The sequence below is a fragment of the Falco cherrug genome, chromosome Z (genome assembly GCF_023634085.1).
Source record: "Falco cherrug isolate bFalChe1 chromosome Z, bFalChe1.pri, whole genome shotgun sequence".
Taxonomy (NCBI): domain Eukaryota; kingdom Metazoa; phylum Chordata; class Aves; order Falconiformes; family Falconidae; genus Falco; species Falco cherrug.
The window spans coordinates 85,271,714-85,343,802 of record NC_073720.1 but is presented as its reverse complement, the minus strand read 5'-3'; the positions used below and the strand labels follow the sequence as shown (position 1 = coordinate 85,343,802).

The 72,089-nt window shown below is 48.3% G+C and overlaps 2 protein-coding genes and 1 non-coding gene across 3 annotated transcripts; all 3 read right to left on the bottom strand.

Annotated features, from left to right (window-relative positions):
* Positions 1-40,087: 40,087 nt before the first annotated feature.
* On the bottom strand, positions 40,088-40,172 carry LOC114017545 (small nucleolar RNA SNORD45). The gene has a single exon (XR_003562658.2). It is a non-coding gene; the product is annotated as a small nucleolar RNA SNORD45 (small nucleolar RNA).
* A 1,296-nt stretch (positions 40,173-41,468) lies between these two features.
* Positions 41,469-44,373, bottom strand: LOC129734749 (N-alpha-acetyltransferase 20-like). Its single transcript, XM_055699491.1, has 3 exons — positions 43,449-44,373; positions 42,286-42,431; positions 41,469-41,803 (listed from the first exon to the last, which is right to left on the bottom strand). The coding sequence occupies exons 1-3, from the start codon at positions 43,601-43,603 to the stop codon at positions 41,718-41,720; spliced, it is 387 nt and encodes a 128-aa protein (XP_055555466.1). The 5' UTR covers positions 43,604-44,373; the 3' UTR covers positions 41,469-41,717.
* A 1-nt stretch (position 44,374) lies between these two features.
* On the bottom strand, positions 44,375-54,525 carry LOC114016902 (ras and Rab interactor 2-like). Its single transcript, XM_055698317.1, is given in 6 exon segments — positions 44,375-45,230; positions 49,569-49,732; positions 51,823-51,954; positions 54,045-54,137; positions 54,140-54,436; positions 54,504-54,525. Coding segments are annotated over 6 exon segments (1,026 nt in total). The 3' UTR covers positions 44,375-44,912.
* Positions 54,526-72,089: the final 17,564 nt, after the last annotated feature.

Sequence of the window (72,089 nt, the reverse complement as noted above, 5' to 3'; positions counted from 1 at the left end):
CAAAATTTTAATAAATACACCCCATGCACAACTCCACTAGCGAAGGTGCCAGGAACGAATTCTGTTGGTAGTTTTTACATTGCTCCGGTAGGCATCAAAAAGACACTACAAAAGTTGTTCTACCTGCTTTCTGGGCTGAGATGGGGAACCGCTGAATTTTGGACTCGGCTGGTGACAAAATTTTAATAAATACACCCCATGCACAACTCCACTAGCGAAGGTGCCAGGGACGAGTTCTCCTGGTAGTTTTTACATTGCTCCGGTAGGCATCAAAAAGACACCACAAAAGTTGTTCTTCCTGCTTTCTGGGCTGAGATGGGGAATCGCTGAATTTTGGACTCAGCCGGTGACAAAATGTTCCAAACACACCCCATGCACAACTCCACCGGGGAAGGTGCCAGACAGGAGTTCTCTTAATAGTTTATACACTACCTTGGTAGGCATCTGAAAGACACCACAAAAGTTGTTCTACCTGCTTTCTGGGCTGAGATGGGGAACCGCTGAATTTTGGACTCGGCCGGTGACAAAATGTTCCAAACAAACCCCCTGCACAACTCCACCGGGGAAGGTGCCAGACAGGAGTTCTCTTAATCGGTTGTACACTACCTTGGTAGGCACCTGAAAGACACCACAAAAGTTGTTTTACCTGCTTTCTGGGCTGAGATGGGGAACCGCTGAATTTTGGAGTCGGCTGGTGACAAAATGTTCCAAACACACCCCATGCACAACTCCACCGGGGAAGGTGCCAGACAAGAGTTCTCTTGCTAGTTTTTACACTACCTTGGTAGGCATTTGAAAGGCACCACAAAAGTTGTTCTACCTGCTTTCTGGGCTGAGATGGGGAACAGCTGAATTTTGGACTCGGCTGGTGACAAAATTTTAATAAATACACCCCATGCACAACTCCACTAGCGAAGGTGCCAGGAAGGAATTCTCCTGGTAGTTTTTACATTGCTCCGGTAGGCATCTGAAAGACACCACAAAAGTTGTTCTACCTGCTTTCTGGGCTGAGATGGGGAACAGCTGAATTTTGGACTCGGCTGGTGACAAAATGTTCCAAACACACCCCATGCACAACTCCACCGGGGAAGGTGCCAGACAGGAGTTCTCTTAATAGTTTTTACACTACCTTGGTAGGCATCTGAAAGACACCACAAAAGTTGTTCTACCTGCTTTCTGGGCTGAGATGGGGAACCGCTGAATTTTGGACTCGGCTGGTGACAAAATGTTCCAAACACACCCCATGCACAACTCCACCGGGGAAGGTGCCAGACTGGAGTTAGTTGGTAGTTTTTACACTACCTTGGTAGGCATTTGAAAGGCACCACAAAAGGTGTTCTACTTGCTTTCTGGGCTGAGATGGGGAACAGCTGAATTTTGGACTCGGCTGCTGACAACATTTTAATAAATACACCCCATGCACAACTCCACTAGCGAAGGTGCCAGGAACGAATTCTGTTGGTAGTTTTTACATTGCTCCGGTAGGCATCAAAAAGACACCACAAAAGTTGTTCTTCCTGCTTTCTGGGATGAGATGGGGAATCGCTGAATTTTGGACTCGCCCAGTGACAAAATGTTCCAAACACACCCCATGCACAACTCCACCGGGGAAGGTGCCAGAAACGAGTTCTGTTGGTAGTTTTTACACTACCTTTGCAGGCATTTGAAAGATACCACAAACGTTGTTCTACCTGCTTTCTGGGCTGAGATGGGGAACCGCTGAATTTTGGACTCGGCTGGTGACAAAATGTTCCAAACACACCCCATGCACAACTCCACCGGGGAAGGTGCCAGAAAGGAGTTCTCCTGGTAGTTTTTACATTGCTCCGGTAGGCACCTGAAAGACACCACAAAAGTTGTTCTAACTGCTTTCTGGGCTGAGATGGGGAACCGCTGAATTTTGGACTCGGCCGGTGACAAAATGTTCCAAACACACCCCATGCACAACTCCACCGGGGAAGGTGCCAGGAACAAATTCTCTTGGTAGTTTCTACATTGCTCTGGTAGGCATCAAAAAGACACCACAAAAGTTGTTCTTCCTGCTTTCTGGGCTGAGATGGGGAATCGCTGAATTTTGGACTCAGCCGGTGACAAAATGTTCCAAACACACCCCATGCACAACTCCACCGGGGAAGGTGCCAGAAACGTGTTCTGTTGGTAGTTCGTACACTACCTTTGCAGGCATTTGAAAGATACCACAAAAGTTGTTCTACCTGCTTTCTGGGCTGAGATGGGGAACCGCTGAATTTTGGACTCGGCTGGTGACGAAATGTTCCAAACACACCCCATGCACAACTCCACCGGGGAAGGTGCCAGAAACGAGTTCTCCTGGTAGTTTTTACATTGCTCCGGTAGGCATCTGAAAGGCACCACAAAAGTTGTTCTACCTGCTTTCTGGGCTGAGATGGGGAACCGCTGAATTTTGGAGTCGGCTGGTGACAAAATGTTCCAAACACACCCCATGCACAACTCCACCGGGGAAGGTGCCAGACAGGAGTTCTGTTGGTAGTTTTTACACTACCTTGGTAGGCATTTGAAAGGCACCACAAAAGTTGTTCTACCTGCTTTCTGGGCTGAGATGGGGAACCGCTGAATTTTGGACTCGGCTGGTGACAAAATGTTCCAAACACACCCCCTGCACAACTCCACCGGGGAAGGTGCCAGACAGGAGTTCTCTTGATAGTTTTTACACTACCTTGGTAGGCATCTGAAAGACACCAAAAAAGTTGTTCTACCTGCTTTCTGGGCTGAGATGGGGAACCGCTGAATTTTGGAGTCGGCTGGTGACAAAATGTTCCAAACAAACCCCCTGCACAACTCCACCGGGGAAGGTGCCAGACAGGAGTTCTCTTAATAGTTTTTACACTACCTTGGTAGGCACCTGAAAGACACCACAAAAGTTGTTTTACCTGCTTTCTGGGCTGAGATGGGGAACAGCTGAATTTTGGACTCGGCTGGTGACAAAATTTTAATAAATACACCCCATGCAAAACTCCACTACCGAAGGTGCCAGGAAGGAATTCTGTTGGTAGTTTTTACATTGCTCCGGTAGGCATCAAAAAGACACCACAAAAGTTGTTCTACCTGCTTTCTGGGCTGAGATGGGGAACCGCTGACTTTTGGACTCGGCTGGTGACAAAATGTTCCAAACACACCCCATGCACAACTCCACTGGGGAAGGTGCCAGACAGGAGTTCTCCTGGTAGTTTTTACATTGCTCCGGTAGGCATCTGAAAGACACCACAAAAGTTGTTCTAACCTGCTTTCTGGGATGAGATGGGGAACCGCTGAATTTTGGACTCGGCTGGTGACAAAATGTTCCAAACACACCCCCTGCACAACTCCACCGGGGAAGGTGCCAGACAGGAGTTCTCTTAGTAGTTTTTACACTACCGTGGTAGGCAGCTGAAAGGCACCACAAAAGTTGTTCTACCTGCTTTCTGGGCTGAGATGGGGAACCGCTGAATTTTGGAGTCGGCTGGTGACAAAATGTTCCAAACACACCCCATGCACAACTCCACCGGGGAAGGTGCCAGACAGGAGTTCTCTTGATAGTTTTTACACTACCTTGGTAGGCAGCTGAAAGGCACCACAAAAGTTGTTTTACCTGCTTTCTGGGCTGAGATGGGGAACAGCTGAATTTTGGACTCGGCTGGTGACAAAATTTTAATAAATACACCCCATGCACAACTCCACTACCGAAGGTGCCAGGAAGGAATTCTGTTGGTAGTTTTTACATTGCTCTGCTAGGCACCTCAAAGACACCACAAAACTTGTTCTACCTGCTTTCTGGGCTGAGATGGGGAACCGCTGACTTTTGGACTCGGCTGGTGACAAAATGTTCCAAACACACCCCATGCACAACTCCACTGGGGAAGGTGCCAGAGAGGAGTTCTCCTGGTAGTTTTTACATTGCTCCGGTAGGCATCTGAAAGACACCACAAAAGTTGTTCTACCTGCTTTCTGGGATGAGATGGGGAACCGCTGAATTTTGGACTCGGCTGGTGACAAAATGTTCCAAACACACCCCATGCACAACTCCACCGGGGAAGGTGCCAGACAGGAGTTCTCTTAGTAGTTTTTACACTACCGTGGTAGGCAGCTGAAAGGCACCACAAAAGTTGTTCTACCTGCTTTCTGGGCTGAGATGGGGAACCGCTGAATTTTGGAGTCGGCTGGTGACAAAATGTTCCAAACACACCCCATGCACAACTCCACCGGGGAAGGTGCCAGACAGGAGTTCTCTTGATAGTTTTTACACTACCTTGGTAGGCAGCTGAAAGGCACCACAAAAGTTGTTTTACCTGCTTTCTGGGCTGAGATGGGGAACAGCTGAATTTTGGACTCGGCTGGTGACAAAATTTTAATAAATACACCCCATGCACAACTCCACTAGCGAAGGTGCCAGGAACGAATTCTGTTAATAGTTTTTACATTGCTCCGGTAGGCATCAAAAAGACACTACAAAAGTTGTTCTACCTGCTTTCTGGGCTGAGATGGGGAACCGCTGAATTTTGGACTCGGCTGGTGACAAAATGTTCCAAACACACCCCATGCACAACTCCACCGGGGAAGGTGCCAGAAACGAGTTCTCCTGGTAGTTTTTACATTGCTCCGGTAGGCATCTGAAAGACACCACAAAAGTTGTTCTACCTGCTTTCTGGGCTGAGATGGGGAACCGCTGAATTTTGGACTCGGCTGGTGACAAAATGTTCCAAACACACCCCATGCACAACTCCACCGGGGAAGGTGCCAGACAGGAGTTCTCTTAGTAGTTCTAACACTACCATGGTAGGCAGATGAAAGGCACCACAAAAGTTGTTCTTCCTGCTTTCTGGGCTGAGATGGGGAACCGCTGAATTTTGGACTCGGCCGGTGAAAAAATGTTCCAAAGACACCCCATGCACAACTCCACCGGGGAAGGTGCCAGAGAGGAGTTCTCTTGGTAGTTTTTACACTACCTTGGTAGGCATTTGAAAGGCACCACAAAAGTTGTTCTACCTGCTTTCTGGGCTGAGATGGGGAACCGCTGAATTTTGGACTCGGCTGGTGACAAAATGTTCCAAACACAACCCATGCACAACTCCACCGGGGAAGGTGCCAGACAGGAGTTCTCCTGGTAGTTTTTACATTGCTCCGGTAGGCATCTGAAAGACACCACAAAAGTTGTCCTACCTGCTTTCTGGGCTGAGATGGGGAACCGCTGAATTTTGGACTCGGCTGGTGACAAAATGTTCCAAACACACCCCCTGCACAACGCCACCGGGGAAGGTGCCAGACAGGAGTTCTCTTAATAGTTTTTACACTACCTTGGTAGGCAGCTGAAAGGCACCACAAAAGTTGTTCTACCTGCTTTCTGGGCTGAGATGGGGAACCGCTGAATTTTGGACTTGGCCTGTGACGAAATGTTCCAAACACACCCCCTGAACAACTCCACCGGGGAAGGTGCCAGACAGGAGTTCTTTTAATAGTTTTTACACTACCTTGGTAGGCAGCTGAAAGACACCACAAAAGTTGTTTTACCTGCTTTCTGGGCTGAGATGGGGAACCGCTGAATTTTGGAGTCGGCCGGTGACAAAATGTTCCAAACACACCCCATGCACAACTCCACCGGGGAAGGTGCCAGAAACGAGTTCTCCTGGTAGTTTTTACATTGCTCCGGTAGGCATCTGAAAGACACCACAAAAGTTGTTCTACCTGCTTTCTGGGCTGAGATGGGGAACCGCTGAATTTTGGACTCGGCTGGTGACAAAATGTTCCAAACACACCCCCTGCACAACTCCACCGGGGAAGGTGCCAGACAGGAGTTCTCTTAGTAGTTTTTACACTACCATGGTAGGCAGCTGAAAGGCACCACAAAAGTTGTTCTACCTTCTTTCTCGGCTGAGATGGGGAACCGCTGAATTTTGGACTCGGCTGGTGACAAAATGTTCCAAACACACCCCATGCACAACTCCACTAGGGAAGGTGCCAGAAAGGAGTTCTGTTGGTAGTTTTTACATTGCTCCGGTAGGCACCTCAAAGACACCACAAAAGTTGTTCTACCTGCTTTCTGGGCTGAGATGGGGAAGCGCTGAATTTTGGACTCGGCTGCTGACAAAATGTTCCAAAAACATTCCATGCACAACTCCACTAGGGAAGGTGCCAGACAGGAGTTCTCTTGGTAGTTTTTCCATTGCTCCGGTAGGCATCTGAAAGGGACCACAAAAGTTGTTCTTCCTGCCTTCTGGGCTGAGATGAGGAACCGCTGAATTTTGGACTCGGCTGGTGACAAAATGTTCAAAACACACCCCATGCACAACTCCACCGGGGAAGGCGCCAGACAAGAGTTCTCATGATAGTTTTTACATTGCTCTGGTAGGCATTTGAAAGGCACCACAAAAGTTGTTCTACCTGCTTTCTGGGCTGAGATGGGGAACCGCTGACTTTTGGAGTCGGCTGGTGAAAAAATGTTCCAAACACACCCCATGCACAACTCCACTAGGGAAGGTGCCAGAATGGAGTACTGTTGATAGTTTTTACACTACCTTGGTAGGCATTTGAAAGGCAGCACAAAAGTTGTTCTACCTGCTTTCTGGGCTGAGATGGGGAACCGCTGAATTTTGGACTCGGATGGTGGCAAAATGTTCCAAACACACCCCATGAACAACTCCACCGGGGAAGGTGCCAGACAAGAGTTCTCTTGATAGTTTTTACACTACCTTGGTAGGCATTTGAAAGGCACCACAAAAGTTGTTCTACCTGCTTTCTGGGCTGAGATGGGGAACCGCTGAATTTTGGACTCGGCCGGTGACAAAATGTTCCAAACACACCCCCTGCACAACTCCACCGGGGAAGGTGCCAGAAAGGAGTTCTGTTGGTAGTTTTTACATTTCTCCGGTAGGCATCTGAAAGACACCACAAAAGCTGTTCTACCTGCTTTCTGGCTGAGATGGGGAAGCGCTGAATTTTGGACTCGGCTGGTAACAAAATGTTCCAAAAACACCCCCTGCACAACTCCACCGGGGAAGGTGCCAGGCAGGAGTTCTCCTGGTAGTTTTTACATTGCTCCGGTAGGCATCTGAAAGGGACCACAATAGTTGTTCTTCCTGCTTTCTGGGCTGAGATGAGGAACCGCTGAATTTTGGACTCGGCTGGTGACAAAATGTTCCAAACACACCCCATGCACAACTCCACCGGGGAAGGTGCCAGAAAGGAGTTCTGTTAATAGTTTTTACATTGCTCCGGTAGGCATCTGAAAGACACCACAAAAGTTGTTCTACCTGCTTTCTGGGCTGAGATGGGGAACCGCTGAATTTTGGACTCGGCTGGTGACAAAATGTTCCAAACACACCCCATGAACAACTCCACCGGGGAAGGTGCCAGACAGGAGTTCTCTTAATAGTTTATACACTACCTTGGTAGGCAGCTGAAAGGCACCACAAAAGTTGTTCTACCTGCTTTCTGGGCTGAGATGGGGAACCGCTGAATTTTGGACTTGGCCTGTGACGAAATGTTCCAAACACACCCCCTGAACAACTCCACCGGGGAAGGTGCCAGACAGGAGTTCTCTTAATAGTTTTTACACTACCTTGGTAGGCACCTGAAAGACACCACAAAAGTTGTTTTACCTGCTTTCTGGGCTGAGATGGGGAACCGCTGAATTTTGGAGTCGGCCGGTGACAAAATGTTCCAAACACACCCCATGCACAACTCCACCGGGGAAGGTGCCAGACAGGAGTTCTCTTAATAGTTTTTACACTACCTTGGTAGGCACCTGAAAGACACCACAAAAGTTGTTTTACCTGCTTTCTGGGCTGAGATGGGGAACCGCTGAATTTTGGAGTCGGCTGGTGACAAAATGTTCCAAACACACCCCCTGCACAACTCCACCGGGGAAGGTGCCAGACAGGAGTTCTCTTAGTAGTTTTTACACTACCATGGTAGGCAGCTGAAAGGCAATACAAAAGTTGTTCTACCTTCTTTCTCGGCTGAGATGGGGAACCGCTGAATTTTGGACTCGGCTGGTGACAAAATGTTCCAAACACACCCCATGCACAACTCCACTAGGGAAGGTGCCAGACAGGAGTTCTCTTGGTAGTTTTTCCATTGCTCCGGTAGGCATCTGAAAGGGACCACAAAAGTTGTTCTTCCTGCCTTCTGGGCTGAGATGAGGAACCGCTGAATTTTGGACTCGGCTGGTGACAAAATGTTCCAAACACACCCCATGCACAACTCCACCGGGGAAGGCGCCAGACAAGAGTTCTCATGATAGTTTCTACATTGCTCTGGTAGGAAGCTGAAAGGCACCACAAAAGTTGTTCTACCTGCTTTCTGGGCTGAGATGGGGAACCGCTGACTTTTGGAGTCGGCTGGTGAAAAAATGTTCCAAACACACCCCATGCACAACTCCACTAGGGAAGGTGCCAGAATGGAGTACTGTTGATAGTTTTTACACTACCTTGGTAGGCATTTGAAAGGCACCACAAAAGTTGTTCTACCTGCTTTCTGGGCTGAGATGGGGAACCGCTGAATTTTGGAATCGGATGGTGGCAAAATGTTCCAAACACACCCCATGCACAACTCCACCGGGGAAGGTGCCAGACAAGAGTTCTCTTGATAGTTTTTACACTACCTTGGTAGGCATTTGAAAGGCACGACAAAAGTTGTTCTACCTGCTTTCTGGGCTGAGATGGGGAACCGCTGAATTTTGGACTCGGCCGGTGACAAAATGTTCCAAACACACCCCATGAAAAACTCCACCGGGGAAGGCGCCAGACAAGAGTTCTCTTGATAGTTTTTACATTGCTCTGCTAGGCACCTCAAAGACACCACAAAACTTGTTCTACCTGCTTTCTGGGCTGAGATGGGGAACCGCTGAATTTTGGACTCGGCCGGTGACAAAATGTTCCAAACACACCCCATGCACAACTCCACCGGGGAAGGTGCCAGACAGGAGTTCTCTTGATAGTTTTTACATTGCCTTGGTAGGCACCTGAAAGGAACCACAAAAGTTGTTCTACCTGCTTTCTGGGCTGAGATGGGGAACCGCTGAATTTTGGAGTCGGCTGGTGACAAAATGTTCCAAACACACCCCATGCACAACTCCACTAGGGAAGGTGCCAGACAGGAGTTCTCTTGGTAGTTTTTACATTGCTCCGGTAGGCATCTGAAAGGGACCACAAAAGTTGTTCTTCCTGCCTTCTGGGCTGAGATGAGGAACCGCTGAATTTTGGACTCGGCTGGTGACAAAATGTTCCAAACACACCCCATGCACAACTCCACCGGGGAAGGCGCCAGACAAGAGTTCTCATGATAGTTTTTACATTGCTCTGGTAGGCACCTCAAAGACACCACAAAATTTGTTCTACCTGCTTTCTGGGCTGAGATGGGGAACCGCTGAATTTTGGAGTCGGCCGGTGACAAAATGTTCCAAACACACCCCATGCACAACTCCACCGGGGAAGGTGCCAGACAGGAGTTCTCTTGATAGTTTTTACATTGCCTTGGTAGGCACCTGAAAGGAACCACAAAAGTTGTTCTACCTGCTTTCTGGGCAGAGATGGGGAACCGCTGAATTTTGGAGTCGGCTGGTGACAAAATGTTCCAAACACACCCCATGCACAAATCCACTAGGGAAGGAGCCAGACAAGAGTTCTCTTGATAGTTTTTACACTACCTTGGTAGGCAGCTGAAAGGCACCACAAAAGTTGTTCTACCTGCTTTCTCGGCTGAGATGGGGAACCGCTGAATTTTGGAGTCGGCTGGTGACAAAATGTTCCAAACACACCCCATGCACAACTCCACCGGGGAAGGCGCCAGACAAGAGTTCTCATGATAGTTTCTACATTGCTCTGGTAGGCATTTGAAAGGCACCACAAAAGTTGTTCTACCTGCTTTCTGGGCTGAGATGGGGAACCGCTGACTTTTGGACTCGGCTGGTGACAAAATGTTCCAAACACACCCCATGCACAACTCCACCGGGGAAGGCGCCAGACAAGAGTTCTCATGATAGTTTCTACATTGCTCTGGTAGGCATTTGAAAGGCACCACAAAAGTTGTTCTACCTGCTTTCTGGGCTGAGATGGGGAACCGCTGACTTTTGGACTCGGCTGGTGACAAAATGTTCCAAACACACCCCATGCACAACTCCACCGGGGAAGGTGCCAGACAAGAGTTCTCTTGATAGTTTTTACACTACCTTGGTAGGCATTTGAAAGGCACCACAAAAGTTGTTCTACCTGCTTTCTGGGCTGAGATGGGGAACCGCTGAATTTTGGAGTCGGCTGGTGACAAAATGTTCCAAACACACCCCATGCACAACTCCACCGGGGAAGGCGCCAGACAAGAGTTCTCATGATAGTTTCTACATTGCTCTGGTAGGCATTTGAAAGGCACCACAAAAGTTGTTCTACCTGCTTTCTGGGCTGAGATGGGGAACCGCTGACTTTTGGACTCGGCTGGTGACAAAATGTTCCAAACACACCCCATGCACAACTCCACCAGGAAGGTGCCAGACAAGAGTCCTCTTGATAGTTTTTACATTGCTCCGGTAGGCATCTGAAAGGGACCACAAAAGTTGTTCTTCCTGCCTTCTGGGCTGAGATGAGGAACCGCTGAATTTTGGACTCGGCTGGTGACAAAATGTTCCAAACACACCCCATGCACAACTCCACCGGGGAAGGCGCCAGACAAGAGTTCTCTTGATAGTTTTTACACTACCTTGGTAGGCAGCTGAAAGGCACCACAAAAGTTGTTCTACCTGCTTTCTGGGCTGAGATGGGGAACCGCTGAATTTTGGAGTCGGCTGGTGACAAAATGTTCCAAACACACCCCATGCACAACTCCACCAGGAAGGTGCCAGACAAGAGTCCTCTTGATAGTTTTTACATTACTCCGGTAGGCATCTGAAAGGGACCACAAAAGTTGTTCTTCCTGCCTTCTGGGCTGAGATGAGGAACCGCTGAATTTTGGACTCGGCTGGTGACAAAATGTTCCAAACACACCCCATGCACAACTCCACCGGGGAAGGCGCCAGACAAGAGTTCTCATGATAGTTTCTACATTGCCTTGGTAGGCACCTGAAAGGAACCACAAAAGTTGTTCTACCTGCTTTCTGGGCTGAGATGGGGAACCGCTGAATTTTGGAGTCGGCTGGTGACAAAATGTTAAAAACACACCCCATGCACAACTCCACCAGGAAGGTGCCAGACAAGAGTTCTCTTGATAGTTTTTACATTGCTCTGGTAGGCACCTCAAAGACACCACAAAAGTTGTTCTACCTGCTTTCTGGGCTGAGATGGGGAATCGCTGAATTTTGGAGTCGGCTGGTGACAAAATGTTCCAAACACACCCCATGCACAACTCCACCGGGGAAGGTGCCAGAAAGGAGTACTGTTAATAGTTTTTACATTGCTCCGGTAGGCACCTCTAAGACACCACAAAACTTGTTCTACCTGCTTTCTGGGCTGAGATGGCGAAGCGCTGAATTTTGGACTCGGCTGCTGACAAAATGTTCCAAAAACATTCCATGCACAACTCCACTAGGGAAGGTGCCAGAAACGAGTTCTCCTGGTAGTTTTTACATTGCTCCGGTAGGCATCTGAAAGGGACCACAATAGTTGTTCTTCCTGCTTTCTGGGCTGAGATGAGGAACCGCTGAATTTTGGACTCGGCTGGTGACAAAATGTTCCAAACACACCCCATGCACAACTCCACCGGGGAAGGCGCCAGACAAGAGTTCTCATGATAGTTTTTACATTGCTCTGGTAGGCATTTGAAAGGCACTACAAAAGTTGTTCTACCTGCTTTCTGGGCTGAGATGGGGAAGCGCTGACTTTTGGAGTCGGCTGGTGACAAAATGTTCCAAACACACCCCATGCACAACTCCACTAGGGAAGGTGCCAGAAAGGAGTTCTGTTGGTAGTTTTTACATTGCTCCGGTAGGCACCTCAAAGACACCACAAAAGTTGTTCTACCTGCTTTCTGGGCTGAGATGGCGAAGCGCTGAATTTTGGAGTCGGCTGGTGACAAAATGTTCCAAACACACCCCATGCACAACTCCACTAGGGAAGGTGCCAGACAGGAGTTCTCTTGGTAGTTTTTCCATTGCTCCGGTAGGCATCTGAAAGGGACCACAAAAGTTGTTCTTCCTGCCTTCTGGGCTGAGATGGGGAACCGCTGAATTTTGGACTCGGCTGGTGACAAAATGTTCCAAACACACCCCATGCACAACTCCACCGGGGAAGGTGCCAGAAAGGAGTTCTGTTGGTAGTTTTTACATTGCTCCGGTAGGCATCTGAAAGACACCACAAAAGCTGTTCTACCTGCTTTCTGGCTGAGATGGGGAAGCGCTGAATTTTGGAGTCGGCTGGTGACAAAATGTTCCAAACACACCCCATGCACAACTCCACCGGGGAAGGTGCCAGACAGGAGTTCTCTTGATAGTTTTTACATTGCCTTGGTAGGCACCTGAAAGGAACCACAAAAGTTGTTCTACCTGCTTTCTGGGCAGAGATGGGGAACCGCTGAATTTTGGAGTCGGCTGGTGACAAAATGTTCCAAACACACCCCATGCACAAATCCACTAGGGAAGGAGCCAGACAAGAGTTCTCTTGATAGTTTTTACACTACCTTGGTAGGCAGCTGAAAGGCACCACAAAAGTTGTTCTACCTGCTTTCTCGGCTGAGATGGGGAACCGCTGAATTTTGGAGTCGGCTGGTGACAAAATGTTCCAAACACACCCCATGCACAACTCCAACCGGGGAAGGCGCCAGACAAGAGTTCTCATGATAGTTTCTACATTGCTCTGGTAGGCAGCTGAAAGGCACCACAAAAGTTGTTCTACCTGCTTTCTGGGCTGAGATGGGGAACCGCTGACTTTTGGACTCGGCTGGTGACAAAATGTTCCAAACACACCCCACGCACAACTCCTTCGGGGAAGGTGCCAGACAAGAGTTCTCTTGATAGTTTTTACACTACCTTGGTAGGCAGCTGAAAGGCACCACAAAAGTTGTTCTACCTGCTTTCTGGGCTGAGATGGGGAACCGCTGAATTTTGGACTCGGATGGTGGCAAAATGTTCCAAACACACCCCATGCACAACTCCACTAGGGAAGGTGCCAGACAAGAGTTCTCTTGATAGTTTTTACACTACCTTGGTAGGCATTTGAAAGGCACCACAAAAGTTGTTCTTCCTGCCTTCTGGGCTGAGATGAGGAACCGCTGAATTTTGGACTCGGCTGGTGACAAAATGTTCCAAACACACCCCATGCACAACTCCACCGGGGAAGGCGCCAGACAAGAGTTCTCATGATAGTTTCTACATTGCTCTGGTAGGCAGCTGAAAGGCACCACAAAAGTTGTTCTACCTGCTTTCTGGGCTGAGATGGGGAACCGCTGACTTTTGGACTCGGCTGGTGACAAAATGTTCCAAACACACCCCACGCACAACTCCACCGGGGAAGGTGCCAGACAAGAGTTCTCTTGATAGTTTTTACACTACCTTGGTAGGCATTTGAAAGGCACCACAAAAGTTGTTCTACCTGCTTTCTGGGCTGAGATGGGGAACCGCTGAATTTTGGACTCGGATGGTGGCAAAATGTTCCAAACACACCCCATGCACAACTCCACTAGGGAAGGTGCCAGACAAGAGTTCTCTTGATAGTTTTTACACTACCTTGGTAGGCAGCTGAAAGGCACCACAAAAGTTGTTCTACCTGCTTTCTGGGCTGAGATGGGGAACCGCTGAATTTTGGACTCGGCTGGTGACAAAATGTTCCAAACACACCCCATGCACAACTCCACCAGGAAGGTGCCAGACAAGAGTTCTCTTGATAGTTCTTACATTGCTCCGGTAGGCACCTGAAAGGCACCACAAAAGTTGTTCTACCTGCTTTCTCGGCTGAGATGGGGAACCGCTGAATTTTGGAGTCGGCTGGTGACAAAATGTTCCAAACACACCCCCTGCACAACTCCACCGCGAAAGGTGCCAGACAAGAGTTCTCCTGGTAGTTTTTACATTGCTCCGGTAGGCACCTGAAAGACACCACAAAAGTTGTTCTACCTGCTTTCTGGGCTGAGATGGGGAAGCGCTGAATTTTGGACTCGGCTGCTGACAAAATGTTCCAAAAACATTCCATGCACAACTCCACTAGGGAAGGTGCCAGACAGGAGTTCTCTTGGTAGTTTTTACATTGCTCTGGTAGGCATCTGAAAGGGACCACAAAAGTTGTTCTTCCTGCTTTCTGGGCTGAGATGAGGAACCGCTGAATTTTGGACTCGGCTGGTGACAAAATGTTCCAAACACACCCCATGCACAACTCCACCGGGGAAGGCGCCAGACAAGAGTTCTCATGATAGTTTTTACATTGCTCTGGTAGGCACCTCAAAGACACGACAAAAGTTGTTCTACCTGCTTTCTGGGCTGAGATGGGGAACCGCTGAATTTTGGACTCGGCTGGTGACAAAATGTTCCAAAAACACCCCATGCACAAATCCACTAGGGAAGGTGCCAGACAAGAGTTCTCTTGATAGTTTTTACACTACCTTGGTAGGCAGCTGAAAGGCACCACAAAAGTTGTTCTACCTGCTTTCTGGGCTGAGATGGGGAACCGCTGAATTTTGGACTCGGCTGGTGACAACATGTTCCAAAAACACCCATGAACAACTCCACCGGGGAAGGTGCCAGACAAGAGTTCTCTTGATAGTTTTTACATTGCTCCGGTAGGCACCTGAAAGAAACCACAAAAGTTGTTCTACCTGCTTTCTGGGCTGAGATGGGGAACCGCTGAATTTTGGACTCGGCTGGTGACAAAATGTTCCAAACACACCCCATGCACAACTCCACCAGGAAGGTGCCAGACAAGAGTCCTCTTGATAGTTTTTACATTGCTCCGGTAGGCACCTGAAAGGCACCACAAAAGTTGTTCTACCTGCTTTCTGGGCTGAGATGGGGAACCGCTGACTTTTGGACTCGGCTGGTGACAAAATGTTCCAAACACACCCCATGCACAACTCCACCGGGGAAGGTGCCAGAAAGGAGTTCTGTTGGTAGTTTTTACATTGCTCCGGTAGGCATCTGAAAGACACCACAAAAGCTGTTCTACCTGCTTTCTGGCTGAGATGGGGAAGCGCTGAATTTTGGACTCGGCTGCTGACAAAATGTTCCAAAAACATTCCATGCACAACTCCACTGGGGAAGGTGCCAGAGAGGAGTTCTCCTGGTAGTTTTTACATTGCTCCGGTAGGCATCTGAAAGACACCACAAAAGTTGTTCTACCTGCTTTCTGGGCTGAGATGGGGAACCGCTGAATTTTGGACTTGGCTGGTGACAAAATGTTCCAAACACACCCCATGCACAAACCACCGGGGAAGGTGCCAGACAGGAGTTCTCCTCGTAGTTCTTGCACTACCCCGGTAGGCACCAGAAAGGCACCACAAAAGTTGTTCTACCTGCTTTCTGGGCTGAGATGGGGAACCGCTGAATTTTGGACTCGGCTGGTGACAAAATGTTCCAAAAACACCCCATGCACAACTCCAGTAGGGAAGGTGCAAGAAAGGAGTTCTCCTCGTAGTTTTTACATTGCTCCGGTAGGCAGCTGAAAGGCACCACAAAAGTTGTTCTACCTGCTTTCTGGGCTGAGATGGGGAACCGCTGAATTTTGGACTCGGCTGGTGACAAAATGTTCCAAACACAGCCCATGCACAACTCCAACGGGGAAGGTGCCACAAAAGAGTTCTCTTGGTAGTTTTTACACTACCTTGGTAGGCACCTGAAAGGCACTACAAAAGTTGTTCTTTCTGCTTTCTGGGCTGAGATGGGGCACCGCTGAATTTTGGACTCGGCTGGTGACAAAATGTTCCAAACACACCCCATGCACAAACCACCGGGGAAGGTGCCAGACAGGAGTTCTGTTGGTAGTTCTTACACTACCTTTGTAGGCATTTGAAAGACATCACAAAAATTGTTCTTCCTGCTTTCTGGGCTGACATGGGGAACTGCTGAATTTTGGACTCGGCTGGTGACAAAATGTTCCAAACACACCCCATGCACAACTCCACTAGGGAAGGTGCCAGAATGGAGTTCTGCTGGTAGTTTTTACATTGCTCCGGTAGGCATCTGAACGGCACCACAAAAGGTGCTCTACCTGCTTTCTGGGCTGAGATGGGGAACCGCTGAATTTTGGAGTCGGCTGGTGACAAAATGTTCCAAACACACCCCATGCACAACTCCAACAGGGAAGGTGCCAGAAAAAAGTTCTCTAGGTAGTTTTTACACTGCCCCGGTAGGCATATGAAAGACACCACAAAAGTTGTTCTACCTGCTATCTGGGCTGAGATGGAAAACAGCTGAATTTTGGTCTCGGCTGGTGACAAAATGTTCCAAACACACTCCATGCACAACTCCACCGAGGAAGGTGCCAGAAACGAGTTCTGTTGGTAGTTTTTACATTGCTCCGGTAGGCAGCTGAAAGGCGCCACAAAAGTTTTTCTACCTGCATTCTGGTCACAGATGGGGAACCGCTGAATTTTGGAGTCGGCTGGTGACAAAATGTTCCAAACACACCCCATGCACAAGTCCACCGGGGAAGGTGCCAGAAACGAGTTCTGTTGGTAGTTCTTACACTACCTTGGTAGGCATTTGAAAGGCACCACAAAAGTTGTTCTACCTGCTTTCTGGGCTGAGATGGGGAACCGCTGAATTTTGGGTCGGCTGGTGACAAAATGTTCCAAACACAGCCCATGCACAACTCCACCGGGGAAGGTGCCAGACAGGAGTTCTCTTGGTAGTTTTTACATTGCTCCGGTAGGCACCTGAAAGGCACCACAAAAGTTGTTCTTTCTGCTTTCTGGGCTGAGATGGGGAACCGCTGAATTTTGGACTCGGCTGGAGACAAAATGTTCCAAACACACCCCATGCACCACTCCACCGGGGAATGTGCCAGTAAAAAATTCTGTTGGTAGTTTTTATACTGCCCCGGTAGCCAGAGGAAAGGCACCAAAAAAGTTTTATACCTGCATTCTGGGCTGAGATGGGGAACTGCTGAATTTTGGACTCGGCTGGTGACAAAATGTTCCAAACACACCCCATGCACAACTTCTCTGGGGAAGGTGCCAGAAAGGAGTTCTGATGGTAGTTCTTACACTGTGCCTGTAGCCAGCTGAAAGGCACCACAAAAGTTGCTCTACCTGCTTTCTGGGCTGAGGAGGGGAACCGCAGGAGCCAAACTGTTCCAAGGCACACCCCATGCACAACTTCACCGCGCAATGAGACAGGAAGGAATTCTTGAGGTAACAGCTCTCTTTCCCATCACAGGGAGCGGCTCTGAACACAAGAGCTCCTTATTGCTTAGTTAGTTGTGCAAGGGGAAACCTAGTGTGAGCTTCTCCTAAGCCACCCATTTACACCGCTCGTTTTTCCCTACTTAGAAAGTGCAGTCTTGCAAAGTCTCTTCTCTTTTGTAAAAAAATAATTTAAAGGTGCTGTTACTAACAGCTGCTTCCAAATGCAAACAGAGCAAATGCACCCGTTCCCCACAGCGAAACAGAGCGCATCATACGCAAAGGACTGAAATGCTTGAGGCACGTAGATCCTTTTGCATACGGAGGCAATGAGTGTGAATGCCGGCTGCGAGTGGGCAAAGGGCAAAGCGCAGGGAACCCCGCAGCCGCAGCGAGCACTCCCGGGGCCCGGTGGTGTAAACTGGGCTGAGACCCGGCCCAGTGCTCGCCCGGCCGGTGCTCAGCACAGGGCTGGTGGGGACCTGCTGCCACCTCCTGACCAAAGGTGGGTACTGCACCGGCCCGGGACCTAGACCCCTGGGACCAGGACCCCCTGCGGCTCGAGACCGGGACTGGGACCCACGTGGCTCGGGACCGGGACGCCGGGGACTGGGACCCCCGCGGCTCGGGACCGCGACCGGGACCCCGGGACCGGGACCTCCGTGGCCCGGGACCGCGACCGGGACCACTGGGACCAGGACACCCTGAGGCTCGGAACCGAGACCCGGACCCCCGCGGCTCGGGACTCCGGGACCCCCCGCGGCTCGGGACCGGGACCTCCGGACCCCGGGGACCGGGACCCCCGCGGCTCGGGACCGGGACCGGGGCCCAGGGGACTGGGACCCCCGTGGCTCGGGACCGCGAACGGGACCCCCGCGGCTCGGGACCGGGACTGGGGCCAAGACCTCGGGACCGGACCCCCGCGGCTCGGACTGGGACCGGGACCGGGATTCTCGCAGCTCAGGACTGGGACCTGGACCACTGGGACCCGTGACACCCGCGGCTCGGGACCGAACCCAGACCCCCGGGGACCGGGACCCCTGCTGTGTGGGACCCGGACCTCCGGACCCCGGGGACCGGGACCCCCGCGGCTTGGACAGGGACCGGGATTCTCACAGCTCAGGACTGGGACTTGGACCACTGGGACCCGTGAGCCCCGCAGCTCGGGACCGAACTGGGCCCCGGAACCCCGCAGCTTGGGACTGGGACCCCGGGGACACGGACCCTAGCGGTTCGAGACCGGGACCGGCACCTCCAGGACCTTGACGCCCGCGGCTAGAGACCGGCACCGGGACCCTCGGGACCGGGACCCCCGCAGCTCGGACCAGGACCAGGGCTAAGACCTCCGGGGCTCGGGACCCCCGCAGCTCGGGACCACGACCGGGACCCCAGGGCTCGGGACCCCCGCAGCTCGGGACCGGGACAGGGACCCCCCAGGACCGTGACGCTCGCGGCTAGGGACCGAGACCAGGACCCTCGGAACCGAGACCCCCGCGGCTCGGTCCCGGAACAGAGACTCCCGGTGACCGGAAATACCGCGGCTCGGACCAGGGACCGGGACCGGGACCAGGACCCCCGTGGCTCAGGCCGGGCCCAAAACCAGGACCGCCGGGACCGGGATGACCGGGGCCGTGTCCACCGCGGCTGCGGACCGGGACTCCCGCGGCTCGGACCGGGATGGAGACGATCGGGACAGCCGGGACTGGCACCCCCACGGCTCGGGACCGGGACCGAGATGGCTGGGCCCAGGACCCCTGCGGCTCGGGCTGGGACGGGGACCCCGAGGACTGGGACCCCCGCGGCTCAGAACGGGGACCTCCAGACCCCGTGGACCGGGACCCCTGCGGCTCGGGACCTGGACCAGGACCCCAAGGACCGGAACCCCCGCGGCTCGGGACCTGGACCGGGACCAGGACCCCCCGGACCGTGAAGCTCGCGGCTCGGGACCGGAACAGGGACCAAGACTCCCGGGTTCGGAAACCCCGCAGCTCGGACCAGGGACCGGGACCGGGACTCCCGGGTGTAGGACAAGGCCTCAAGGACAAGAGTCCAAATACTGATAGCCTGATGAATAGAGACTTGTTAGAACTTGTAGGGCACAAGCCCTGGGAGCAAAGGAACAAGCTAACTGCAGACCCCTGAGCCGCTACAGTTGAGGAGGCAACCAGACGGACAGAGAAACAAGTAGCCAGATAACGGAACGGATGGCGCCGATATGTAATCAAGAAAGCCGCGTAGAAAGAAACTCCCTAACCTTGGAATAGAAATTACTGCTATGTCAAGATAAACTAGTAAGTACCTATTGTTCTAACGGTGTGCCTTAAATATTAACCAATCAGTGTTTTTTACGCTTAAGATTTAACCAATCAGTGTGTAATATGTAGAAGGTAGAAACATATATAATTGTGAGAAAATCACTAATAAATGGACACTTGCTTGCATCAAGCGGCGTCCCGTCTCTTCATTCGCCGCATATTGGTGACCCCGACGTGATACGTTTAAGGATCTAACGTGAAGGGCTCTCGAATCGCCTATCTGAGCGACATGCAGCGAATCCCACAGAACTTTGAATGATCTGCTGAAAGGAAGCAGGAGCCGGCTGGCCATAAATCCCTCCAGAGTTGAGAGGTGAGCTGTGGGAAATCTGTAACGGGGAATCAGGCTTCGTCCCCAGAAAAAGACGTATATGGACTCATAAAGGGTCTTCTAGTCAGATCAGGGAGTCCGTGCCTCAGTCTCCTCAAATGGTGACCCCTATGGTGGTGTTCCGAAGGCTTGGAAGAATAAGGACGGAAAAAAGACAGCTCGTGGAAGAGGGCTGCGTTCCGGAGGAGACGGCTTGGCTGAAGGATCGTCTTGCTGTCTGGACCAGGCGGACAACCTAAACCCCGAGGATAACGCCTGTATGCATCGAGACAGGTGAGCAGCAAAGAAACCTTAGAGATTTTAAATATTTGAAGAAATTTTAAGAAGCTTTAGAAACCTGTACTCATTGAGACAGGCGAGCAGTCAAGAAACTTTAGAGACTTTGAAAGAAATTAAAGCGGTCAGCAGACAATTGCATGATGCTGCCGCAGAGGGGAACTCCGTGTCGGGAATGCATTTAGCACCTTGGTGGCAAATTCTGACTACTCTTTTGTTGCAGAATGGACGAAAGAGAACGGCCACGGTTCCATAGAAGGACTGTGTGATACAGCTTTTTGACATAAGTCTGGAGTGAACCAAGCTAGGCCGCAGCGAGAAATTACCAGACTTGCTAGAAATGGAAAATTACCAGGCTTGCTAAAAATGGAGAATTACCAGGCTTGCTAATAAGGGAAGAGAGATAAGGTTATGCTGACCTTGTAAATAACTTTGAGGAATTCACATAGATAAGAGAGAAAAAAAAATATATGTAGTTAGCTATCCGCAGAAACCGCAAATAGGAGGACGTATGAAAGTGTAATCCTTTAGAGCTTAGCCAATCAGCAGATGATTTGTAGGCATAATTAACTGGAACTGTATATAAGACATAATCGCGCCGTAATAAATTGAAGCTTGCTCTATCACTCACATTGAGTCAGCCGCATGCTTCCCCTCGCTCGTCGCAAGTGGCGCCCGAACAGGGACCCCCAATCCCTGTTCTTCACCGGACAGCGAGGACGGAGAAGCACTGGTAGCAGCGACCAGGGAGCAAAGATCAACTGATGCTGGCATCGTACCCGATCCGTGCTTGAACCAACGTTAATCAAGGAAAGGTTCGCCGTCCGTGAGTGACTACCCAGGGAAAAGGCTGCATCTTAATCAAGGAAAAGAACTGTTTAAAGCGCGCTATGGAAAAAGAGGTAGCACTCGCTCTTTTACAATGCTTTTTAGAAAAGCGGGGAGTAGGCCCTTTAAAAGATCTGGCCTGCATTAGGTAGAGCAAAAGGATATTTTGCAGATCCTGAGCATATGTTTGAAGTAGAAGAATGGCGTAATTATGGGGATTGTTTATGGGATTCAGTAATTGATGATGATAAAGCTGCTAAGAAATTAATGAAACCTTGGAGAGAAGTTATTAATTGTTTAAAAAGATATAAAGTTGAAAAACAAATGGCAGCAGCTGCTTCCAGCCGACTCGAATGGTCTGACCCGGCTGCTGGGCGTCTTACGGCAGGAGGTGATTATTCTACCCCCCCTGCCTCGGGAATCCCTGTTCCTGTTGTTCGCCGACCCTCAGACCATCCTCCTCCCCCTCCTTCTCCGGAAGAAAAAGCTTGTCCCTCGGCACCACCTCAAGAGGAGGTGCAGGGAGAATCACAAGAAAGTGAAACTGAGGAGGAGACAAGTGACAAAAATGAGGGGGCAGACGATGGGAAGTTAAAAACTGATTCAGCTAATAAAACTTTTAAACCGCCTTGCCTTCACCCGCAGCCACGACTAATTCGAGTCGGTTGGGACAAAATAGTCCGAGAAGTGATGGAACAAAAAGACTTTGATGTCGTAGCTCAAATTAATCATCAAGCCTATCCAGTAATTTACACTGTTGATAATGCAGGAGTAATGACAGGAGAACATCATACTTTAGACTGGAAAATATTAAATCAGTTACGGAGTACAGTTAATGAGTCAGGTTTACATGGCGAACCTGCAAGGCAAATGTTAAACTATATTTGGAGTAGCGGAATGCTTTGTCCAGAAGACATTAAAAATATAATGAGACTCATTTTGAAACAATCACAACAGTTGTTATGGCAAGCCCATTGGCAGAAACTTTGTGAACTGTCTGTACATATGCCTCGTGCACCGAATGATCGTTTAAAAACTACACCAGCTACGCCCTCATATATGTCAGTCAAACAAGGAAGGGATGAATCTTTTGCCTCTTTTGTAGATAGGGTTACAGATGCTATTAATCGTGCAGATATGGCTGACTTTATGAAAGGACCTTTGTTAAGACAATGTGTGCTGGAAAATTGTAACTCTTATACAAAAGGCATTTTAGTTACTCTTCCTCTGGATGCCTCTATTGAAACCATGTTAGAGCGAATGAGCAGAGTTCCTGTAGGACCCCAAGCTCTGTTAGTTGAAGCGCTTAGAGAGGTAGGGGACAAATTAGTTAAGGCTCAGCAGCAAGCATTTGCAGCCCTCGCTCCACTGAAACCTCCAGATGAACGTCGAGACAGAATACACCATCGAAGGGACTATATATGTTTTCGTTGTGGACGTTCGGGTCATATGCACCGGCAGTGTCGAGAATGCCAAGTATGGTGCCAAAACTGTCAAATAAATAATCATAATACCGCAGCTTGCCGGCGTTCGGGAAACGGGAAGCGGAGCGCCAGGAGTCGCGGCGCGCCGACCCCAATAGCGGCTCCAGCAACCTGCATGCCGATGACTGCCCCCAGCCAGCTCCCCAACCAACAACCAACACCTCCCGCCTTCAACCAGCCACAAATTTACGACCAGCAACCCGAGGGAGCCTCGGATCGGATCTGGCAACAGCAATAGACATTACTCTACTTGATAATCGTCCACAGAAAGTTGCCACAGGAATCAAAGGACCTATAATGATAAACGGACAACCTCATGGAGCTTTGCTGCTGGGTCGTTCTTCCAGTGGCCTCAAGGGACTCTTTGTTTTACCAGGACTTATTGATTGTGACTATAAAGGAGAAATTTTTATAATTGTTCAAACAAGTTTTCCACCTATATATATTCCTAAAGGTAGTCGCATTGCTCAATTAATACCACTCCAACACTTAACTCACCAAATGTCTGCAGTCTCCAATCACGATCGTGGGACAGATTGTTTTGGATCCACAGGAGGCTTAGCGATGTTGACTGTACCTATGAACCGACGACCACTCGCCCAAATTATTCTTGTACATGGGACTGATAAAAAACACATGACTGCACTTTTGGACACTGGTGCCGATATCACAATCATCGCACGTTGTCAGTGGCCTTCTTATTGGCCACTGCAACACGTCCCTGGAGGAGTTGAACGAGTAGGGGGAATAGCGCCTGTTCAGCGCAGTCAACAAAGAATACAAATCATCATAGATGGAAAAACAGCGATACTACATGTTACTGTTATGCCCTTACCTAGTGGAGTGAATGCACTCATCGGAAGAGAAGTGTTGAATCAATTAGGAGTACTACTTACTACAAATTCACCTTTTTAGGAACGGTCACTGTCAATTGGACTTTCCCGATTCCTTTGAAATGGCTAACAGAAGAGCCTGTTTGGATCGGACAGTGGCCGTTGAAAAAGGAAAGTCTGCAACAAGCACATTTGTTAGTTCAAGACCAGTTAACACAAGGTCATCTTAAACCGTCAACCAGTCCTTGGAATACACCGATATTTGTAATCCAGAAAAAATCAGGAAAATATCGGCTTTTACATGATCTACGAGCAGTGAATCAACAAATGCAAGCAATGGGAGCCTTACAACCGGGTCTTCCTAATCCTGCTATGTTGCCCACCGAATGGCATTTATTAATAATTGACTTAAAAGACTGCTTTTTTACAATTCAGCTACACCCCAATGACACTCAACGATTTGCATTTACATTGCCATCGGTTAACAGAGAGGGACCTGACCAGCGATTTGAATGGACTGTGTTACCACAAGGCATGAAAAATAACCCTACCCTGTGTCAGCTATTTGTTGATGCTGCTCTCCAACCTATTCGAAAAGCATGGCCTCATGTTATTATTTACCATTATATGGATGATATTCTATTTGCTCAAAAACAGCCTTTCACTGAACAACAGGAGACCTTTTTACAACGACAGTTAGAGACGCAAAATCTCGTCATAGCAACTGAAAAGGTCCAGCGTTCACCCGCATGGAAATATCTTGGCTGGAATATTACTCAGTCACAAGTGAGTCCACAAAAATTAACCATTTGTAAAGATCTGCATACCCTCAATGATGCTCAAAAGTTATTGGGTGACCTCCAATGGCTACGCCCAGTAGCAGGCATCACCAATGAGGAACTAGACGTGTTACGACCTTTATTAAAAGGAACAGATCCATCTAATCCTGTTATTGTTTCTAAGGATCAACAAGTTATGATTCAACAACTCAGTGAGCGGGTTGTAGAGCGTGCAGTAGATCAAATTGACGCTAATCTTCCTGTAGACCTCACTGTGTTAAATGGTCCCTCACACTTTACTGGTGCACTTACACAGTGCAAAAAGAAAAAGGGGGAGACTGTGAGAGTATTAGAGTGGATCTTTACCAAAATGCAACCAAAGACTACCATCCAAGAAAAAACGCAAAATTTGGCAGAAATCATTCGAAAAGGAAGAACGCGAATTTTACAAATTACCGGAATGGAGCCAAATGTCGTGTATCTACCAATACGCAGAGAAGACTTGGAGTGGTGGTTGCAGAATTCATCAGCTTTACAGTTAAGTTTATTAAGTGAAGCTCTGGAGATTAAAGTTGAGCCTTTAAAAGCACCTATATTAAAATGGATTAGTAATTATGACTGGTTAAAGCGTCCGAAACGAAGTGAGCGACCCTTAGCGGATGCTATCACAGTTTATACGGATGCAGGGAAACGCTCAAGAAAAGCAGCAGCAACATGGCACGAGAACAATCAATGGCACCACCAAATCCTTCCTGCGAAAGCAGGAGATTCGTTACAAACTTTAGAGCTAGCTGCTGTTGTATGGGTATGTACCCAATGGATACATGCGAGGTTAAACATTGTAACGGACTCGATGTATGTTGCTGGAATCGTAAGCCGAATTGAAGATGCTCGCCTTAAAGAAGTGCAAAGTCAACGGCTGTTTGAACTCCTTAGGCAACTGTTGAGCAGCGCACGCAACCCTACTGCGTTATACATATTAGAAGTCATAAATGGTCTGAAGGTTTGGGGGAAGGGAATGCGCGCGCTGACCAGCTCGTGTCTGTAGCAGCTCCACTAAGCGAGTTTGTTAAAGCACGAGAATCACACAACACATTTCACCAAAACGCGCGGGGACTGCATCGACAATTTGACATTACAATGGAAGAAGCTAGAGGAATTGTACGAGCTTGTCCTACGTGCAGTCATCATGGACCGGGACTAGGTATCGGAGTGAACCCCAGAGGACTTAAAGCCAGAGAGTTGTGGCAAATGGATGTCACTCACGTTGCTGAATTTGGCAGATTAAAATATGTACACGTTACAATTGATACATATAGTAAATTTGTATGGGCTACAGCACAAACAGGGGAACGAGCACTCCATGTAATAAGGCATTTAACAAGTTGTTTTGCTGTCATGGGGGTGCCACAGACAATAAAGACTGATAATGGCCCTGCTTATGTCAGTGAAAAAATGAGACGTTTTTGTCAAGCATGGGGAGTGCGACATATTACAGGTATTTCTCACTCTCCCACGGGACAAGCAATCATTGAAAGAACACATCAGACATTAAAGCAATATTTACAAAAGTTTGAGAAGATTACAGATGTACAAGAGAGACTTGCTAAAGTTCTTTTTGTGTTGAATCATCTATGTATATTTGCAGAACAGCAAGAATCACCTGCATGGTTACATGGGTATCTTAAAACATGTAAAGATGATGTTCCAATGTTTGTTATGTACAGGGATCCTTCAACTGGTTTGTAGAAAGGGCCAGCAGAAGTAAAGTATGTTGGAAGAGGTTATATGTGTGTACTTACCCCCACAGGGCCGCAGTGGATCCCAGCAAAATGGACCAAAGCAGCAGTGACTGATGCTCCAGTAACCAATGTCAACTTGTGATTGATTTATTAATATTGTTTTAGCTATATTTTAAGCATAATGTTGAGAATTGTTGTGTTAATTAATTTTGTTGTCTTAGTTGTAGCTTTTGTGCCTAAATCATTGTTTGATTTGCGAGAAAATGTATGGGTAACTTTAAGTAGAGCTATTAACACAACCACGTTTTGTGCAAGTTTGTCAACCCCTAGCGTACCCTTTTTAACTTGTTTAGTAGGTGTGCCATTAAATGACTCAGATTGGATCGCCCTTAACCAGTCTCTTAACCAGATGCCAAAAGTTACCATATTGGCTCGAGGTAATAATATGAGCAGCTTTTTTGAAAAATTTGATAACTGAGATGACAAACTCCCTATTGGTCCTAGCCCTCAAGAAATCGAACTAGTCGATTCACTAAATGCCTCTTATTGTGTATATTTGAATTCTTCCCGGTACCCTTGTGCTGGTGAAGCCTCTAACATGCCTTGTAGTACAACTGCTATCACTCCCGTATATCCAATTAAGAATCAGTTTAATTGGAGTGTTTGGTGTAACCATACCAGTCGAAATCTGTCTAATCCTGCACCTGGAGTATTATATCCTGGGAAATTACCCCCTGGTTTGTTTTTTATTTGTGGTAATAGAGCATGGAATGGAATACCCTCAATGCCTGTAGGTGGTCCATGTACCATCGGTCGTCTGAGTTTAGCCTTACCACATATTCATCCTAACAAATCAAATCCAGTGAGATGGAGAAGAGACACTTCCCAGATCCTTGGTAACACCTGTGATGATAACGTTCAACTTTGGAACAAATGGGAGGTATTTTTTGCTTCGTTATTTATCCCAGGTGCTGCTGCTGCTCAGGCCCACAAAAATTTAGAAAAGCTTTCTTGTTGGGTGGTTAAACAAGCCAACCTCACCAGCAGAGTTTTATCAGACCTAGCTGATAGTTTAACTTTTGTTCAACATGCTGTTTTGCAAAACCGCATGGCCATTGACTTTTTACTATTAGCACGTGGACATGGCTGTGAAGATTTTGAAGGCATGTGTTGTATGGACCTTGAAGATAATTCAAGCTCCATACATAAAGAAATCAAACAATTGATGGAACATTCTCAAAAAATTCAACAAAATGTTGGATTTTTTGGCCTTGAAAGCTTAACAAACTGGCTTGGGATAGGAGGCTGGTTAAAAAGACTGTTGCAAAGTGTGTTGCTTATAGTGATAATTGTTATCATTGGATTTATATGTTTAAGCTGTGCTCTCTCTTGTATTCGAAAATTATTTGAGCGTGTAACTGGACCAGTTTTCCTTGTCCAAAAAGAAAAAGGGGGAATTGTTGCAGAATGGACGAAAGAGAACGGCCACGGTTCCATAGAAGGACTGTGTGATACAGCTTTTTGACATAAGTCTGGAGTGAACCAAGCTAGGCCGCAGCGAGAAATTACCAGACTTGCTAGAAATGGAAAATTACCAGGCTTGCTAAAAATGGAGAATTACCAGGCTTGCTAATAAGGGAAGAGAGATAAGGTTATGCTGACCTTGTAAATAACTTTGAGGAATTCACATAGATAAGAGAGAAAAAAAAATATATGTAGTTAGCTATCCGCAGAAACCGCAAATAGGAGGACGTATGAAAGTGTAATCCTTTAGAGCTTAGCCAATCAGCAGATGATTTGTAGGCATAATTAACTGGAACTGTATATAAGACATAATCGCGCCATAATAAATTGAAGCTTGCTCTATCACTCACATTGAGTCAGCCGCATGCTTCCCCTCGCTCGTTGCACTCTTTGCCAAGTGTGGACTAATTCTACTAACGGTGCTAAACCAGAGGAAGCTGTAAATTCCACCGACAGCGCGACTCTTCTCAAGACACTGTCAGCGATGGCGATTCCGTCCACACCTCCTCTGCCCCCAAAGCTTCTGTCACTGATTGCAGCGACCCTCACAACACAGGACCAAGCACGGGAACAGGACAACTCGGACAATGATTTTATTGACACTGATAAACCTTTTGATCCAGGTCCTATAGATCTGGAAAAGGAGCTAGACCTTTCCCCCACCCCCTTGTCTCTCCTGATGCATTGATTGTATTTTTGGGGAGGGTGAAAGGGAGTCTGAGGGATTGGTGACAGGAATGCAAGTGGGAAACACTTCAGTGATGGGTTTTGGGAGTCGCTATGGCATGTTCAGTATTTTGTCAGACAAATCAACCTGCAGAGTGGCAGCCTGTGCAGTACGAGGCTGTTAAAGAGTTAAGCAAAGCAGTGCGGGAAGGGAGGATTCATAATACATTTGCTATGTCCCTTCTTGAAGCGATGGCAGAGCCTTATACGCTCACACTGCATGATTGGAAGTCATTGCTTTGTATGGTACTAACTGATACAGTATATGATGTGGTTATCTGATTTTTGTGAGCTATGTGTAGTGGCCTTGACTGAAAACCTTAATCGGGGAATTGCTGTTAACTATGAGCAGTTGGCTGGAGAAAATAACTGTGCCGATTCTGTGACTCAGGCAAGGTATCCCAGGGACAACTGTTTGCAAATGAAGGAATGGCTATTAAGGCAGTCAGGATGCAGGAGTCTTGCCACAGTCTTGCAGGGTCCTAGAGAGTCACTAACTTTAATACTAACTTGATTGATTGGCTTCAGAATATTTTGCAACAAGTCGAACATCAGGAAGCTCAAGGGTTGCTTTTAAAACAGCTAGCTGTGATAATGCCAATGAAAATTGTAAACGGGCAACTTTCACAATTGCAACCCCAACATGTGTCAAATGATTGTAACGCAGAACTCACAGCGGACTGTAATTCTCAGGCTGAGTTCTGGAACACAGCATAACACATTTTTGCTTCTCTAATCTCTTCTGTAAGAATAGTACACGCTCTTAACTTGCTTAGTAAATTAGGCTGCTAGCTTGCTAAACAAAGTAATACTACAAATACTGTTCTTTTTTTTCTGGCTTATTAACAGATGTTGATTCTGTCCATCATATGTTGCTACAGAACCGAGTTGCTATTGATTTTTATTATTAGCACAGGGACACAAGTGTGAAGACTTTGATAGGATGTGTTACGTGAATCTGAGTGACCACTGTGAATTAATTCACAAAAGTATACAAAACTCAAAAGCCTTAAAACAAAGATCTGCAGCAGAGCCAGGGGCGGGAGGCCTTTGGTCTCTTCTCACGGCTGGGAAACTTTGGGCCCTGACTCAAAAGTATTACAGGATTTATTATAATTATCTTTAACCACCTTATCGATGTTTGCCTTATGTCTCCCATGCTTTTTTCTTCTGTATTCATTGTTTAGTTGATTGTAACTTAAAGCAGGTCATGGTCACCCAGCTACACACACCCTTTGCCTTGTCACAATTAACAAGCAAAAAAGAGGATAGAGAATGTCTGAAGAGAGAGATAGGAGAGGAAGCTGGAGAATATTTGACCTAACAAGAGATGAGAGAACAGCTAGGTATTGTGAAGGAGACTAGGAAAGATAAACATGGTTATCTAGTGTCTAATAGGTGTCTGCATGCTTGTAGTGATATATAGCTATGTAACTACATGAACGATTCCTGCCCTGAGCCTGCTGGCGCATACAGCTGCGGTTTGTGTCCGGGCTCAGAGATGTAAATAGGGGCTTCTCTGTTATGGTAAAAGTGTTTCTCTTTGCATAAAAAAGAGAAGGAATGAAGGGAATGACCCCGAGGTATGTTCAGAGAAGGCATGCGATGTTTCGAACTTTTTGACTGAACCAGTTCTTGTTTGGTGTGCCCTTCCACCTATGTATAATGTTAATCCAAAAGAAGCTGATATTGTTTACACTTTGAATGTCGATAATTGTCTTTCTGTAGATGCTAATGTAGTAGGAGGCTATGATGGGAACGTGTCGCACGGTTCTTCTCTTATCCAGAGTAACAGCAGGGAAAGCATTAAAGAGTTAAATCACCTTGTTTGGTAGGCAGTTAAGAATGTGAGTCAAAATTGCCACTGCTTTTTGTTGTTGGTTCAAGGACATGGCTCTGAGGATTTGGATGGTATGTGCTGTGTTGATTTTAGGCGCCCATTGCAACAACATTTTATCAAAATCTGAGAAAATTTCAGCCTTTTTTGGCATCCATTCACTCCATTGGCAGTATTGTTTGTTTGCTATTACCTTGGTTGCTGTCATGTTTGCAAGGGCCCTGCAGAACATGGCAAACCTGGTACTAGCTGTTCAAAAACAAAAAGGGGAAATTGTAAAATTGTACGGAACAAAGACAGGGGGTTATTTTGACATTGATAATATGTCTTAGTTGGTTTTTTATTTGTTCTATTACTTGTGCCTTGTTTTTGTTCGATTTCAGGGGTTCTTTTTGTGCAACAGGAAGGGGGAGATGTAGGACAAGGCCTCAAGGACAAGAGTCCAAGTACTGATAGCCTGATGAACAGAGACTTGTTAGAACTTGTAGGGCACAAGCCCTGGGAGCAAAGGAACCAGCTAACTGCAGACCCCTGAGCCGTCACGGCTGAGGAGGCAACCAGACGGACAGAGAAACAAGTAGCCAGATAAGGGAACGGATGGCGCCGATATGTAATCAAGAAAGCCGCGTAGAAAGAAACTCCCTAACCTTGGAATAGAAATTACTGCTATGTCAAGATAAACTAGTAAGTACCTATTGTTCTAACGGCGTGCCTTAAATATCAACCAATCAGTGTTTTTTACGCTTAAGATTTAACCAATCAGTGTGTAATATGTAGAAGGTAGAAACGTATATAATTGTGAGAAAATCACTAATAAATGGACACTTGCTTGCATCAAGCGGCGTCCCGTCTCTTCATTCGCCACACCCGGGACCGAGACCCTCGCGGCTCGGGACCGGGACAGGGACAGTTATCCCCGCGGCTCAGACCGGGACTGGGGCCAAGACCCCAGGACCGGGACCCCCGCAGCTGGGGACCGAGACCGGGACCCGGACCCCCGGGACTGGGACCCCCGCGGTTCGGACAGGGACCAGGACCGGGACTGGGACCGGGATTCTCGCAGCTCAGGACTGGGACTTGGACCACTGGGACCCGTGACCCTGGCAGCTGAGGACTGAACCGGGTCCCGGACCCCCGTGGCTCAGGACCGGGACCCCAGGGACACAGACCCTAGCGGTTCAAGACCGGGACCGGCACCCCCGGGACCTTGACCCCCGCGGCTAGAGACCGGCACCGGGACCCTCGGGACCAGGACCCCCACAGCTCGGACCGGGACCAGGTCTAAGATCTCCGGGGCCAGGACCCCCGCAGCTTGGGACCAGGACCGGGATCCCTGGGCCAGGACCCCCGCGGCTTGGATCAGGGACCAGGACTGGGACCCCCGCGGCTCCAACGGGGACCAGGACTGGGACGGCCGGAACCGGGACCCCCGCGGCTTGGATCAGGGACCAGGACTGGGACCCCCGCGGCTCGAATGGGGACCAGGACTGGGACGGCCGGAACCGGGACCCCCGCGGCTTGGATCAGGGACCAGGACTGGGACCCCCTGCGGCTCAGGACCCTCTGCATCTCGCAGCGAGACCAAGACCTGGAGCCCTGGGACCGTGACCCTTGCGGCTGACGGCTCGAACCGGGACCGAAACCCCCGTGGCCGGGACCCCTGCGGCTTGTGACCTGGACCGGGACCCCCGGAACCGTGACCCATGCGGCTCGGGACCGGGTCCGGCACCCCCGCGGCTCAGGCTGGTTCCGAAACCAGGACCACCGGGACCACCGCGGCTCGGATCGGGACGGGGACCGGGACAGCCGGGTCTGGCGCCCCCGCAGCTCGGGACCTGGACCGAGATGTCTGGGCCCGGGACCCCCGCGGCTCGGACCGGGACAGGGACCGGGACAGCCAGGACAGGCGCCCCCGTAGCTCAGGTCAGGCCTGAAACCAGGACCGCCGGGACCGGGATGACTGGGATCAGGACCCCCGCGGCTTGGGACAGGGACCGGGACCCCGCGGCTGGGGACCGGGACAGGGACCGGGATCACCGGGACCGGCGCCCCCACGGCTCGGGACGAGGCTCTCTGAGGTCGGGACCAGGACCGGGACCCCCGCAGCTCAGGACTGGAACTGGGACCGGGACACCCATGGCTCGGGATTTGGACGACCAGGACCGGGACCCCCGCGGCTCGGACCAGGACCGCGACCCCCAGGACCGGGACCCCTGCGGCTCGGGACCGGGAGTGGAACAAGGACCCCCGGGCTCGGACCGGGACTCACCGGACTAGGGCTCGAGACCTAGACTGGGACCGGGAACCCCGGGATAGTGACCCCTGCGGCTCGGACCGGGCCGGGAACCACGGGGCTCAGACCGGGACCGGGACCCCCGCGGCTTTGATAAATGAATTGTAAAGGCAAACCAGCTCGTTTTGTCATGACTTGTGGAAATGCATCCGTATCCTGTGCTGACGTGCTGTTTTGTTTTGCTGCAAACCACACAAGTCTGCATCTAGAGAGGACAACCTATCAGTCATCACCAGTGCCCTTACACAGCCTCTTCACAGCCTCACTGCCGGGACTGCAGGCATGCTCTTGCCTTTTCCAGGCATCCGAGTGATGGGTTTTGCCTCAATATTGCCTCCACAATATTTTATTTTTCCTCAGTATTTTCAGATGACTCCTAATACAGTTTCACATATGAAGCACTTTACTCACTTGCGTAGATCATTCGAAACAAAAAAACCCCACCCACCCACCATGAATAGTGTATCTACGTATTTTGCCACAATGCAGGTATGGTTTTTAATCATAATTTCTAATTCAGTACCAGAGTTAGTTTAAATAATTTAATTCTTCTTCTAAACGCTTTACCAAAACACGTAACAAATTCTCCCTCTATGAATGCTCTGCCAGCGCATGCTATAAGCTTGGCAACTTGATCGCTTGCTCAAAGTGATGATATATTGAGCTGCTTTTGCTTCACAAAAGTATTTTGCTGAGTTGTCAACCCATGTTTCAGTCTTAATATTTTAACTTTTCTCACTTGTCCGACCAAAGAATCATATTTATCTTTATGTTGAGTTTCGTAGTGTTGACGCAAATTGTATTCCTTGAACGCAGACACTGAATTCTGGCATATCAGACAAACAGCTCGCTCTTTGTACTCCCTGAAAAAATAATCAGAAGTCCACTTTTCTTGGAACACCCCGCACTCGGAGTCCATTTTTCTTTTTTTTTGACATGATGGTGCGCGCGCTTCCCACTGGTGCTGGCTTGCTCGTCCTGCCCGGGAGCTGGAGGGAGGGAGAGACGGGGGAGCCGCCCCCCTCCTCAGCCCGGCCGCGCAGTCCGGACAGGGTGGCCAGAAGGGACTGAAGGGACTTTGCCGCGCCGGGGCTCTGGCGACTCGCCCGAGTTGGCTGGGCCTCGCAGTGCAGAGGCTGCCGGCTGAGCTTGCCCGGCAGAGGAGATGCCCGTGCCTCTCGCCCGCCGCGCACCGCAGAGGAGGAGGAGGAGGAGGGGGGGAAAGGAAAAAGCTCCTTTCTTGAAACTGGAATGGCAGAAGGTGCCATCGTGTTTTAACATATGTGGACAAAATTATTCTTTAGAGAGCCTCAGTTTACTTTTAATGACTCAAGAACCCAAAGCCAGAGTATGCGGTGCATTTGTAGTTTATCAGTTGAGTTTTTACTCCCAGATTCGTTTGGAGCACAAGGCTAAAGTGCATCTGATACCATCAGTACATGCCATTTAGCCCACAGCAATCATCCAGAAAGCATCAAGTAACCTCTCTGTTATTTTCTGGCTGTAAAAGTGCTCATCCACAACGCAAAGCCAAACAGCTTAGCCTGAAACAAGAAAAAGCCGAGAGAGGGTTTACACAGCTGTCACCTAAAGGTTCCCAGCTGAGAGGCACGTCTACAGGTGCTTTCGTTTCTCAAGTCTCAACTAAACTCCTGGCTCACTCTGGCGTGATCTGAAGAGCCCGAGACTGAGCGCTCAGCCATGGTGCTGGAGCAACGCCCGCTGGTTTCCCGCTGCTGCCCCGACAGCCACTGCAGCATGAACAAGGCAAGGTGATGCTGAGCGTCTGTGAGGAGCTCTCTCGCTAACATAGTCCCAAGGTCTTCTCAAGGTGGCTGTGCAGACAGAGTAATAACGAGGAGCGGCTGGCATACAGTGCCCGTCTGCCTCTGCAGTCAGCTGAATAGTTAACTGCATCCTTGGCGTTGTTTTACACAATTCACTGTTGTGCCTGGAGGCTCCTGCATCTCTGCTGTACATCTCCACTGAGGACCCAGAGATGGAGACCTGAACTTCTGCTTTGCCTAACAGCTAAATTACACTTTGTATAGAAAACTGATCACGTGGTACCTTTGGTGGCAAGTTGTATAGATCTGTGACCCAATGAATTCAGAGCTGCTCTCCCAAAGCTCTGAAGTCTACCAGCCTTACGGTTACAGAGTCCCTACAGGGATGCACACACTCCAGCTGGGTTCTGCGCTCTCTCCTGAACTATGAGCAAGGAGGAGGAGGAACTGAGCGTAGGGCTTCTCATCTCTTCCCCTTTCATGCAGCACAAGGCACTCCAGAAGCAGCCACGGCCTCACCGAGCCTCCTGGCCAAAAGACTTCGATCTTGAGGGCAAAGGCTGAAGAGTGCATGAAAGTGAGAGAGACACAGGGGCAAGCACTTGTCCCACCTTGCAACATCACTTGTTGGCATCCTCTCATCTGATCCCAGGCTGCAAAGGGTCGCAGCTCCACTTGTGAATTACTGGGTACCCTTACAGCGGTATTATCAAGTAAGGAACAACGTTAGAGTAGCAAAAAGACACGGCTCTGCCCTCGGCTGGGGAGGCACACTGGGACAGCCTCCAGCGCCAGACCATTTTTAGCAAAAGCAATCACAAATACAGTTAACTTCTTAGCTGACTTGTCTACAAAGAGGGAAAGGCTCCATACGATAAGCAGCACCCATTATTACTCTGCTGCAGAATTTAGTTCTTCCAGAAGTAATACACTCTGTTTTGCCAGCATCTAACAGCAAACCATGTAACACAAAGATGCAGAGTTAAGGTACCTGTAAATGCACTGGTTTTGTTTCCCGGCTTTTGTGCTTCCCAGGGCTGTCCTTTGTTGTGCAGCTCTGATATTTTCCAATTTTTTTATATTTGGATATAGTAATTGCTAACACAGAGTCTAAGGCTAGCAATCATAACATCTATTTACAACACGCACACTGGCTGTGTGCACCTATTCCACCAGCCTCCCGTTTGCTTCAAACATGTCAGTCTCCCTGAGGACACGTTCAATGAGAAACCACGCCCCACCCTGCAAAGCCCTGCTTTACTTGCTGCCGAGCCTCCTGCATCCCCCTGGGCAGATTACTTTTGGAAGGCTGGCCAGGGAATATTTACCAGCTATTGAATCAACAGAGTTCAGCCACATGCCAACATTTCATGCTGTTACCTAAACGGTGTCAGAACTCTCAGAACTCCATCAAAACAGAACTGGTTTGCACTTTGGTATTAAAAGTTATGTCCAGGCCTGAACACCTCGTTGGGAGCTGGGCCACACAGCAGGCTCCTCTGGGCAAAGATTTCTTTTCTAAGCAGCCGTTATGCAAGTACCAATCTGTGAAAAAATTTTGAAACTCAAAGAGAGAGAACCTTGATTTGACATAGTGCTCTTGCTGCATGTTCCGTAGAAGGAAAGTCACCCACATCTCTAGATCTAATGGAAAGTAGGAAAGAAGCACCAAGTGCAAGGTTCTGCATGTGGGCTGGGGCAATACCAAGCACAGGCACAGGCTGGGCAGAGAATGGATGGAGAGCAGCCCTGAGGAGAAGGACTGTGGGGTGTTGGTGGATGAGGAGCTCAACTTGGCCCAGCAACGTGTGCTTGCAGCACAGAAAGCCAACCATGCCGTGGGCTACATCCCCAGCAGGGCGAGGGAGGGGATTCTCCCCCTCTGCTCTGCTCTGCTCTGCTCTCGTGAGACCCCCCCTGTGCAGTGCTGTGTCTTCTCTGAGGCCCTCAACATAAGAAAGACATGAAGCTGTTGGAGCAAGTCTAGAGGAGACCGTGGAGATGCTCAGAGGGCTGGAGCCCCTCTGCTGTGCAGACAGGCTGAGGGAGTTGGGGTTGTTCAGCCTGGAGAAGAAATGGCTCCAGGGAGACCTTAGAGCAGCTCCCAGTACCTGAAGGGACTGACAGGAAAGCTGGAGGGGTGCAGAGGGATTTTTAAAGGACCGAGGACATATGTTACCGTTGTCCAGGCTGGACAACCAAGGCCTGTTAGTTGAAGCTGCAGAGCAACTTTAAATTGCCCTGGGAACAAGCAGTGTGAGAAATAAAACAAGCTATGCACGAACAAGAAGCCAGGTGCAGAGCAAGTCCTGGGAACCGCAGAATCGACACACTCATTGGCACACTCTGATCAGGTGCCTGCAGCATATGACACGGATGCCCGCATGGCCAGAGTCTTTTATCCAATCACCTGTGTGTAAAGTCGGGTGGGCGGTCGGTTTAAGTTATAAATATGACCTGTTTGTTTAATAAAGTGAGCACGGCATGTAGCCATATTGGTGTGATTGTCGTGAATTGGCTGACTCTCCACGGGGGACTTTCTTCGCCTGGTGTCACCCGTCTGGAGATGCACCAGGATCCCTGGAGCTCCTGACCCCTCCTGACCCCCCCCCCCCCCCCAACCCTCCCATCTGTTGCTCTCATCCCCACTCCCAAGCAGTGCAAGTATGTCCCAAAAGGCATTGCCTCCAGTTAATGGCGAGAGGAGAAAAGAGACCGCTATAAACTTCTAGGATGTGTCAGGGCAATGCCTGTTACAGGCAGGTTTAAAGAAACATGCATGGAGGGGCCCTTGGTACTCTGGAGGCAAAGGGGACTGCACATGCAGGTGGGGAGGCCGGGGGAAAATGCTAATGAGTGAGAGGTGGTTAGCAGCAGTCAGAAGCTGCTGATTATCCCACGCTCCAGCTTGTTCTCACGACAGCTGGGAAACTCTCTCTTTGATCCTCCTGCGTTTCATCTGATAATTGGATGGGGTTCCAGATGTTACTGCTGAGCATTTCAGAGAGCTGATGGAAAGACATATCTTGAATCAAGGGGCCTTGGACAATCCCAGAGGTATTTTCAGTGCTTTGCTAAAGGAGTGGGACACCATTCACCTTCTTGTCCCTGTTGAGTAATTGCTAGGGTTCATTTGTATTGTCCCCTGAATGGCCTTTTCTTTACCATATACATCCATAAGCTTCCACCCTTTTTTACTCAAGTTTCACAGAGAACAGAGCTGAATCTTTATTTCCTTCTGCTTAGAAGAGCTTTGAATTGGATTGAGTTTGTGTGTCATTGCTGCAGCTCTGTATGACTATTTCAATAAATGGATTTACTGATTTAGTGGCATTTAGTGGTAGCGACTGCAGCAGCAAGTCTGAAGATGCCTCCAAGAACATCAATGGAAAGGGAATTTTGAATTTGTCATTGCAAATATGCATGTTGAAAGCCTGATTCTGGCACCTAGATCTTTTCATGAACAGTACATCCAACCAAAGCAAAACAACTTGAAATACAAAGATGTAGGTTTTGTAATAAGTTGCTCATTGATGGGCCACAGATCAAGGTATTAGCAGAAATCAGCTGGGGAAGATTTTTCCTGTCTATTCCAGGAGGAGACAAATCCAATCCCAAAACACCTGGTCTCACAGAAGCTCAGATTACAGACTGTCATTGCAGGTTTCTTTGGTATTTCCAGAATTTCTCCTGTGGCACAGTACTGGATGAATGGAGAATGACAGAGACTGAGAAAGGTCTGTTGGCTTGAAAAAAAGTTACAACAGTTATCAGCGTAGTTAAAGTACTGTAGGTGTAACAGCATGATCTCTATTATTATTCCAAATAATAATGCCTTTCCCCAGTTGAGTAACACAAATAAGATCAGAAAAGTGCCTCTTTTGGAAAAGCATCCCAAGTGGGAGTTATGCAGTATGAAATGCCTGTATAATTTCAATGGTAAATTTCTTAGTGCAGGCAAGCCCCGCTCTTATAACAGTCCCGGGGAATGTCACAAAAGAGGGCATTAGTGTTACTAAAGGGCCAACAGTCTTCTAGGGAAATGTTTTCCATAATCAGCTATAATGTGAAATTATACAGTGCCTAGATACCATAGTGACATAGATAGATAGATGGGATGTGTCAGCTACTCCCTGTAACAACGTCTTGAAGATCTCTTTATGGATGAAAACACCCAGTCACACACTTATCGTCAAGGCTTGTAGCTCCAGATGGAAGAAAAAGCTGCATTCACCCAGGCATGCACATTCTTGTCTGTTTTACTTGGCAGTTGACCACGGGCACTGCATGGAGCCGTGTCCACTTCCAGGACTGCTGATAAACAAGGAGACTGGGACCCATCATCCCTGTGTTCTCATGAGGCAGAACAAGAGCACAGAGGGGAGAGAGTGTCTCTGTCCTCTGTAAAATGCTGTGTTTGCCTCCTGAGATAAAGGTTAAAATGCACAGAAGAATCCTCAGCAAGGGGTACCAAAGGTAACATCTCTGGTGGTGCTGAGACACCCAGGGAACAGGGATAGGAACCTCTCAGCCCTGAGCCACTCTTGAGTTACAGTTGAGGAGGCAAGTGGTGGAATCTAAAACTGGTTCACACTGCAGAGTCTGTGAACGCACTATGGGTACCACAGTCCTTGACTTCTTGAATACGAGCTCTGCTCTGCAAAGAGTACGACAGGAAGCAAATACTGAGGAATTTTCAGTATGGATGGCTGGAAGTTAAACAGACTTCTGTGCTGATCTCCATAATCAAGGGCAGGCTGTCTTGCTCCTGCAGCTGAGATTTGGGGCTGGTTTTATGCATTTTTTTTGGAATCTTTTTTTCTTAGATGATGTGAATCTTCATGTCTGGGCACTGGAGCACAAGCTGTTTCTAGTAGGTCATGCAGATCTCTTTCCCTGCTTTGTCTTGATACAGGCGTTCCAGCTGCCGAAGCCATTTTGGGGCTTTCATGCAGCAGTGGCTGCCATCAGCTCAAAGTGAAGATAAAACTGCACTGCTGAACGGGTCTAAAATGTGCAAAAAGGTGTGGGGCATGCACAAAACTGTATCTTAGTTTGAACGATGTGCTTGCTTGCTTATTTTCCTGCCACCACAATAAGCAGGATGGGGCCTATGCCTGTGCTTGATGAGACTCCTCCAAAGAAACCCCCTTGGTGATTCATTTAGTTTAAACCCCTTTTTCTCTCAGTAGAATTAAGGATCTGGACAGATGTCAGCCGTTTTGGAAAGGACTCCTGAGTTGCTGTCCCAGAGCTGGCCTTGCAACTTCTAGTATCTAGAACCTCCTCCTATTGTACCACACCAGACATCCTGATAGCAACAGCATAGGGTGTTTCTTCTGTGAGGATGATGCACACCTGGAAGCCAAACCAGAACAGCTGCACACACAGCAGAGCAATTGCTCAGCACACCTACACCAACAGAGCTCTCCTAAAGCACACCTGGAGCCATTCATATCCCAAGTCAACATCTACAGCGGAACCTGGCCACAAGCTTTGACACAATGTCATTTTGGGGTCAAACTGATGCACACCAAAAAATTAGTAAAATGCACCTCCTTCTCTGCCACGTCAGGTATCGTGCTCCTTTGGTTCAGCTGTAACTGTTACATTATTTCCCAAATGCAAAGCCAAACAGAGAAAATATAACCACAGCATGCTCCTTAAAAAGCAGCTCTGCACAGGCAACCGTTCATTGTGTGTGACCAAGGGAAGATGTGACCACGGCCCTTCAAACTTTCGGGATGCCTAGGCGGGACTAAACGGTGCTTGTGAACAAAGAACATGCCTGCTCGTTAAGACAGGCTGGTCAAGTTTACCACCAAAACTCTACATCAGCATTTGCCAACCCTGTCCAGCTTTGGGTAGCCAGAGCTGCACTCGGATCACTTGAAAGCGTCTCCTAGTAGCGGCCAGTACTAAGCTCAGAACTGTACCTCCCTGACACCTGCATGGAGGAAAACTCAGACTGTGCCCCCTTCTCCTTAAGGTGCCTTAGAGCCTGTGACAGGAATTTCATCCACTGCTTGGAAAAGCTCCAAGGTTGCAGCTTAAGGGAACCAGAGTTCCCTGGGTCTCAGAGTAATTCCAGAGCTAAAGTGGTGACAGACATCAGCTTTAGGTCAGATGATACATGCCAGCACTCACCACTGACCCAGGGTGGCAACCTGCTCCCATCCGCTACCTCCTGACCTAGGAAGCCCCTTAGGGAATTACAGCAGCAGTTTGCCAATGGAAAAACCACAACGGCACGACACGGTGACTCAAAGATCTAAAATGGACCCCTTGCGCCTACAGAAACTGGTGCTAAAAACACAACAGGTGAACGAGAGAACATTAACTGCCATGACTGATACTAGAGCAAACCTCACTGGGCACTTAAGGAGAACAGCAAAACCAGAATAGTAGCAAAAGCCTGCATGCCCAGGACTGTAATAAAAGAAAAAACCCTGCCTGGAGATTGTTATGAGCACAAGTAATATACGTCCTCTTCAGTTGCGATCTGAGTTAAGACAGACAACAAATATCACAATACACCCATATTGATTAGTTGCAACAGCTCGCCTCTCACCATGTCTGTTATGGGTCACAGGTTCTCCCGCTTGTCTCAGCTACGTTGGGCACCAGTTGCTGTAGCTGGAGCCCAACTCAGGTGGCCTCACACAGGGCACCTGCTGCTGCAGCGCAAGCAAGCTATCAGGCTGCAACAAGGCTTTTACCGTCAGTCAGATTCTACTGTCTGTGCTGTTTCTCCTTCGACCAGACCAGACCAGACCAGACCAGACCAGACCAGACCAGACCAGACCAGACCAGACCAGACCAGACCAGACCAGACCAGACCAGACCAGACCAGACCAGACCCCCTCCATCCAACCCCCTCTCCCACACTCCTCAGGGCTATTTAACTACTTAGCGGAACGAGCTGCAGCTGCTCATCATCCATGTCCCTCAACCCACTGCCTTGGAGGCAAGGTCACAGCTGCATGTTATCAATACTCATCAACCCTCTGCCTTCACTCCTCTGCACTCCAAGAAATTGCAGGGAAGACAGTGACAGAAACCTGTGTTGGAACTAAGTGCCTGGTCAATGCCTCCAAGTAACAGCATCTGTGACATCCAGACAGACTGTGAAGGGACAGATGGATCCAAGAATTAAATTAGGGAATGAGGTAAGTAAAAGGCACAGAGAAACAGAGACCTCTGAGTTCTGGAGAGTATATTTTGATGTACCCAATTTCTGGTTTTGTGGCTCAGAAAGAACAGAGCCCAGGTTTTGTCGCAGCAGTTATATGGCTGCAAAGGGAAGGCGAGAGCCAGCAACAGAACTCCTTCCTGGCACCTTCTGTGTGGGAGCAGCGGCCAGACGTTTTCAGTTTTGGAGCAGGGCTCCGTGGGAGTGACAAAGTGAGGGGACTGTTTTGTGGCCGAGAAGGAAAACCATGACACCACCATACAGGAAGCAATTCCATTTTAATAGTCTCCAAAGTGTCATGGTTCAAAAGGAAGAACAATAGGGTAAGAGCACGAATATGCAGCCAATACTGACAGAAGCAGCATTGGTAAGCTTCTCAATATTGCTTTTTGGTATTTCACGGGGAAAAACATTGAGCCTAATATTTCTCATCTGTAGAGTTCTTGGGGGCTTTGGGGAGAAGGAAACTGACACTCTTACTAGGTTGTCTGAGAATCACAGTTTACAGTTACTCAATGTCTTCTGGTCTCACAGGATGAGGCAGAGGTATAATTGATTTCTTCTCTGTAACTCTGCAAAGAGCTTTCCTCGTACCTATGGCAAAAGAAAATAATGCTATTATGAAAGAAAGTCATTGCACAAAGCCACATTAAGTGACTTCTCTATTACGTTAAGATCATTTTTCAAGAAGATTTCCTAGAATATCTTGAGTTGCAAGTGACCCATAAGGATTCATCAAGTCCAACTCCATGCTAGTTGCGGGACTACCCGAAACTAAACCATATGACTAAAAACATCATCCAGATGCTCCCTGAGCTCTTGACAGGTTTGGTGCCCTGACTGAACGCCCTTTCAGTGGATAAGATTTTCCTAATGTCCAACCTGAACTTCCCCTGACGCAGCTTCATTCCGTTTCCTGCAATCAAGTTTCCTAACTGATGTACTCTTCAGTAGGAAAACCTATCTAAAGCAGAATACAGAATCCCATTCATCAACGACTATCTGAACTTGTACAGGCCCAGGAACCCTCAACACAAGAACCTTTCCATTCAACTTAAGGCACAACAACCACTTACCGTAAGCATCTTCATCTGGCTCTCCACTGCTAGCAGAGTAGCGCTCCAATACTGTCCGGTACACACGGTAGCCGAGCTGCTTATACATATTTACTGCAACCCGATTTGATACGCTCACAAAGAGATCGACGAAAAATCCACCCTTTCTTTGGAAACATAAAACCAAAGAAAAACCACAGTAAGGAACAGCAGGTGAATGTATTGCTAAATAACCCATAACTTGTAATCTGACCAAGAGCAGGTCTGACGATGTCATATGCTAATCAAACACCTTTCACACTGCAGTAACAGATGCACTCCTTTCCCAAGGGACAAATCCGGTATAAGTTCAGATTTTATTTTATTTTTGTCATATAACCATTCTTTTATACCAGCCCGCAGGTTCAAAATTATGAACAGAAAGAACAGGGCAAGCTAAGCACTCGCACAGGTCTCATATACACATAAGAAACCTTTCATTAAAAAAAAAATAAATCATCTAAAAATCCTCATTTTCAATTGCATTGGCTTAGGGACTGCCTCCTTCAGTGTGTGTGGCAGGGGGCAGTGGCGGAACGGGTCACAAAGTTCAGTCACCTAACACAAGGCAGCCCTTCTCCTCACAAGGCAGATTCCTCAATGTGCAATTTTCCCATTTTACCGATTACAATGGGGTTGCCCTACCACCATGAGTTCAGGACATTTCCCTCTGGGTTCATTTGATGCTCAATTAAATTTTCAGCAAGTACAAGCAGCCAAGCATGACAAAAAGTAAGCTAAGGTACTGTCTGCCATACAGAATTGGTTCCAAGGCTGCCTGCAGGAACTGCAAAAATCTCATGATCACTGAACGATCTCACGATCACGCTGGAGACCCTACGGGAAAGTGTTGATATTCCATGAAACTCTCTTGCTGTCAAGACAAGGACCTTTTTCTATACAGTATCTCTATTAGAATTCAGGCTACACCCTACTCATTCTGGCAAGTTAGCTTTCATAGAAACCCTGAGATCTTACACCACCATATGACAGTTTTAGTCTTGTTCTCTAATTACAGGGAATCCTCAGCGAATCAGAACACTGCTTAAAGCAAAATTCTGGGTCTCTTTCATGCAAGTCAAATACCTAAGCCATGTCAGTTGAGAGGTTACTTTTAGAAGATTAAAGATAAGCATGGTACTCACACTTCTGAAATTTCTCCCAGTAGTTCCATCAATTTAGCAGCCAAACCCAGCTGTTGAAATTCCGGTGCAACAGAGAGAGCAGTAACATGTCCATGCCACTCTTCCCCAGCCACAAAGCCTTCCGCTTTACCCGGTACTGCGAACGTACAGAGCATCAGAGCACTAAGGAGCACCTTGGGAATAATGCACCACACGCAGCCACACGACTTTACAAAAAACCAAGCAGTCTACAAACAAACATTGCAATGATTGTGGTAAAGGCTTAAGCAGCGATTCTACGCTATTACTCAGTGATTCAGCAGCCACTAAGTTTCATTTTGATGCAGTAGTACAGTTTTTTCTTCGTTAGTGTAAATAAATAAATGGATCTCCACAAATTCACTGTTTGAGGCGTGACTGCCAAATGCAAGTTTTAAGCAATTCTCTCGAGTCTTTAACTGAGTGGAATTCACGACCGAAGGAATGGAGGGCTAGAAGCCCAAAACCCACTCACCATCCCAGCAATTACTGAAGACTTTTTGTGACTATGGGGCAATAGAGCTTGGGATGCTTTGCCAATGTGGCAAGAGAAAGCAAAGGCCCTGGAAACACTGGACGTTTAAGGAAAAATAAAAAAATAAAAGCAGGGATGGGTGTGTGTTCTTCATAGTTCCTCTCCTTTCTACACAGAGCCAAGCTACTGTTAGCTCATTAATGAATATGCAGACTTCCACAGGGCACTCTTATAAACATCAGGCACTGCTAAATAAGCAGCTGATGTGGTGGGTACAGAGAAACCTTCCGTACAGCAAACGCTTTAAGCTTTACCATTAAACACTTCATTTCCTGGGTCCCTACAAAGACTCCCATTCTGTGCCCACCTTCTAAAACCCCCTAGAAGAAGGGGAATAAAAACAACTGGAAGGAACAAATACATATATATACATATATATATATATATATATATATACACACACACACACGTAAAAACACGGCAAATCTCTGTAATTAAAAAAATTAGGAAAGGATGCAATCATCCAAGTAATGAAGAGTTAACTGATGCGCTGCATCGGACAGTCTTGTCAAACTCATGCTGGTGAAACTAAGCTCATACCAGTTGGTTTACTGAAACACTTGTCATTTTGATTCAAGTATATGTATGCTAAGACATTCGGCTATAGAGTGAGTGCAAGAAAATACATTTTTGCACACTACAGCAAGAGACCTGCAAAGGGCCACGGTATAATATGCTTCAAAAGAGTCTGTGGTACAAGAAATTCAGCCTCATGGGCTGCTGGCTCAAACACACTGGTGGAACACTCTGTATAACTGGCCATACGCACGGTTTACACGGAGTTTTGTATGCAATGCACATGTTTAACTAGGTATTTATGGTTTAAGACTTGTTTTAGCTCCTAAGGCAGGCAGCCAGCAAAGATGTTTTCAAGAGTTAACACGGAACAGAAATTAAAGGAGTTGCTGGTTTTAAGAAGCTGACTCATCATTGTTTTGAAAAATGGCACCATATGGATCACTGTTAATGCGCTTGTAGACAAAGCGAAAGACCTTGGGTTGCGGGCGGCTGTGCAGCTCTGTCTTAATCTTCTGAGGGTAGGTATCTTCTGTCAGTTGCTGCCGGGTGTCATCAACAAAAAGAAACAGGCTATAGTCTTCTGGATTGTCCACTCTAAACTTTTCAGCACAAAGCTGACATACATCTGCTGTAGTGATAAAGGGTCTTACTAGTAAGGTCTTTCCTGTACACGCACTGTGAACTTCCTGGAATGCAACACGAAGGTAGTTCTGTAAAATGAGAAAACAGACATCAGAAACAAAACCTCCAAACCTCATCCTCTGAAAACAGGAAGCTCAGCAACAAATAGCAATCCTCTCTATGTTCTAGTTGTGAAACGCACACCAGTGATTCCTGTACATTACAGCCACCTTGTGAATTGACGGTGGTGATAAGACTGTGGCAGGCATAACAAATTCATAAGCTGACATCCTCCTTTCCTTGGCTCACATTCTAACCCTGCAATTACAAACGAACAGATAGCAGTCTTAAAGCCCCATTGAAAACATCAGTGGTTTTAACGGGACTGGGTGTTTGGCCTTACTAGGAAACTAAATGCTGTGAAGCAAAATAAACATCAGAGGCTGTAGGACAAGGCCTCAAGAACAAGAGTCCAAGTACTGTTAGCCTGATGAATAGAGACTTGTAGGGCACAAGCCCTGGGAACCAAGGAACAAGCTAACTGCAGAACCCTGAGCCATTACAGTTGAGGAGGCAACCAGACGGACAGAGAAACAAGTAGCCAGCTAAGGGAACGCATAGTGCCGATAAGGAACTTTGCCAATCACGAAAGCGGCGTAGAAAGAAACCCCCTAATCTTAGAATAGGAATTGTTGCTATGATAAGGTAAACTAATCAGTTCCTATTGTTTAAACGGTGTGTCTTAAATATCAACCAATCAGTGTGTAATATGTAGAAGGTAGAAACGTATATAATTGTAAGAAAATCACTAATAAACTGACATCTTGCTTGCATCAAGCTGTGTCCCGTCTCCTCATTCGCCACAAATTGGTGACCCTGACGTGATCCAGTGAAGGATCCGACGTGGAGGGGCTCTTGAATCACCTGAGCAACTTGCAGCGAATCCCACAGAACTTCGAATGAACCGCTGAAAGGAAGCAGGAGCCGGCCGGCCTGAAATCCCTCCGGAGTTCAGAGGTGAGCTGTGGGAAATCTGTAATGGGGAATCAGGCTTCGTCCCCAGAAAGAGACGTTTATGAGCTTATGAAAGGTCTCCCTAACAAACATAAGAAAAGTATTTCTGGGCATGACCTTAAAGCAATGCTCAAGTGGGTGCAAGTAGATATGCCCGCAGTGACTGCATCTACAATTTTTACACGGGAACTTTGGGACGACACAGGGGTGAAATTGTGGGATTCGGCGACAAAAGGCAACACTGAGTCCCACCATCTGCTCTCTTCATGGAGAGTTATTTTTGAAACTATGAAAGCACAAGAAGAAAAGGCAGAGGAAGGAGAGGAAGAGGAGTTGCATGCTCTTTACCAGCCTCTAAGTCACAGTGCTCTAAAACCCTGGGTGTCAATGCAGTTGAGTATCCATCAGAGGAAGATCCCTCTGACCCAGGACCGATAGACCCTGAAAAAGGACCTGATTTATACTCTCCTGATCCACGCGATCTGTGGGCAAAAATAAACAAACAAGCTTTAAGGGAGGTGGATTTAGAAATGGCTAAGACTATAGTTACCCCGGTCTTGTACACTCAGGGTCGGGCAGGGGGACCACGATGGGAGGCTCTTTCTTTTTCGGTTGTTAAGGAACTGCGCCACAAGAGGCAGCATGCCCAAGAGATGATGCTGCTACTGCTGGTCAATACTATTGAAGAGAAGCTTCAAGCAATATGTTCATCATAAGGAAAAAAAAAACAACCCAACCCTCTGCCAGCAACACACAAGGGTGTTGATCCACAGGTTGCTGCACGATAAACCATTCACACTCTTTATGCTGCAGCATGCAAAAGGCAATCCATTTTCATGCAGGACATTTTCATCACATTAACCGATGGCAACTTAGTGTCTGAGCCTGATGTAACCAAATTTCATCTAACAGGCTTAGAGGGAGGCAGAAAGAAAATTTACTCTGCAACATTAAAGTAAATCCGTATGATCATGAGGCAAAAGCTGGATCTTTTTTCTCTGCTGAAATTCACACATGTGCACAACCGATAACATGGATTAATTCTAAACAAGCCCTACAAGGAAACGCAGTTCTACCTTTCAAAAAGTATTTAAAAAGTAAAATAAAAAGCAACTGGAAAAAAACCACACCCAACTACAAAACACTTTTGGACACATGAGCAAAGCAGCCTGCCATCACGTGCTTTTTTGCAAAAAACTAACTGCAATTAGAAACTAAAAGCAGTAAAATGAAAGGAGATGGAAAAAATGACAGTAAGAAAGACCTGTTTATTTACTGAGCTGATACTTATGTTTGTACACTGAATAAATTAAGCATGCTAAATCACAATGGCAAAAATTCACGTTTCCTAAGAACAAGCTGTTAAAAGCTAAGACTGAGAAGAATGCTCATATGACTTCAGTTCCAAAGAGCACTCTGGGTTTTTAATAAACTTTTGATAGCTTGCAGACTGAAACACTGGAACTTTGCAACAGCTTTTAAACCATTAGGACTGAGCAGAACTAATCCATTTTTGTTAGCTGGTGTGAAGAAAAAATAAATAAAAAAAATCAAATCAGCTCTAAATAAGGCAAAGCACACTACAGTTTCAATTTCTAACGTAGCTAACACACAGAAGACCTGTTTTTCGATGCTTCTAGATGGACAGGATTGCTTCAAGGAGCGGCTGAGGTTTGTGCAAATGCCTGTAACTCATATAGTAAGTATCAAAATTCTTTATGCAGTATCAGCAAGTTGTATTTCATCATCATCAAAATACCGGATTTTTTGCTTTTCCATCCTTTTGAGGGAGGGAGGATGAAGGCCTTTCCAGGACCCAAAAGCTGGTGGTAAGGCTGTGAGACAGCACCACAGACATGTAGCAACCACATCCTGTTTCAATGTGGGAAAGATGAGTTGAGCTGAAGCTGTGTTACACATACCTTGTAGGGAAGGTGCTTCATTTCAGGACTGCAGATGTGGAGAAAGGAGATGGAAAACTGGCATTCTGGGCAGGCAGCAAAGTGCTTGAATTTGTGCCAAGCATAGCCTGGAAGCGGAGCGACCTTGCTGATTTGAGGCTCTCTTTCAAAGAGTCAAAGGAGCAGCCCTGGACACACCTGGTGCCAGCTCTTCCCGTGCTCCCCTGCATCTTCCAGTATCCAGCACGGTGTCCAGCTGTACAGGTAGCTTGGCTGAAGTTCAGCTGCTGAGGAAGAGAAGGTGAAACTGAGTACAAGATCCTGCTGAAAAAAATCTTCTGTCATTTAGTCATCCAGCAGAAATACAAAGGTGATTAATTTTCCTATTAAGCGTAATATTTTGCTAGAAAGAACAAAGACTCAAGCTACTTGAATGTGACACCTAACTACAGGTAAGCAGAATATAAAATGGATCCCAGTAAGATGGACTAGCTTTGTGCACTTGCCACAGTTTGGAATTTCTGTTTGTCAGTTCTCCTCTTCCTAAGAGAGGCATATTGTGGGAGACTGCTGCTTTTCCCAGCTCCTTCGTGTTCAGTGATGTGCTGTGGTTGTCTGCATGGACACTGATAAAGCAGAAGGAGCCGCAAGTGAAAGGTTTAATTACCTCCTGATGACCCCATACCTTCATTTACCAAGCTCTTAGCTACATCATAACTTATTGACGGTTGTTGTTAGCCTCTCCAGCAGCTTTGCACTGTGGTATGAACTGTAAACAACCAGACACAAAGGAGTAAATCCTTTCTTCTTGATTCCAACATCCTCCTTGCTTCAGTTCGCAAACTGATGCATCTGGACAGACAACAGCACGCCTATCTACGTAACAATCTTTTCCTATATGAAAGGCATGCAGACTTGGTTTTAAAAGATAAAGTAATCCCGACTGTTTTGTTATTCTTCAGTTGGAGTTACAGCCCTACTCTGAAAGAGCAGTAAGAAATGGGAGGGGGGAGAAAAAAAAAACACAAAACAAACTACAAACATGAAGACATCCACAATATAGAACTCTACTCCTTGCTTAAACTTTCAAATTGTAGGCAAGCTTTTCTGCCAAGTCTCCTCTCTATTACCCACGGTAAGCCACCAGTCGCTGCTGGGGAGTTGGGATGATTTATACCACTGGAAATCTGGGTTTGTTCTTTTTAACAGCAAAGCGTACAAAGAAGCTGAATCTAAAATACAATTTGGTCTGTCCTCGCTCTGCACGACTTAAATACAAAGGACAGTGGGAAAGCTCCATTATTTAGTGTTTCCTTTATACCATCATAAACACACTCTGTTATGAAGTGGAAAGACTTTGAAACAGAGGCAAATTTGCCAGCCATCTTCTCAGCACTGCTTCACACCACTTGTGGCCCCAAGGAAATCATTATGAATCATACTTCTCAAATGGAGATTTCCAACAAAACAACCATCCCCTGGGCTTTTTTTCTCTTCAGCCTAAAGCTCTACCTGAAAATCATCAACTGAAGGCATTGTTCTGTTAGTTGTCCTCCTCTTGTGCCATTGCCGGAGAGTATCTCTAGCTTCTGAACTCAGCAGCTGGGCAGCCTGGTCTTCCTGGAAGTTCTTGATCAGCAAAAGTGCTCCATAAGCACTTGCCAAGGAATAGCCTCCTGTGAAGGACAGCAGGGGAAGAACAATTCAGAGTGGTCACAAACACCACGCCAGTTCCAACGGGTCACAGTCAAAAGTACAAACAATTTCTGGGTTTTTTTTTTTAATAAACAGACGCACACATACACGAAAGTCACTGCATTCTATGGCCAAAATATTTATATGTAAAGAAAAACAGCTTACTTGCCTGCAAAATACTGGACAGTGTGTTCTCAGCTGCTAAGAGCCATGCAGTGGTTGCTTGGGCTCCATATTATCAAAGTGGTGCAACAGTATCCATCTCTGGGTCCGCTAGCGCCGGGGGTGGCCGGTTATTTAAATGACCAGTGTCGCTCCTTTACTCCTGAGTGTTTTTACAAAGGTGGAACATGAGTTTTCTTCTAAACAGTTTCCAAACAGCGATTTGTTTTCTTCCTGAGCTTCAAGTGGGGATCAAACAAACACAGCTGTTTAAACGACATAAAAGACCATCTACCACTGTTCAGGAACTTAAAAGTGACCCCCTTAGTGGCAACAAAGCAATGACCGAGCGTGTGATTTGTACCTGGAAGCATCCCAAAGGTTTTGCTTTTGTTTTTAAAAGGCAGGCTGTGGTTGTTCACCTGTGTCCAACACTACATCCAACTAGTTCAGGAGGCAGCGTGTACAGCTCTCCAGACTTCACCTTTATTACATGAGTGGAGAACAAAGTACAGCCACAACAGAGTTGCCGATGTACAAAAGGAGCTGCAGGTCACAAAGGAAAAGGACTCTCAGCAGGAGGCAACAGTCCTCAGTACCAGGAGAAACAGAAGACAGGCTATCATTTATTTATCTTGCTCTTTAACTTAAACTATTTGAGTGGGAGCGTTCAATTAAGAGGCAGCACGGTCTATTTGTGGAGTCATTCAGAGATGCAGTCTATGCTCACAGTAGTGCTTTCTGTATTACCGACAGCATCCTCTCGCTTTCAGCTCTGTGATGAGTTCAATACGTGGAAGACACGCAAGACCCACCAGACAAACTGGAAAATACATTTACATTTGAACCGCACAACCCCAAAGCACTAAACAATTTTTCCTGCACCGTACAGTTTAACTAGTACACAGACAGGGCCAGCCAATAGATGAACGACTTTTGCTACATTAAAAACGACACAACTTAACAGCCCAGTAAATATTTCTGCCTTTCAAGCGTGTTAATGATCTCCAGCTTCACATCTGAAGTATTTTCTGTCCTAAGATTCCTGAACAATGCACCCTGCACACAAAGCAGGGAACAGACTAGTACTGAACCAGAGGAAACCCGACACAGTTCTGTCATGCATATCGGCATGTAAAAGGATACAGCAATTTCAGCAACCCAAGAGATAGCAGAAATGGGACATATACACATATACTTAACTCACAGCTGAGCTTGGTCACAAGAACCTTTGAAACTTCCTCATAAACTGATAGATTCTGGGGCCTACCAAGGGCTGGCAGAATACCTCTTTGTTAAAAACACCACCGTGAAAACAAAGGAGGGAGATTTCCTTGCCTCTAGCAGACTTCAGCCATTGTTCAAGAGTGCCTTAAGAAACATATTCCTAGGCCTCATAAAAATACTCTGTGAGAAGCAAGTATCGGGCATAAACCGGGATCATTAAGGGGGGCAACATTCTCAAAAGCACTTTCCCCAGAGGGGCAGAGAATTCCCCCAGAAGTTTTTACAAAGCACCTAACCCGGGTCCCATTCCAGGTCTCACAACTCAGTTAAATGCTGCAGACCCATACATACTCTCAGGACATTTTCAGGCACAGAAGGATAACCACAGTTGGCACCTGCACAGCCTATGTTTGCTTGCTAAGTCAGGACGCCTCCTCCTTCTTGGCAGAAAACAACATACGTCCTCCTAAGACGTCGGTAGATTCCCAGGTCACTTGGGGCTGTAACTCTGCAAGCCAACCAGCCTTCTCTTATTTTAAGGTGGAAATAATGACGAGGTTCTCTTGTTACACTACCGCCATCACTGACTACATGACTCCGTCAAAAGGGTTTCTACTCAAACGAGGTGAGGAAGAATCCCCCTTCCCCAGCCCTCCACTCAGTTCTAATAGAAGTTGATCACCTTCTCCATGCAGCAAAGATGGATCCAGCAATTCCACCATGTATTCAGTTTCAGTATCCAGCTCCAGCGTATCACCCTGGGCCAGCGCATATGTCAACACAGGCAAGAAGTCATCAGCTCCATACAGCCTCCCTGGGTCAAAGAGAACACAGGCAGCGATAGACAAATCACACCCTTTTACCAGTTTCGGTGTTTGAAAGGAAAGTGTTATTTTGCTGCCTTTACTGACCAGGTTTGTATTACTCTAGAGCCTCTCGTTACAGATGTGCAGCAAAGAGAACATCATCGGACACTTGGTGGGCAGCGTCCAGCTTCATCTTGTACTTCTAACGAGCACAAACTGGATGATGCAGACCTTGAAGCACGCAAGGGAATTTAAAGACTGGGCTCACCTTGGTGTCAGCTCAACTGGTGAACTCACAAGAAGTAGCCATGCCAGTCTGGCCTGACCTCCACCCGCACTTCTGTCAGTGGCTAAAAGAAAATCAATGGGCATTTTCTTTATACATGCATGGACGACGTCCCCTTTCTGGAAGGATCCAGCCACAAGTATCAGTTCCTGAGTCCGAAACCCAGCAGAGAAGCCTGTATATAAAAGCCTATTAGATTTTACATGAAAACTCTGCACATTTCCTTGATGGATCATGGTTAAAAACACCAGTGAGCAAAGCCTCACGTAACTCCCAACTAGCTGGTGAAGCATCATCAGTAACAACAGCACGCAACACACAGAGGCTCTGCTGTACCTAGGTCTGTATGTGTTCCTCTTACTGCATTTAAACTTTCTCTTTAGAAAACGCTATGTGGCTAGATCTCTGGGTCTGGCCAAACTGTGCTCATTGCAGAAGCGGTGTGATGGTCACTTGAAACATCAAGATTGGGAGCCAGTTTAAACTATGGCGAAACTCCAGAGGACTGAAGGGCTGATATTGAAAGTCAGACCAGCTAAGACATACCCTCCAGGTATTACACTATTATATGGCTGAGATTACAGGACAAAGCAGGTACTGGAAACAGGTGCTGGCTCCATGCCACATTTTAAAACTTTACACGACAAAGCAAGACAACCCCAAGGAGCACTTGCTGCATCTTAGCCCAAGCCCCTCAGTACAATAGTTCACCAGAAGCCTCTCAGTACTTTTCTTTTGCATGTTGGGAATACCTTACTCAATGTGATAATACAGTATGGAGAAAAAAACCAAAGTTTACATCACTTTGGGCAAAGATTCCTATATACATTTTAAAATGCAGGATTTTGCACAGAAATAAGCCAGGTCTAAGCTCCTGCCCAAATCTTGCCGAAGTGCCTGGGGGTCTTTCACAGCCTCAAGCTTTCACCATTCACCTCAAATCTCAAAAGAAAGCAAGCATCCTGATCGGCACAGAGCCCAGCTGCAGATTCAGCGCTTGAAAGAAAACTGCCAACCACCTGCAGCAGCTTATACTTTCTTAAGAGAAAAAAATCTTCCACTACCACCAGCATTGCTTCACCTTAGCTTGTGACCTACCACTGCAGCGTATGATAAGATGTCAGGCAATAGAGCTGCACCTATGAATTCATGCTGTCCAGCACAGCGTTTTAACTGTGCCACTGACTAATCAAGCGGGTCTTAACTGGTCTGTGGTTCCATTTCACCATCTAGGTTTCAAGTCACTTGGGGACTCCTGCTACAGCGTAAAAATAGATGTTACTTCTCTTGCAAAAACACAAAGAAATTTTCCAAATGAGAACATTCAGAGGCACAGCAAACCCAAAACACTGGATCAGGGGCTGCTTTCCTCTAGCCATTAACACAGAGCCCTTGTAATTGTCATATTGCATACACACTGCTGAATTACTGCAGCTAGATACTGGGTGCATCCTTTATTACGATTTCCAGGAAAATACTAATTTAGAACCAGTGTCAAATTCTAGGCTTACAGGACAGCCTTTCTGACAGCCAAATTCAAATGCCTACAGTCAAGCAAAGCTGGTGGTTGGATTTTTTTTCAAGCTGCTTCACAACTCTGCTTCACACTGAATTTGTAAGATGTGCTGCCAGATGCAGAGAGATCAGGAAGGAAGCAGAGAGGAAGAATCCCTCTCAAAAGGGCAAGGAGATGCTACAAGAGCTCCAGGAGAAGGAGACAAAGCTGCAGAATCAGGTGGTCTCATCTCCTCCACCAAAACACAACCCCAGGTTTAGAAAAACAATGACCTTGAACCACAAGAAGCATCATACCAGAGTTATTCTCCATAACAGTATAAATCAATTTGCAAACTCTCAGCAGCAGCACGACTTTCTTTTCAGGTGAATACATTTTCTGCGTGGTCACAGACTTTCAACATCCACATAGTCTGGTGTTGGAACAAACATGCCCAGTTCCTGAGGATTCCTCTGCCGCACCACCTGACGGTTTTCCTTCAGTTGTTTCCAAAAACCATCTGCAGTATGAAACACTTTCAACATTGCTTCATTATGGCTCTTCAACGGCTTCAGAATGCACTTATGCATGGCCTTCTCCAGGACAACATCTGCAACGGGAAAACACAAGTTGAGCTGTCTTCCTCCTCTAGAGCAGAGCCAGTAGTAACAACCACTCCCAAGAGACACTGTAGAGCAAGACCTACTTGCTAAGGCTTAGTTATTATAGAAGCTGAGTCTCCAGATGTTTGTCAACAAGAAAATAAAAGGCAGAACAGAATCTGTATTCCATTTTCATTTCTGACAACGTGGGAAAAAACCCACAAAGGCAGACTACAGATTGTCACAACAAAAAAAACAACAAAAAAAGAAATAAACCCCAAAACAAAGCAGCAAGCAAGCAGCAGCTCCAGTTAACTTTTTCTTTTGTTGGCCAGAAGTGTCCTGGTTTTATTTTACTTTGAGCTTAGACTTTAATTCTGAAACCTGAAGCATAACACAGTCAAAACCCTAACTTTTGTCTGCTTTGGCATGAAAGCCCATCTTTTTTTGCATGGTTTCCATCAGAAACTATAACTCACCCAAGGTCTCCTAAAACTTGGCTCAGCTTTAAGATCTTTATGATGCCGGACAGATTACGGGCACTAAACTATAAATGAAAACCAAGCTGCGTTTATCCAGCTTCAGATTTCATCATGCAAGCTTATATACAGCTTTGTCATCAAGTCTGAAGTTCTTTGTTTGGCAATAGTGTGCACATGGCACAGTAATCTCTCAGTCATTTTTCTTTTATTCTTGTTTTACTCAAGGTTTTCTTTAACAGTCAGTCTCCATTTCCAAGGTACAGAACACATCAACAGAGAAAGCTCTTTGGTAAATATTTTCTTTGAAAACCTTTACTTTGTAAGTGAATTTTCTCTCCCATTCAGCCTCCCTGTGACAACATAGCTTACATTAATGATTAGCTTATATCCATTATTTGTACTATAGTGAACTGCCACAAGCACAATAGAAACTAAGGACCCTTCAGCCTGGCCACAGCACAAACACCCTGGCGATGGGGCAGGACCAGAGCCCAGACTAGGCAGATGTATTAGGGGAGCACAGGGACTGAGAGGAGAAAGAGGAGAGGCCGTGTCACCACTAGATCACATATTTATACAGGCTAACAGTGGACATCCCTGCTGCTAGTGGCAACTCAAAAGTTTCCTTAAACCTCATGCCCTTTCCAGGTTCTTTCCCTGTTCTTACATGTTTCTCCTAGATCAGTCTCTTTTTTTCTCCCCCCCGGCCTGCCCTTTTTGGGGGTGGTTTTTTTAGAAATTGCAGGCTATTCCTAAGGCTTGGGATTTACACACACACACACTCCCCTCCAAATAAACATTACCTACTACTTTTGTTTTCTTGCTTTTGCTTTATGTTTTCATTTATTTTATCCTTGTGTTCAACCAATTTTCCTTTTGTGCCTTCAGACTGCTCTTTCCCATACAAACACGCCCTTCACACACTCCTCATCTTATGGTGTCTTTGCTTCACATGTAGCATTTATTCTGTACTTGTCTGGCACACAATTCCCAAATGTCCAACCCTATTGGGAGCTCCCATCTCCCCTGTCCCAATTCTGCTGGGGCTTTGGTAGCTTCTCTTACTATTTTCCCCTTCCGAGATCCTGACGGAGGTGGCAAAGCCGTGTCTGCTTCATTCCCAGACGCTTCAAACACATCTAGGTGCTCTCTCACGGAGCCTGCAAAAAGGTGGAAAGAGTGAATGTGAGGAGCAACACTTGCCCTCTGATTTTCTATAGCCACCAGTAAAAGCATAACCAGTCTGACACATGGTCTTGATGGCCTGTCACACAGTGTGAAGGGCAGATCTAGCTTCCCACCAGACCAAAGCCACCAATTATACATAACAAGCGGCAACATTTCAAATGACTGATCTGGTAGAGCCACACAATCACCATTGACAGCACTACCAAACCCAGCCAGGAAAGCAGAAGCATCACCCTTCTGCACAGTGATAGAACCTGCCTCTCCCTGCTATCAGAGCCATCCTCAGGGCTCACAGGGCAGAAATATTTTTCCACCAAGAAAAATGCACAAATCTCACCCACTGGTATGTTAGCTAGCTGAATTTCTAGAGCAGGAGTCCTCAAGCTACGGCCCGCTGGTCAGATACAGCCCCCCAGGGTCCTCAATCCGGCCCCTGGTATTTACAGACCCCCCCTGCCCCTGCCAGGGGTTGGGGGGGGGGGCGGGGAAGGGAACCAAGCAACTGCAGATGACTGCCTGCCACTTCATCTGCATGCCGCCCCCCCCTGTTTAAAAAGTTTCAGGACCCCTGTTCTAGAGGGTACACATAGTTCCTTGATAGCTTCACTGATTTTTATTTTATTTTTTTTACAGTTCAGCTTGCTTCCTTTATTTATACTGCCTGTTCAGTTTTTTTAAAAAAGTGAAACCGTCAAATGCTTTGCTTGTAAGTGGAACATCTCTGCAGTTTGCATTCCAAGTGCCTATCTCATTTAAGTCAAAATTAAAGCAGTCTGTGCCACCAAGCACTGGATTAAAGAACTCTCTATGCCCATGTTAACTCCCACAGGCTTCCACTGGACATGACTAGTTAACATCAGACATCCTTCCCCTCAGTAAAGCGGGGTCATCACCACATCTGGTCACAGGAGGCTCAATAAACTGTAAAGAGTTCAGCACAGATCCCCAGAGCCCTTGGTCCAAAAACAAGGGAGAACCTAGCTTGGGATGGGACATCGGAAAATTCAGTACACTTCTCCGATCCTCTTTATAGGCTCCAGCCCGGCTGGTTCAGCTGCTGCCTGCAGCATCAGCACAGAGGGAGCTGCAGAAACCGTCCCTCCCCAGAGGCTATGGGAACTGGACGTGGCAGGCAGGAAAAACTCCCCCATAGAGCCCCAGTCCCTGGCCGGGGCCAGGCTTGTTACCTGTAGGCAAGAAGTAGAAGCCTCAAGCCTTCTGCCCTCAACCCTCACTTAGTGCTGCTCCCACAGCTTCCCGTGCAGATGAGCGTCGCAGGAGGTGTTATTTCACATTGGCAGTTTGTCACGGGCTCCAAAAGCAGTGCCTGCAAATTGCTCCAAAATGTACTTGATCACACTCCACATTTACTCTAAAAACTTAAATCTGAAGCAGCACAGAGAAACAGAGCAGATAACTCACATGGCTGGGCTCAAAGCTCTGAACAAGATCTAAATACTTATTGCTGAAGGCTGCTCCTAATGGTTTCTGTGCCGTTAAGGCAATCGGGTAAATAAAAACAGGACAGAACATTGAGTAAAGCATCCTTCAGTGCAGGAGCGGGCTGGAAACTAGGACCATGCGTGGCAATCAGTTAGCTGAGGGGAATTTGCTCGAGCTTGTCTAGACAACAATTAACATGATGAGACATGTTTACAGAGCACAGGGGAGTGGGAGACGGATGGCGCCAAGGAAAGGTAACACCTTGCTGTTAATTGATGGTAGTTAACCACCAATCGGGGATTGCCTACTATGCAATGCTTAGCTTCAAGAACCAATCTGTTTAAAACGCGCAGCTTCTGAAAGTGTATAAAAACGCTTGCTTCTGTACAATAAATTGACATTTGCTTGCATCAAGCTGCGTCCCGTCTCTTCATTCGCCGCAAATTGGTGACCCCGACGTGATGCGTTTAAGGATCTAACGTGAAGGGCTCTCGAATCGCCTATCTGAGCGACATGCAGCGAATCCCACAGAACTTTGAATGATCTGCTGAAAGGAAGCAGGAGCCAGCCTGAAATCCCTCCAGAGTTGAGAGGTGAGCTGTGGGAAATCTGTAACGGGGAATCAGGCTTCGTCCCCAGAAAGAGACGTATATGGACTCATAAAGGGTCTTCTAGTCAGATCAGGGAGTCCGTGCCTCAATCTCCTCAAATGGTGACCCCTATGGTGGTGTTCCGAAGCCTTGGAAGAATAAAGATGGAAAAAAGACAGCTCGTGGAAGAGGGCTGCGTTCCGGAGGAGATGGCTTGGCTGAACGATCGTCTTGCTGTCTGGACCAGGCGGACAACCTAAACCCCGAGGATAACACCTGTATTCATCGAGACAGGTGAGCAGCCAAGAAACTTTAGAGACTTTGAAAGAATGAAAGTGTGTACAGACAGCAGCCAATTGTATGATACTGCCGCGGAGGGGAACTCTGTGTCGGGAATGCATTTAACATCTTGGTGGCAAATTCTGACTACTCTTTGCCAAAAGTGGACTAATTCTACTATCGGTGCTAAACCAGAAGAAAGCTGTAAATTCCACCGACAGCGCGACTCTTCTCAAGACACCGTCAGCGATGGCGATTCTGTCCACACCTCCTCTGCCCCCAAAGCTTCCGTCACTGATTGCAGCGACCCTCACAACACAGGACCAAGCATGGGAACAGGACAACTCGGACAATGATTCCATTGACACTGATAAACCTTTTGATCCAGGTCCTATAGATCTGGAAAAGGAGCTAGACCTTTTCCCCACCCCCTCGTCTCTCCTGATGCATTGATTGTATTTTTGGGGAGGGTGAAAGGGGGTCTGAGGGATTGCTGGCAGGAATGCAAGTGGGAAACACTTAAGTGATGGGTTTTGGGAGTCCCTAGGGCATGTTCGGTATTTTATCAGACAGATCAACCTCGAGAGTGGCAGCCTGTGCAATACGAGGCTGTTAAAGAGTTAAGCAAAGCAGTGGGGGAAGGGAGGATTCATAATGAGAGAACAACTAGGTATTGTGAAGGAGACTAGGAAAGATAAACATGGTTATCTAGTGTTTAATAGGTGTCTTCATGCTTGTAGTGATATATAGCTATGTAACTACATAAACGATTCCTGCCCTGAGCCTGGTGGAGCATACAGCTGTGGTTTGTGTCCGGGCTCAGAGATGTAAATAGGGGTTTCTCTGTTATGGTAAAAGTGTTTCTCTTTGCATAAAAAAGAGAGGGAATGAAGGGAATGACCCCAGAGGTATGTTCAGAGAAGGCATGCGATATTTCGAACTTTTTGACTGAACCAGTTCTTGTTTGGTGTGCCCTTCCATCTATGTATAATGTTAATCCAAAAAGAAGCTCATATTGTTTACACTTTGAATGTCGATCATTGTCTTTCTGTAGATGCTAATGTAGTAGGAGGCTATGATGGGAACGTATTGCAGCGGTTCTTCTCTTATCCAGAGTAACAGCAGGGAAAGCATTAAAGAGTTAAATCACCTTGTTTGGTAGGCAGTTAAGAATGTGAGTCAAAATTGCCACTGCTTTTTGTTGTTGGTTCAAGGACATGGCTCTGAGGATTTGGATGGTATATGCTGCGTGGATTTTAGGCGCCCCATTGCAGCAACATGTTATCAAAATCTGAGAAAATTTCAGCCTTTTTGGCATCCATTCACTCAATTGGCAGTATTGTTTGTTTGCTGTCACCTTGGTTGCTGTCATGTTTGCAAGGGCCCTGCAGAACATGGCAAACCTGGTACTAGCTGTTCAAAAACAAAAAGGGGAAATTGTAAAACTGTACGGAACAAAGACAGTGGGTTATTTTGACATTGATAATATGTCTTAGTTGGTTTTTTATTTGTTCTATTACTTATGCCTTGTTTTTGCTCGGTTTCAGGGGTTCTTTTGTGCAACAGGAAGGGGGAGATGCAGGAGCGGGCTGGAAACTAGGACCATGCGTGGCAATCCGTTAGCTGAGGGGAATTTGCTCGAGCTTGTCTAGACAACAATTAACATGATGAGACATGTTTACAGAGCACAGGGGAGTGGGAGACGAGCACAGGGGAGTGGGAGACGGATGGCGCCAAGGATGGCGCCAAGGAAAGGTAACACCTTGCTGTTAATTGATGGTAGTTGACCACCAATCAGGGATTGCCTAGTGCTGCGGGCATTTCGGGCGAGCGGGAGTCAGATTCAAATACTCACAGAGTTCAAGATCTGATCCGTTTATTGTACAAACCAGGTAGACTTTTATAAGGCATTCTATAAGCGTGCAATAATGTGATTGGCTATTTTACAAGCGTATAATAATATGATTGGTTAACAATTGTTTACTGGGAAGATTTCTGTTTCTGCTTTTTCTGGCACGTAGGCTCCTTTTTATCACGTCCCGTTGGCCTTGGTTTTGTGCCAACATCTGCAATTTGCTCCTTTTTCTTCATCCCACTGTTCTGGCCGTAACCTCGTCTTATCTCTTCAGTATTTTTCCACTTGCTTCAGAGTTCAGTATAATCATTCAATACAGCAAGAGCCCCAACAGCCTAGTATGCAAGGCTTAGCTTCAAGAACCAATCTGTTTAAAACGCGCAGCTTCTGAAAGTGTGTAAAAATGCGTGCTTCTGTACAATAAATTGACATTTGCTTGCATCAAGCTGTGTCCCGTCTCTTCATTTGCCGCACTTCAGTGCTGTCCAGTGACTCTGTTACAGCTAATAGGAATCAAATGAAATAAAGGACATAGCCTCTATTTGGAATCGCAGCTGTAACTCCTTGGCTCCGTAAGGGCAGTCCGAGAGAGACTGTCATTTTAATGCAGCACGTTTGCACAAAACTAGAAAATGAGGAGGTGACTAAGACATGACAGTGTGTCTGAGGCGGTTGTTGTTCTAAAAAACAAAACAAAAAATCACAACCAAAAAAGCCCACCAAACCAAACAAAAAAACCCACCCCAAAACAACACACAGCCTTTTATTCTCCCTCGTGAATTCTTGGAATAGGCATAAGAACCACAGAGTTCTGCCCTCAAATTAAAAGTGGCAAATTCCAGGAAGCTGAAGCCGCCAACAACACAGCAAGATTGATAAACACTGGAATTATTTCTCAATGGTCAATAAACACCCCTATGTATCCTAATTAATAGAAAACCTATAGAAACGTTTAGATTATTATTAAAGCCTGGAAGGACAGCATTTCTAGTAATCTGGGTCCTTGACCAATATTCAGTGTCAGAAGACACCTATAAGCTGTTTATCCTTTCTACTGAACTGCTGTTACTGCTGCCTTTCAGAGAAAGGTGTTTCTGGATCCGATCCCCCAAATCAATTCCCAGCTAGCAGTTTTCACTGATTAAATAAAAAAAAGTATAGGAGGGTCATCCCCCCCCAGGCAAATGAGCATCTAAGTTCTGAACTGAGGACTGATTCATTGCATATGAACATCTCTGTATACTCCCCAAATCCAAACTGGCAACAAAAATTCTTGTTTGCTTCGGCATATGCAAAGTGTTTTCAGCTGTCCTGCCAGGTTGCTTAATACTCTTCAAGCCAAAACAGACACTCTTCAGGTTTTGTGGGGGTGGGGGTTTTTTGTTTGTTTTGCTTTTTAACTGAACATCATTTGAACTGAGCACCATGTAGTGTTCCTGAAGTGATACTTATCAATCATTAGCCTCTAGCCTCAAAATGGGAACAGGAAGTGATTTGATAAATGAATTGTAAAGGCAAACCAGCTCGTTTCGTCATGACTTGTGGATGCATCTGTATCCTGTGCTGATGTGCTATTTTGTTTTGCCACAAACCCCACAAGTCTGCATCTGGAAAGGACAACGTATTAGTCATCACCAGTGTCCTTACACAGCCTCTTTACAGCCTCACTGCCTGAAACTGCAGGCGTGCTCTTGCCTTTTCCTGGCTTCAGTTTACCTGTTACCCACTACTGTTGCTCCACTGGGATTACCTGTCAAACTTCAGATTTACATACAAGCCCTGATCATCACCTACGACAGAAAAAACATCCATCCATAAAAGAAGGCTCAGTAACAGACTGAACGAGCCTGGTAACCACCACAAAAAGGCACAGTCCTGTAAAGTAACGTTGCCTGGGAGGCTGAAAGCAGAAGGCTGCTTTAGAACACCACGGTGTGTGGTGTGTATGTGCAGAATACACGACTACGCTGCATTTGCTTTCTTATAGCTCTTCCTAATATCTTGCACATGTATAGACTGGCATGACTGATACAGATCTATTTCAAGACACCTCATGTCAGGATGGCCAGGTGTCCAGCTCTTGGTGGACATCTACAGTGACACATGCCTCACCCCTTGTGCAGACAAGGGCATGTCCTCCAAAGAAGCAAGGCTCGAAAATCAAGACCTCGCACAACCTATATGCCTTGATAATCTGCACAACCCTGAAAAGAAAGGTAGGACTGAGGCAGGTGATGGATAGGTGGTGGTGCCAGGAGCTAAACAACTAGGGAAGACAGGTCTCCGGGTAAACCTCCTCCCATTTTACCTGCCTAAAGCATGCCAATTAATGACAGAACTATCTGTGCTAGGTCTGGCTTGCTTTGTTCAGCTGTGGGTTAATTAAAACTCACGTTATGGCAGTGTGGTAAATACCTATCTTTTCTTAAAGAAGAGATAATAAAGGACCATGGAATAAGTCACAAAGCAAATCAAAGGGATGGCTGGGAAAGGGAGAACCAAATCCTCTGCTCGGCACTTTTACCGCTGTTTCTTACTTGCCCTATCTGCCTGCTCCTATAGAGAAAGGAGCAGTGGTGAGGGACACAGTGGTTGGCCTCGACTCAATATGAAAAGGTACTAGGATGAACCACAGGGTAAGGGAATGGGACACCAAAACAAATGTACAAGCACCTAAAAAGTAACGCAGCACTAGAAAACAGTCACAATTTTTTTTTTCCCCAAGAGCCAGTAGTGTCATACCACTCTAATTCCTTTAAGAGGATAACTGGATCAGTGAAGTACAGGGAAGTAGGGGATGGGCTGTATCCTAACCTTTTTAAAGCCTAAAACCCTATTCCATGCAAATGTCCTATAAGCAAACAAGGGAAATACTGTCATGCTGTAATTACCATAAGGTGGGTGGCTTGAACGGGTGTATAAAATACTGCACTTGGAGCCCAAGACAGGTATTTGCACAGGGGTCAGCCATGATATCAGAGCAGAGACTTTACATGCAAAATCTGCACATGACATCACAGCACGGGTGGAAGAAGGGCAGCCCCAGTCCTTCGCAGACCAGGTTTAATTAATAAGTGAGAAACGGGCCTAAAGCTAATGTGACAAAATCTCATGAGAACAAAAGTAAAACATTGCCTCTCAGCAAGAGGAATACAAAAGCAAAAGCGCTGCTCAAAGCAGCCTCCCCGGAGCAGCCGGCAGAGTGACTCAGCGGGCGACAGGCTGCGCCCCTGCACACCGCAGCTCTGCCCGCCTGCAGACCCCAGCCCCTGCCACAGGGCATGGCCTGCCGGCCGGGGACCAACACAGCCTCTCCAAACCTCCTGCAACACCCAACGTTTAAGAATCCATTACAGATGAGACATACCGAAGCAAAGAACAGACAGTATTGTTTAGGCACCTTCCCACACAACCAGTTAATACCTTATGGCCAAATTATTGAAGCAGACAGTCGTTTCTTGGGCTGGGCCCAGGCTTGGGCATTGAGACCGAAGCTGTTCGGGTGTCCACCCTGCCTGGTAGAACAGCGACAGTCGGCTTGATTCCCTTCTCTTCACAGACAAGATGATGCAGTATTACCGTTAGATTGCAACACTACCAGAATCATTCCCGGTTTGTATTGAAGTACAACAGTAAGTGTTATGACACACAACATGTTAAAAAAGCAGAGGAGAGGTTTACGTATAGCCAAGGACCACTTACTCCAACTTGTAACTAAACTGATAAATCAACTGAAATATATTTATCAGGTAAGCATTAACACACACAAAGTAAATGCAGTAAGGTGATAATTTAGGCTTAAAGTTCAAGTCAGTGGAGCTTTCCCTGGAAAAAGGCTCATTCCTCTAACCAGCGTGTCCCATTTGTCAGCCTACCAGGATTTAAAGATTGGGCAGCAAACTCAAAAACAGATAAGCCAGCATTGTAGCCAATTACATTTAATTTAATACAATGACTACTGCAAACAATTTAATCTAACACAGTCCGATTAGACTTGTCGTTATCTCAACCCTTCGATGCCCCACGTTTGGCTCCAAAAAAATAGACTGTCATGGTTTAACTATAGCCGGCAATCAAACACCACCCAGCCGCTCGCTCACCCCCACCCACCCACCACCCAGAGGGGTGGGGAGGAGAATCAGAAAGACATGCAAAACTTGAGGGTTGAGATAAGAACAATTTAATAATTTAAATAGAATAAAGAGATAGGGACAACAGTGATAACAGTAACAACAATTAGGATGGAGAGGTGGGGAGGAAAGGGTAAAATCCCAAGGAAGGGAAAAGGAAAAAAAACCCACCAAGACCAATTGATGCACAGTACAACTGCTCACCACCCGCTGACCGATGCCCAGCCAGTCCCCGACCAACGATCCCCCCCCAGCTAACCCTCCAAGTTTCTATACCAAGCACGTCCCACGGCATGGAATACCTCTTTGGCTGCTTCAGGGCAGCTGTCCTGGCTGTGTCCCCTCCCAGTGTCCTGTGCCCCCCAGCCCTCTGGCTGGCAGGGCCCAAGGAACCCACAAGTCCTTGACTTAGTATAAACATCACCCAGCAATAATAACTAAAAACATCAGTGCGGTTATCAGCATTGTTCTCACATCACAGCCAAAACACAGCACTTGACTAGCCACTAAGAAAATTAACTCCATCCCAGCTGAAACCAGGACAGTCGGCCTCCTAGGGTTTAAAGATGCAACCAAAGTAAAGTTTTGCCAGAACAGCTGCTTGATTTCTAGTAGGAAAAGCCCATGTGCTCGGCAGCTTTGCTCCTGAAGTGCAGCCATGAGTCCTTGTCGCAATTTCAGAGGGACTAGGCCAGGGGTCCTCAAACTTTTTAACCAGAGGGCCGGTGCGCGGATGCAGTGGCAGGCAGTCATCTGCGGCTGCTTGGTTCCGCCCCCAACCCCCGGCGGGGGGGGGGCCTGTAAATACCAGGGGCCGGATTGAGGACCCTGGGGGGCCGTATCTGGCCGCGGGCTGTAGTTTGAGGACCCCTGGACTAGGCAAAGACATGCCTCACAAAAGTACCGACTATAACAAACAGGAGCTTGCCTCATCTGCCAGATATCTGTAATAGGTTGGCGTCCTATAAGCTCTTCAAGAGTTTGTGGTGTTTTAAATGCTCTGAAATCAGCCATCCCTTGTTCCCATGAACCTCATACGGGCATACATGGCATTGGCATCACAGTCAGAATTCAAGTACCAAAATCACGGCAAAGCTGTGCCTTGCCAAGTGACTTCCAAAGCAGGCTCTCGAGCCTTTCAACAAGACAGTCAAGTCTGGAGTCCCAAGGGAACTCTGTGCCAGCTCTGTCAGTGCGACTGAGCTCTCTGACCAAGTACACTGCCATACAGAAATGTAAGTGGGTTTAAACCTCAGGCTTATTTACAACCTAGAAAAATAATGCTACCTGACTGGACGCACTGGTTTAAGCGCCCAGCAGGCCTGGCTGCGTAACCACGAGGCACCACCAATTCCTCACGCTTGCCCTTTGTAATGCTTTTTAACGAAAAATAGCAACCGTGGGGGTGGGGGGGAATTTCCGCCACCGGCTTTCTTTTTTGTCATGCCCGCTCGCAGGGGCAGGAAGAGGCTCCCGAGCCGCCCCCCTGCGACAGCGTTACCACAGGCCCCGATGCAGCCCCTGCGGCCCCAGCCCGCTGCCACGGCCCCGGCCAGCGGCTGGGGGAAAGACAAAGCCCCGTGCAGAGCTGCAGCAGCTGCCCAGGCAGCCCGGAGGCGGTGGGTGGGCAGCAGGGCGCCGCGGGCTGACCCCTCTCCCGGGCCCCGCCACCACAAGGGAGCACCGGAGCCGCCCCGCAGCCGCTCCTGGCCTCCTCGCCGAGGTAGCGGCGCAGCTCCGAGAAAAAAAAAGGCAGCACCGTGAGCAGCCCGCTGACCACCGTCACTGGCGGGGAGACGAGAATTGCCGGCAGCCCCGCCGGTCCCAGGCCGTCCTCCTGCCTCAGCCCGCCCGCCGCCAGCACCAGGCGCTCCCTGCCGCAGCCGAGCGCCGGCCCGCCACGTCCCCCCCGCTGCCCGACGGGGAGGCCCGGGCCCGCCTGCTCACCCAGCGCGCCGCTGCACGGCCCGGCCCGAAAGCCTTCCAGGCTCCCGGGGAAGCCCCGCACCGCCGCAGCCGCGCCGGGGCGCCGCGTGGCCGGAAATTAAACCCGCCTTCCGGGGCCGGGCCGGGCCCGCCGCCGGCCACGGGCATGCCCACGGCCCCGGGGGGGGTTGCCCCTGTGGGCCCTGCCGCCCTCCCCCCCCGCTATAGCCCCTGTCTTGCCCCTCCAGCCCCCTGCCCCTCCCGGCCCCCCTCTGCCCACACCCGCACCCCCATCCCTCCCCAAAACTGTGCCTGCCCGGAGAGCCCCCCCCGCTCACTCCGTGCGCCCCCCCACGCACCGCCCACCTGCCCCCCCCCCCCGTTTCCACCACCCCCCCTGCGTCTTCAGACCACCTGCCCCCCCGCGCCCCCGTGCACCCCCACCCACCTGCCCCCTCAGCCTTTACAGCCCCGGTTTGCTCCCTCATAGCCCCTATAGCCCCTCCTAACCCCTATAGCCCCCATCCTGTCCCCCCCGCCCCCTCACCACTTGCCTGCTCAAGGGGGGTGGGGCAGCCCCCCCGGGCTGTTTTCTGCTGGGGAGGCATGGGGGGGGACCGCTCGCCCGCCAGCCCGCCCCAGGACAGCGGTGCCGGGGGGGCTTCGGGGGTGTGTGTCAGTGCCACCCCCAGCCCCCTTACCGTGTCCGCCGTCCTGGGCCCCCCCTTACTTGGGGAGGGGGCTCGACCTGGGCCCTCCATGGACCCACCAGCAGGAACTGGGAGTATAGAGGAACAGGCAGGGGGCACAGCTGCCCTATGGCCCCCCCAGCCCCATGGCCCCCCCATGGGCTCCCCCCCTGTGCCTCCCACCCACCCCAGATGCCCCCCAAGCCCCGCCAGAGGACCTTGTGCCCTCCAACCAGCCCCCCAGCTGCTGCCAAGGCCCCTGCATAGTCACTGCAACCCCCAGCTCACCTAAAGGACCTAAGTCCCTTCTCAGCAACAATACTGCCCCCCAAGAGGCCCCTGTACCCCCCCACCTGCCCGCCAACTCCCTCAAGAGGCCATTATGCCCCCCCCCCCCGGCCCTCAACTAGCCTCATGGGCCCCTCCAGATGCCCCAGAAGCCCCCAGCCGCCCTCACTAAGGCCCCTATGTCTCTCCAGACACCCATGGGCTCCCCAAAACCCCCAGAGGCCCCTGTGCCCCCCCCCCAAGCCCCCTATGCCTCCCAAGCCCCCCCAGACACACCTGTGCCGCCCCCGAGGCCCCTATGCCTTCCTAGACTCTATGGCCCCTCAGAGCCTCCCCAGAGGCCCCTATGCCCTTCCCCCCCCGGCACCAACAAGCACCATGGGCCCCCCCAGAGGAACTTGTGGCCCACAACCAGGCCCCAGGACACTTCTGTTTGTGGTTCTCACTTTGCCCTGGTAGCCATGTGAAGCACACCACAACAGTTGTGCTACCTACTTTCTGGGGTGAGATGGGGAAAAGCTGACATTTGCACTCGGCCGCAGCCAAAATGCTCCACAGCACCACCCATGCACAGCTCCACCGGAGAAGGTACCAGGAAGGATTTCTGTTTGTGGTTCTCACTTTACCCTGGTAACCATGTAAAGTTGCCTTCTCACCAGGGATAACCTCTGTGAGTTCCCGCAGAGATAACTCAGCAATGTCCAGCTGGAAGACGGGTCTTCGAACCGCGTACATCTCTTCCTCACCTTGGAATCGCTCTTGGACCGTAGCAAAGGTCCCGAGTCCTGTGACCAGGACCCCCTGCCCAGGAAAACGACACAAAGGCTGACCACAGGGAAGAGCGAAACTCTATCACGTGCCAAATGCTTTCTCAGACTAGATCTGGGCATGCTTTCACTCCTGGTTGACCAAGAAGCAAGAGCAGGAGAGCTGCTGAGGGACTTCCCTGAGAGAGGCCCGCTGTGAATCCTCCGCGGAAGGAGCAGCAACGCTTCACCTTTCTCGGCCTTGGTCATCGGGCTGGGTGTGGGTGAGCTTTTCAGCAGCTGCAGGTCTCGGTCGCAGAGTGCAGCGAGGGTGAGGGCAGGCAGAGATCAGGCAGGAGAGGCTGTGCTCACTGAGGACATCCCTAGGGAAACAGGAACTCCTCAGGGACACTCTGGGGACACCAGGACACAGGCAGGGACAATATTATGACGTTAGGGACTTCCGGGGGGACACCAGGACTCCCAAAGGGATGTCACTGGGACATTAAAGACACCCACCGGGACACACTGGGACACAAGAACACATGGGAAGACAACACAGGGATATAAAGAATGGCCTGGTAATATCTGGACCCCTCCAGGGACACCACTGGGACATAAGGAATTTCCCAGGAACACCACCTGGGACATCAGGGACCACCCCCTCACATTCCCTGGGGACAGCAGGACCCCTCCAGGGATGCCACTGGGCCATTAAGGACCCCCCTTTAACACAAGCCCTACCCCAGCGACAATGTAGAGGCATTAAGGACTCCTCCCGGAACACCAGGACCCCCACAGGACCAGAAACGCACAAGGGACATGCTGGGGACACAAGGACATTCCTGGGGACATCCCTGGGACACCAGGGACACCAGGACTGCCCCAGTGACACCACAAGGACATTAAGGACCCCCACAGGGATACCTTGCGACACAAGGACATATTGGGAGACACCACTGGGACATCATTAGAATAGCCTTTAGGACATCAGGACCTCTCCAGGGACACCCCTGTGACATTAGGAATTTCCCAGGAACCCCGCCCCGGGACATAACAGACTACCCACTCACCTCCCTGGGGACACCAGGACCACCCCCAGGGACACCCCACAACGCCCCAGGGACACACTGGGACACCAGGACACCAGAACACCCCCCCCACCCCCCTAGGGACACCATGAGGACATCAGGGACTCCCCTGGGGAACACCACTAGAACGTTAAGGACCCCCAGAAGGACATATTAGGTCACATGCACCCCCTGACAGACACCACCGGGACATCTAGAAAGGACTGGGGACATCAGGACCCTTCCAGGGATACCGCTGTGACATTAATGACCCCCACCAGGGACACACTGTGATACACAAGGACCCATTGACACACCACTGGGACATCTAGAATGGCCCGCGGATACCAGGACCACCCCAGCGACAACACTGGAACATTTAGGACCCCCCTGGAAACACACGACCTGCATCCAGGGAAACTGTAGGGGCATTAGGAACTCCCCCTGGGACACCAGGACCCCCACAGGACACACTGGGAAACCTGAATGCCTATAGGGCCACCTGAGAACACTAGGACATCCCTGGAGACATCCCTGGGACACCAGGGACACTCCCGGGGACATTAGGACCCTCCCAGGGACACCCTAGTGACATTAGGGACATCTTGGAAGCAGAAGGACCCTCCGCAGAGCACTCCTGGGACATCAGGATCCCCCAAGGGGACCCTCCAGCAGGTCATTCTCAGTTATCACGCAGAAGCTCCCCCTCGATGGAAGTCTTAGCAGCAGGGCAACCCTCAGATCTGCACTGTCAAGGAAACGGAGCCCCAAAAACAGACCCCCCCATCCCAAAATGGGAGGACCCCCCTCCCCACATGACACGTGACAGTTTAACATTATGCTAGGGGCCAACCAATGTCCTCCTTTTTCTTCTAGTGCCGTGACGGCCACGGGTGGTACATGGACGGTCACCTTCTGCCCCACGGTGAACTTAGGGGCCTCCTGCATCAGTAGCACAGGTGCTGCTCCTGCTTTAAGGCATCCAGGCCATCCTGAGCTCACCTCATCCAGCTCTTTGCAGGAGTAAGCTACAGCCCGCCCCTGAGGCCCTAAACAATGTGCCAGAACTCCAAAGGCAATGCCTTTTCCCTCACGCTTAAAAAGTGCAAAGGTCTTTGTCACATCAGGTAATCCCCACGCGGGGGCCTCCACCAGAGCTCACTTTTTTTCAGACGCTTGAAAGTGGCTTTACCCTCCTCTGTCCCGCTAACAGACCCATGGCAGGAGGTTTTCAGGAGCTCGTACCGAGCTTTCACAAATAAAACACAATTGCCTCCCCAAAGCCGACACCATCCGACCACCCCGAGAAATCCTCGTAGTTCCTTGAGAGTTTGAGGCTCCGCGAGGCAGCAAATAGCCTCCTTCTGTTGGGATCCCAACTGTCTCTGGCCTTCCAGCACTTCAAACCCCAAACGTGGAAGTGACTCCTCGATAATTCCATATCCACTAATTCCCAAGACATTTAGAAGGCTTATCGTCAGGGAAAGACACAGCTCCCAAGTCCCTGCTGCGACCAGAATATCATCCTACGATCGCAGAACTCTTCCCTGATCATTTTCTGTTCTCCAAATGTCGAACTGCTTTGCCAACTGATTCCCAAAGATTGTCGGGATATTTTGAAAGCCTTGTGGTATAACCGCCTAAGTGTATTGCATTTTCCTTCCCGTTTCTGGGTTTGCGCATTCAAAAGCAAAAGGCTTCTGACTGTCAGTGCCCAGGGGAACACAGAAAAAGGCATCCTTCGCATCAAAAACTGTAGACCATCCCTGTTCCCCTGTAAGGGTGGTTTAGTATCTGTATGGATGTGCTACTACAGGATAAATACCTTGAGGTATGTGATTTGTTGCTCTTAAATCCTGCACCAATCGGCAGTCTTGACCCTTGGCCTTTTTCACTGGCAAAACAGGGGTGTTGGATTTCGACGCACACCCCACGAACAGGTTGTACTTCAAGAATTTCTGAATTATCGCTACCGACCCATTCCTAGCTTCCAGCTTCAAGGCGATACTGTTTCATCCTCAGCAGGGATGATCCAGGCTTTAAGTCAATCCTCACAGGTTTTGACCTGTGGGATTTTCCAGGAACCTCTCCGGCTCGTACAATAGGAATCACAGCATCTCTGACCTCTGGGCTTATCTTTCTCCTTTCAAGGCAGCATAGCCTGTAATAACAAAGCTGCTGCCTCTACACAAACAGTTTCTGGAATGAAGATTTCTATTTCCTTGTTTTAAAATCAGATTTCTGCTTCCAATTTTTTGGAGTAGATCTCTCCCCAAACAATGCTTTTGGAGAATTTGGCTAATGTAAAAACTGATGAGTAACCCACTGTTTTCCCAGCTTCATTGCTAAGGGCTTCAAAAATGGCCAAGTTTCATGGGTCCCTGCCATACCAGCAATGCTTATATTCTTATTGCTTAGTTCCCCTCTAAAGCCTTCTGAACAGAGGAAGTAGCCCCAGGATCTACCCAAAGCTCAACTTCTTCACTTCCCAGCTCCGCTTTAACCAGAGGCTCCTCTGGGGAGAGACTCCTCCGCTCCCCCTCATTCCTCGCTTACTGGGAGCAAGGGGGCAGAGGGGCTCCAATCATTAAGCAGATGGTCTTCTTCCGAATGCCCATCCCTTTTGCACTGTGCACACTGATTATCACCCAACCGAGGGCTGGGCCGGAGTCCCCCTCTCGGGGCTCTGCCCCATCCTCAGGCCCTTGCCCTCACCCTACTATTTTACTCTGATACCGCCAACAAGCAACAATTTACTCTTCCCTTTTGACTCTCTCTATGACGATATGCAATCCAAGCAACATCCAACAGCTTTCCCCTATCTCAAGCAATCACTTCCTTGTAACTTTTGTAATTTTCTTCTAATACCATCCCAGGATTGGCCCACCAGTAGAGGGGCTAATTGATCTCATCCCTCTTAAGATTCAGGGTCAACACTTGTAGAGTTGCGGGCTACCTCCTTCATTCTGTTCTGCAGATCTGTGGGGGGCTCTTGGCTATCGTGCCTACCCTCGTACCATTCAGACATGGTTATTGCCTTAGCCACAGCACTTTGAATGCCAAATATAATCCCT

Coding starts and splice junctions, on each gene's coding strand:
- LOC129734749 (XM_055699491.1), bottom strand. CDS start 43,603: ATGCTCTGTACGTTCGCAGTACCGGGTAAAGCGGAAGGCTTTGTGGCT. Junction 42,432..43,448: donor CTGGGAGAAATTTCAGAAGT/GTGAGTACCATG, acceptor ATGTTTCCAAAG/AAAGGGTGGATTTTTCGTCG. Junction 41,804..42,285: donor GCCAGATGAAGATGCTTACG/GTAAGTGGTTGT, acceptor CTTTTGCCATAG/GTACGAGGAAAGCTCTTTGC.